General features: G+C 38.1%; 1 protein-coding gene, 2 long non-coding RNA genes and 1 pseudogene across 3 annotated transcripts; 2 read left to right on the forward strand and 2 right to left on the reverse strand.

Moving 5' to 3' along the window:
• The first annotated feature begins 8,877 nt into the window (after positions 1-8,877).
• LOC141378717 (uncharacterized) lies at positions 8,878-10,068 on the forward strand. The gene is made up of 3 exons (XR_012393957.1): positions 8,878-8,909; positions 9,682-9,757; positions 9,889-10,068. It is a non-coding gene; the product is annotated as an uncharacterized lncRNA (long non-coding RNA).
• Positions 10,069-20,492: 10,424 nt separating this feature from the next.
• On the reverse strand, positions 20,493-30,882 carry LOC141378817 (uncharacterized; annotated as a pseudogene).
• Positions 30,883-31,171: 289 nt separating this feature from the next.
• On the reverse strand, positions 31,172-34,167 carry LOC141378847 (uncharacterized). Its single transcript, XM_073930363.1, has 2 exons — positions 34,078-34,167; positions 31,172-33,197 (listed from the first exon to the last, which is right to left on the reverse strand). Exon 2 carries the CDS (start codon positions 33,195-33,197, stop codon positions 31,233-31,235), a length of 1,965 nt encoding a protein of 654 aa, XP_073786464.1. The 5' UTR covers positions 34,078-34,167; the 3' UTR covers positions 31,172-31,232.
• Positions 33,819-54,741, forward strand: LOC141378854 (uncharacterized). The gene is made up of 2 exons (XR_012394372.1): positions 33,819-34,279; positions 51,830-54,741. It is a non-coding gene; the product is annotated as an uncharacterized lncRNA (long non-coding RNA).
• Positions 54,742-72,089: the final 17,348 nt, after the last annotated feature.

Raw genomic sequence — 72,089 nt, forward strand, 5'->3', positions numbered from 1 at the left:
CAAATGCTACAAGGCATAAAAGGTGTAAAAAACCTCAGCGATGATATCATTGTTTATGGTGCCTCACAGAGAGCACATGATGAAGCGCTCCAAGCTGTTTTTCAGAGACTACAAGACAGTGGTCTTACACTAAATCGTGAGAAATGTGAGTTTAACAAAAACAGACTTGAATTTTATGGATTCATTTTCTCTGACAGTGGCATCTCAGCAGACCCCAAAAAAGTTGCAGCCATTCTACAAGCCAGTGAACCCAAGGATCAAGGTGAAATTCGGAGCCTACTAGGGATGGCAAACTACTGTTCACGATTTATACAGGACTTTTCGACAATCTGTGCACCTCTTCGTGATCTAACTAAAAAAGACACACCTTGGCAGTGGGGTGAAATGCATAAGCAAGCTCTACAACAGCTCAAAGATGCTTTAGCCCGTGCCACCACTGTATCATACTTTGACCCCTCAAAAGACACTGAACTTGTTGTAGATGCCAGTCCAGTTGGGCTTGGTGCCATTTTATCACAAACACAAAATGGTCAAAAAAATGTCATTGCATATGCCAGTCGCGCACTCAGCGACACTGAAAAACGATACTCGCAAACTGAACGCGAGGCTCTAGCCATTGTATGGAGCTGCGAGCATTTTCATTTGTACATTTACGGTCATCCTTTTACTTTAGTGACTGACCACAAGCCTTTAGAACTGATATGGAACAACCCAAGATCAAAGCCACCAGCCAGAATTGAACGATGGGGCCTCAGACTCCAGCCATACCAATTCAGAATAGAATACAGAAAAGGAATTGACAATCCTGCTGATTTCATGTCCAGACACCCTGTGCCACTTGATGTAGAATGTAACACGAGGGCATCCAAAGTGGCAGAGGAGTATGTCAATTTCATGGCTCTGCAGTCAACACCGAAAGCCATGATGATAGATGAGATAAAAACTGAGACAAAGAAGGATGCCGTGCTCCAGCAGGTTTGCTCCTGCATAAGAAACAACTCATGGCACATAAATACACGAGACCCACTCTTTGCTGACACACTAAAACAGTACAGAAATGTCAGTTCTGAACTCACTGTGTCTCCGAACGATGATCTCATTCTCAGGGGCTCTAGAATAGTCATACCATCTACTCTAGAGCAAAGAGTCTTAGATCTTGCTCATGAGAGCCATCAAGGGGTTGCTAAAACCAAAAGTCTTCTGAGAGAAAAGATATGGTTTCCCAACATTGATCGGAAAGTTGAAGTCATAACTACAAATTGCATTGCTTGCCAAGCAAATACCCCATCACGCATGTCGAGCCGCTTCAAATGTCAGAAATGCCAGAAGCACCATGGCATAATCTGAGTGCGGATTTCTATGGGCCATTACCATCTGGCGAATATCTGCTAGTCGTTATAGATGACTACACTCACTATCCTGTAGTCAAAATTCTCCATTCTACATCAGCAACTACTGTGATACCAGCTATTGATGATGTTTTTTCTATGTTTGGAATTCCCAAAGTGCTTAAAACTGACAATGGCCCTCCCTTCAACAGCAACATGTTCGCACAATTTGCTGTCTACAGTGGGTTTCACCATAGGAAAATAACACCTTTCTGGCCACAAGCTAATGCTACAGCAGAGAGATTTATGCGTACTTTAGGGAAAGCCATTCGAATTGCTCACACTCGAGGTCTCCCTTGGAAACAACAGTTAAATGTTTTCCTTCGTGAGTACAGATCCACACCTCATTGCACAACAGGGACTTCTCCGGCTGAACTGCTCTTTCAAAGGAAGATGCGCACAAAAATTCCCATAGCTACTTCAAGTATCATCAGTGTGGATGATGTTGTCCGCAAAAGAGACAAAAGCGCAAAGGATAAGATGAAAGCTCTTGCAGACACTCGAAAACATGCCACACACATTAACATCAAACCTGGGGACACTGTATTGTGCCGGCAACAGAAACAGAACAAACTAACGACACCATACAGTACTAAGCCACTCACAGTCACCAGAGTCAAAGGCACTATGGTAACTGCAGAACGCCAAGGACACTCTATCACAAGGAACTGCTCTTTCTTTAAAAGACTCAACCAGGAGATGCCTGAGCTTTTGTTTGAGCCAGGACATGGAGATGAAACAGAAGAAAATGTCACACATACAGTCCCTCCAAAATATCCTTTCAGGCACAACCGTAGGCCTCCTGCCTACCTTTCTGATTATGTTTAGGTAAAAAAAAAAAAAAAATTGCATTAAAGTTCTACAATGCACATGAAACAGACTGTTCAGATTTTTCAAGTATTCATGTCGCATAGGAATTTTAATTGTTGCAGAGTTTTCTATGATTGGCAACAGTTAATACTTAAAATAGTTTGTTGCATAGTTATTATTGCATATTAAAAAGTTTGTAAAAAAAAAAAAAAAAGGAGTGATGTAACATATGCATTTGGATGTGACCTGTGAAGTCACGTGAGTTGACGTCACATGCAGGTGGCGCATGTAAGGAAGTTAGTGTGCAAGTGAATAATAAAGAGCTATGTTTCCTCCAGCATGCGAGTCTATTGTCATCATCACAGAAATACATAAACATCACACTGTCTTGGTCACAGATGCGCCAGCGAGACGCGCACCAACAGTTTATCCTCTTTTTTAACTATGTGTCACTCATTATGTTGTGTGCACAGCAATACTTTAGGATAAAAATGTGCTACTAAACCTTCACAGTCTGCTCTTACTGCTGGAATCTGCAGTCAATGAAGATTCGTCACCAAGGAGATATGAGTCCTCTCGCGCATGCACTCTGTCTCTCTCTCTTTTTGCTTGATTTTCATTTTGACAATGCTGATATTGCATGCATCAGAGTTTTTCACCTTCGTGAGAAATTAAACCCATGACTAACACAGGTAATGAAAAATTCAACTTTAGTCATTTTCTATTTGGAGAATTACAGTTTGCTTAGTCCATAAACAATCATTTTATGAAATACATAATTTATCCAGGCCTTTATATATTTATATTTTATATATAAACTATAAATATACATTTTAACAAAAGTTTAAGAACATTACATGTAAAAAAAAAATCTATAGGGTAGGTTACAGGCTAAATAAATGCGCCTCGTCAGCTGAACATCACTGCGGTCACCGTATGCGCTTCTGTTTAATGCTTCATAAAGACAGATGACAGACACAGTCTCAATAAACACTTGATGCTTGCTGTCAACTAGGCTAGGTAATTTAGGGCATTTGTTATGAGATCGATAGGATCTGTGGTTGTCAAATAAGTTTTCTAATAATATTTTTGCTGAAAATCTGTTGTAACCCTTATTTCTGGCTGTTTACACACCAGTCTCTCCAACGTGGGTATCATAAATAAACGAGGGTTACCAGGGTGAAAATTCATTTCTTTTTCTTTAATGTGGAGCATCAACATGACATTCACAATCAGCATTACAACAGCATTGCATCTGTCAAACTTTTCTCCACTTCCTTTTTTTCTCTCTCCTACTTTCCGGTGCGCCCCCTTAAAGGAGGCAGAGCACATCAATAACTTTCAGAACTAACAGTTATTAAGCTTTGCACCAAACATTTTTTAAAGTTAATAAAAAATCTTTATAAGTAGATTCAATAACATTTTTACATTTAAGTATTAATTAACAAAATATAAATTAATATAATGAGTAAAATGTAAGGTTACACTGTAGTGTGCCTCATCACAAGTAAAATAACCAGCCTTTGTATTTAATGTATATTTTCCTTTCAATGTATCGCATCCAAACTAAATTGTGGCCAGTTTTACTTATTATACTGTGCTTTGACTGGCTATGTAGTTTAAAAGCAAAATTGTTAGCTATAGTATTGAAAAATATAATTCATAATGCAAAAACCCGGCCCTGCAGTTATCTCTCTGAAAATAAAAATCTTATAGCCTATAGCCTACTCGTTTCAGTTTAGGCTATGGGACTAAATATTTTTTTTATACTTACACTATTTTATCCCCTATACTAAACATAAATATAATACTATATATATATATATATATATATATATATATATATATATATATATATATATATATATATATATATATATATATATATTCACTTTGGGTAAAAAACTATAATTTAAGCTTATTATAAATTAGCTTATATATATTTATTTATTTGGTAAAAGTGACATGATTCTCCCCAGCTGTTCTTTTTAGGCTTACAGGACCTTGTCACAACAATGAACAGAATAACAACAACCTGCTCATAATAATAATAATAATAATAATAATAATAATAATAATTATGGTAATATTTTATTACCAGCCACTAGAAGCAAAACCTTAAAATAGGTGTCATTATGTCCCAGTTTGCATATCTCTTACTGGCTTTTATAAAATTAAGTAAAAGCACGCGATGAGCCGCAATTCTGTTTCTCTCTAACATACAAACTTTTATTTCATATATGAAAGAGAATTGCAGCACACCTTGAGTGCATGCGTTTATTTTTTTATAACTGCCAGAAACCATTTTGAGGTTGTGCCTATAGGCAGTTGGTCAAATTATAACAATTAGGCTATTAATAAAGCCAGTTATTCCGTTCATGGCTGTGACAACATCCTGAAAGCCTAAAAAGAAAAGCTGGTGGGAATTGTGTTGGTTTCAAACAAATGAATAAATTAACAAGCTAATTTATAATATGCTTAGACTATCGTTTTTTTTTCATTAGCCACACTTTATTCTGTGTGTGTGGTTACTATGACCCAGATGTGTAGCCAATGAAATAAAATGCTTAAACATTAAAATGTAAGGTTTAGAAAATTAAAGTATAGAAAATAAAATTCAGAGGGAGAGACAGTACTGTAACTGCAGACCAGGGTTTTGTTGCATTGTGAATTACCTTTTTCCACACCATAAGCTATGAAGTGCAACAACTAACAATTTTTCTTTTGAAATAAATAGCCAGTCAAAGCACGGCACATCCCATTATTATGATATTAGCTTATAATAATAATTGTCAGGAATCCTTCTGGACTGACAGATTCATTCACTGCACCTGAACAGCCCCAATCATCAGACTAATCACTAATCACCTTGACCTGTTGCTCATCACTGCTCACACTAGATAAGCCTGGAACACTCACTCATTTATGGTTTGATTTATTTGTTATTAGCCAGACTTTCTCTTCAGTGTGACAGCATTTACCTGACGATGTAGCCTGCCTGCATGCCTACCTACCTGCCTGCTCACCAGTGTCATCCTGTCTGTTATCTTGTCCTGTGAATCCTGTACTGTTTACCTCGACTGGCATCATCTTGTTTTTGTTACAACCCGAAGTTAAGTTCTGTTTGTTTGTCTTCTTTTTGTTGGTATTGGTTATTTCTTTTCTGAACAACCTCAACATTGTTTAAAATATCATTAAATATCCATTCTCTGTTAATCTGCCTTTGTCTTCTCTCTGATCCGTAATATTATTATTATTATTATTATTATTAATAATAATAATAATAATAATAATAATAGTAGTAGTTTGTTTTATTTTTGTTATTCATAATATTAGACATTTGTTTGGACTGTGCTCTTTTCAAGCAGCATTTTTTTCATTCTGCAGGCTGTTCGCTCTGGCAGTTGGTCAAATATTTGTTAGTTAGCCTATCATAAAGCAGAGTTATTCTGCAATCAGGTTATGTGCTCCATCAGGCTTATCATAATCTTAATAATATCTTGTAGTTTGCTGTGCCACAGTTTTCTGGTCTTGTAGTGTGCGCACGTTTAAGGTTTGTGTGTGCTGTAACCAGATTTCATTATTAGTTACGATTTTAAAACTCCTGCAGCAGGTGAGGAGAAAATGAAAGCACATTAGAACAAGGAAAAATCAGATACTTATGAAAATCTTTAACATAAAGACAAATTAAAAATGTAGCAAACAAATGACGGGCTTGTGACCCAATTACAGTGTAACATTAAATAAACCCCTATTTCCCAGAACAAAAATCTATTTATGGGCAGGAACAAAAACTTTGTTCCTGCCCATAAATATACACTTTTATAAAAGGATATACACTTTTATATCTTTCTTGGAAAATATATCTTTTTGAAACTTATTTGATATAATTTGTATCTTTATTTTAATGTATTTTTTATTGGTCTGTTATCTGCAAAATAAGCAAGAAGAAAGAATAGCATGAAGTGCACAAGTCAGCTATATGCTTGGTATGCTTTAACACAATTTGTTATATAATGTGCAATATTTACAGTTCTAGAGAAGCCCGTTTTAAACTGTTTTAATTTTTAATGACATTATCATTCATTGCGCTGATCACTTTAAATGAGCCAGGGCAGGCTTTACAGGCTATTTGCAGCGCTGACCTTGTTCCCAGATCACTTCGGAAGAATGAACTTGGTTGGATGAATGATAGAAGTAAGAAACTCATTGTGAGAAAGAAGATGCTCTGTGCATGCCTGACCACAATTTTTTTTTTTGTTTTTGAGAGAGAGTGTACATGCCGAATTTTGCCAGCCTGTCAAGATGAAAAATTGCTTGCAGCGCCTTAATATTTATAATATAACTATAAGAAATAAGACTTATGACTCTAGAAGAATTTGTTTTATGGATACTGTGGCATAATAATACTGTGATATTGTCCTTGGTTAGTTAAAGATAATGTGTTAAATATTACTTTAAATTCACTTCATTTTGAATTGACTTAAACTGCATGTGTTACCCACTACATTGCAAAGTTACTTGTCAAATTACCATGGACCATTAATTTGAGTTTAAATTCTTTCATTAGCTTGTTTATGAAAACTTTATGCATGAAAAAATGACATTCAGTTAAAGATTCAATAACTGAAATATGAAAAATTTATTTAAAAAAACAAGTTTTATTAGATTAATCATCTTTAGAGAATTGAGTTACACATTTAAATGGTGAGTTGTCGCCATCTATTGTCGTTATGTCATTGCTACAGATTTTAGTCATATTTTGAATTAATAAATCATTATTTCGACTTTTTGTCTTGTAATTTTAATTTAGTATATCTTAACTAACTTGGGCTTTTCTCAACAGGCAGAAAGGAGCTTAATTACAGTTTAATCAAAACTTGTCAATTATTTATTGTCAATTGTTTGCACACAAGAATGTTTTGTCTTGGTGATTTGGAGTTTCCAGTACTAAGACCGAAAGTATATAGTGTAAAGTTTTGCAAACAATAAATGTATAAAAAGATCAAATAAAAAAAACTCTAAGTGCCATCTAGAAATAACCAAATCAGACATAAGAAGACTGCAGTGGACTATCAGGACAGCGGAGAGGATTAGTGCACCTGCCCAACCTCCAGATCTCTACATATCTTTCTCTATACATCTTTATTATTAGATTAGTTGCTACCTGTTTTAGTCATACATATACACAACCCTTACTGTATTTGATTTTGTATCCAAAATGTTTTATTATTTACTTTATCCACTTATGTCATTCTGTGTTCTTGTGTTGATTTGTATGTATATACTGTATGTATATGTGCTTCTATATGTGCTTCTGGAAAAAAAAACACCTTGTGTGTTTGCACACACTTGTCAAATAAATCTCATTCTGATATCTCTGGACACATATTTCAAAGAAATCTCAGCAGCTGAATAACAAACATTATTATTATACATTATTATGCCATCAAACATAACATTACAGAAGATGTCTGGCCTTTCATAATACTAAATATCTGCTACAGATCATTGACTGTAAAACATTTATTGTGATTTTAGTGAAATTACATTATACATTTTAAAATAAGCAGTTTCAAGAATGAATAAATGATAGCACTTTAAAAAATGAGACTAGTTAAAAAAAAAACGTGTTAACGCGTAAATTACGTGTTAACGCGTAAATTACGTGTTAACACGCAATTACGCGTTAACACGTTTGTTGCAGACGTTTTGGCCCCAACGGCGTTCCATAGAGTTCTGCTCATATAAACTGTAAAAAATATGGACGTAGTGTCCGTGACGTCACCCATAGGTTTTTGAAGGGCGCAAATGAAGCTTACTGTAACTCTGTATATACCACCCCAAGATGTAAATTTTTTTGGACCAACTTCTCTGACTGCATTCAATGGAAGAGAGCATGGTTATTACCTGAAAAGTTCAGCATATCCAACAAAATAAGAGAGATACATTTTAAGATCTTGCATAATGTTTATCCTACAAATTCCCAAATTGCTAATTATTTTGATATGTCTAATTTGTGTACTTTCTGCAATACACATGAAGAGACTTTATTTCACTTATTCTATAGTTGCACTCACATTAAACATCTTTGGAATGACATTACTTTTTATTTATCATCCATTTTTAAACATGATTTAAATTTGTCTATAAAAGATATATTTCTGTATTTCTCGGATAATGATCATGCTCTTGATCTTATTGTAAATTTTTTTGTGTTACACTGTAAATTTTTTATACACAAAAATAAGTTTCTAAAAACAATTCCCGTTTTTAATACTTTCCTTGTTGAAATTTCGTATAATATTGAATCTCTTAAGCTTATTAATAATAAGAAGAATAATAAGTTTCTTAAAGCTTATGACAATCTTTTTTATTAATGTTTGAGGCTGTGTATTTTTTTTTCTCTCTCTCTGTCTTTCTTATTTTTTGTTATTGTATTTTTTCTTCAATGCAGTGATGTTATTATTCTTGTATTCAATAAAAAAAAAAAAAAAAGATAAAATAAATAAAAAAAAAAATAAAAAAAAATGAAGCTTACTGTAGGCGTGGTCAGCCGTCGCCATCTTGGAAATGCGTCATTCTCGGATACTCGAAAATGGGCAGAGGCGGATCTTAGGGGGAGTTAAGATTACAGTTTGCTGAAACCATAGAGACCATCCCACCACCCGCGACATTTGAATCATTTGAACATCTCAGCGTACTATCGAGGTAAATTAACCTGAAACTACACAACAAAACTTAAAATAATAAATGTTGTTGATATTATTATGGCTCTCTGTGGCAAGCCGTTTTGACTTATTCTTAGGATATGCTTTATTGATTTCAACATTCAGCATTCATTATATTTCTTTTGTTTGAAATAACTGAATTGTTGATATCAACTATTTAATTGTTAACATCAAAAAGTATTCTTTATATAAAATTCTTAAATTAAATATTTTTTTATATCAACAATTAACAGTTGTATGTTCAATGTTGGCAGTTGATATTGTTTACTGGTTGAAATGTGATAAGTAATGCTAGTAAAATGTGACTTGGGTTTATTTACTAACACAATAATGTATTTATTAATAATAGTTCAACATTTAGTAATGCATTTAATTTGAGCTTGTTAACATTATCTAAAGTATTGTGAGTATAACATTTATATTGGAACAAAAGTATTAGTTAATATTGATGTGTTGTTTGTTGGGATAGAATGATATTTGGTTAAAAATCAACAATTTGAAAATCTAGAATTTTAAGGAGTCAAATATTTCCATAAGAAAATCCCCTTAAAAGTTGTCCAAAGTTCTTTGCAATAATATATTTACAGTAGAAAATATTCAAAACTTGTCACTAAATATCACTAATTTTGACTCACACAATGCATTTTGACTACTCCTGTTTGTGGACCAGGATCACATTTTATTAATTACATCTACTAATATTTAATAATGGAACATTATTTTAAAGTGTTACCAATGTTTATATCTTTCAGTTATTGATTGCTGCTTACATCATGGCCTCCTCTGAAACATCCTCATCCACGTCTGTTAGGTCACAAAAATTAAACTGTAAGTTGTAGTCTTAGTTTAAAAAGATATGTTTTAAGTTGTTGCTCCATTATTCTAGTTTTTCTCCCTTGTTACATTGTCAACAAAAAAACTGACAGCATTTATTAAAATCACTGATTTTGTTTCCATAGACACAGTGTGGATCATTGGTGACAGTTATGTCCGACGAGGTGCCCAGAGAGCGCAGGAGACTGTGGGCAACAACCTTGGGCTGCCTGGGGCCCATATCTCTTGGTTTGGCTGGGGCGGTTTAAGGTGGAAACGACTTCCAAAATACTTCCAGGACTTGATTAAAGGAAGAGTCGTACCAGATGTCCTTGTCCTTCATTGTGGAGGAAATGATATTGGGGAGGTCACCAGCGTCCTGCTGGTGAACTCAATGAAAGAGGACTTGCTCCAGATGAAGCTCCAGCACCCTGATATGAAAATTTTGTTTTCATCTTTAACACAGAGGTGCTGGTGGAAGGCTGGTGCTAAGCCAGCTAAACTTGACAAGGCCCGGAAATTTGTTAACAGTGTTATGGCTACATTTGTTGATAGCCTAAATGGTGCCATGATTATGCACTCTCACATTAGACATGACAGTCTTGGGCTATTCCTAAAAGATGGAGTTCATTTCACACCTATGGGAAATTATATTTTTTTAAGCAGTATTGCCAACTGCCTTAAAGACCACATTCAAATGCAGTGAACAGCCAATAGTGTCACTGCTTTTGAATTTGGGCTTTAGGGCCCATTTGATTTAAATAGCCTTGACCATTATGGCTAATGTAGAGTTTTTTTTATGTTTATTCTTAAGTGCCATTTGTAGGCATAACACTGTTAACCTCTGCTTTTCATATAGTTTATTTTTTTATTTTATTATTATTATTATTACTTTTAATCATTCACAAATTTTTGAAATATTGTTACAGTTTTATAAATAAATTCATTTCATTCTTGAATGACAACGAGTTCTTCAATTCAGTATCTGGGAACACTGCTTTCAGAAAATAAATTAAATTTAACTTTACATTTGGCCCATTTAATCTAAGAATAGTTTTCATATAGAGGTTTATAGATAATTATATCTATAATCTAGCATTAAGTAGATTACAAGTTTAACAAAAGACTAAGCAGCACAATATTCACCTAGGTACAGAAGTTAAAGACTCACTATGGAACCTGTTACCGGAGCGCTCCACATCTGGGGGATGGATACTATGATCAGCTATGGAATATCAACACACAAGCACGAGATGTCACATGAAATACCCGAGAGAAAGATGACAAGGTTAAAAGACTGGTATAATTTATTCACTATGGCCTGTCTTGGTTAAAAGCCCACTCACCACGACAAGGTGCAGGCCAGGAGTGGGAACATATAACATGGGACAAACATATAAGACGCTACAAACCACAGGACAGGACATGTAAGAAAAGGACCACTGGTCCAGTCTGGCATAATCACCTAGAGGAAAACTTTACACAGACAAATAGTTACTTCTTTCACAGACTACTTTACATGCAAATAATACAACTTAAAGGACATAATAAATGTGTTTTGCTTCTGTTTTTCATGTAGTTGGTCCCATTTAAAATATTTTGGATATACATATTTTATTTTACTTACAAAGTGTAACAAATAGCTTTTTAAACTGTCAAATTAATTTACAATTGCAAATTCTAAAAACATTCTACAAAGTCTGTTTTTTATATATCATTAGATGAATTAAATTTGTCTGTATAAATATTGATGAAGGAAAAGCCACAAATTCTTATGTTACTCTTTAAAAACACCATTGTGTTAATTCAACTGTCACAATAAGGAATTTTTGTTGTGCGGTATATTGTCAGAAATTGTTGCAATAAGTGATATTATTGTGATATTATTATTATTATTATTATTATGATCAGTTTATGCTACGGATTATATAATGATTATATAACTGCAAAATAATGCAAAGAGATAAACACTTTACAATACTTTGCTTGAATTCTATAATTTATGTTAAAACGTGTAAATGTCCATGTATACATACAAATAAAATCATATTAAGTAAATAAATAACAATTATAAACTGACAACAGTGAGGTAGAATGTAAATGTCACTGTAAAATGGCTTGAATGGTATTTGTGAATTTGTAAATATATATATTTATATATATATATATATATATATATATATATATATATATATATATATATATATATATATATATATATATGTATATATATGTACAATTAACTGCACAACAAGCCATATTATTTAATAAATGTAAGAAATAAAACCAACAAATTGAACAGACTGCATAAAACCATGTACAACTAAAGCACAAACACTGCAGAAGCCATATTCATTAGACGGAATTAGCAGACGTGACGCGACCACGCGGGCTAGCTGCAGCTGACAAACTGTCAATCACGGCTGTCACTCAAGTGACCACTCCCTTAATTATGCAAAAGAAAAAATCATTAATATAAACCAAACGAATAAGTTATAAAAAAATTCACCCCCCTCAGAGTTGTCATGAAGGGTAACGCTAGCTATATGCACTAAAACCATCAAATGTACCAGGCTTTAAACATGTTTTTATCAGCGGTAAAAATGGCCAATTTCCCATTGCAGTCAGAAATGACCTGCACTTCCTGGAGCCAGCCCCCCAAGGCGAGTCGATGAATTGCAGTTTTAGTTACTTCCGTATTGGCTTCACGGGGGAGAGCGGGAGGTTGCCGCTTGGTTCTGCTACAGAGATCGCGGGAGATGTGTAGCAAAAGTCAGAGCGCGGGAGATTTGTAGTTGTACTGACGAATCTGAGAGGTTGTGAGTGCCGACCTGTGGTTGTAGAGCAAAGATGCAGTCAAATTTGCTTTGCACACGTGTGTCTGTCACTTTGTATTTGTGAATGACATTTTACAAATACACAACTATTAATCTGCAACTTCCAATTCAAAACACAAGTGTGTGGATTGTTGTGTGTGTGTGCAAATCGAGGATTTCAGCTGTTCACATCAGAGCTGTAAGTGTACATTTCAACCTACACATACAAATATTCTTATCACAAGTGCTCACATTTACATTTGCAAGCTCTCGAGTATTGCTACTGATTTACTTTCATAGAACCTCAGCTCAGTTGGCGTTTCTGTGTGGAGTTTGCATGTTCTCCCTGCGTTTGCATGGGTTTCCTTCGGGTGCTCCGGTTTCCCTCACAGTCCAAAGACATGCGGTACAGGTGAATTGGATAGGCTAAATTGTCCGTAGTGTATAAGTGTGTGTGTGGATGTTTCCCAGAGATGGGTTGCGGCTGGAAGGGCACCCGCTGCGTAAAAACTTGCTGGATAAGTTGGCGGTTCGTTCTGCTGTGGCGACCCCGGATTAATAAAGGGACTAAGCCAACAAGAAAATGAATGAATGATACTGTTCATGGTTACCACAATGTGCACAATATACTATATATTAAATATAATATATATATATATATATATATATATATATATATATATATATATATATATATATATATATATATATATATATATATATACAATATGTTATTCAAAGATGCAACCAATGTTGGCAGAATACATAAATGTTAATTCAGTTCATTCATTCAACATTTTGTGTTAGGAAAGTGAGTAATTTTTTATTTATTATTATTTGTGGTGTGCACCTCACCTGTTGTAAATAATGTAAAAAACTGCACCATCTATTCAGTAAAATGGCAATAAGAATTTATTTGTAAACAGTAGTTAATATACAAATGGTTGGAGTAAATAGCAAAGAACAATGTATTTTATAGCATATATAATCTTTGTTTATGTTAGTGCAAATGTTCTCACTTATGTCAGACTGCATTAATGTAAAACAACAACAACACATAACTTGATCTTACAATTCTGGTAAATTCAATGATCAACAGTAACTATGCTTAATAAATTACGTACATGTATTAGTTGTTAACTCATGTTAACTAAGTAAATTTTGTTGTGAAGGGTGGTACCATTTAGACACTCATGAATGTTTTAACTACTGTGAAACTACTGTGTACTTACACTGAAAATACACTAAATCTGCCCTCTTAAAATACAGTGAGGAACCGTTGTTGATACACAGGAACTACCATGTACTTACACTAAAAATACACAAAATCTGCCCACTTAAAATACAGTGAAAAACCGCTGTTGATACACAGGAACTATCGTGTACTTGCAATGAAAATACACTAAATCTGCCCTCTTAAAATACAGTGAGGAACCGTTGTTGATACACAGGAACTACTGTGTACTTACACTGAAAATACACTAAATCTGCCCTCTTAAAATACAGTGAAGAACCACTGTTGATACACAGGAACTACCGTGTACTTACACTGAAAACACAAAAATGGTCCCACTTTATATTGTATGTACACACTGGTACATAGTAACTACTTGTGTAGTACTGGTGTAACTACACACATGTAACAGCCCACTGAATAGTATGTGTAAGTACAAATGTGTAACAGGACATTGGTAACAACACTAAGAAAGTACACATCTGTAACAAGAATTATGTAAGTGCATTGTGTAACAACAGTATGTACTTGCAGGTGTTTTCTTACTTCCACATCTGTTTGCATACCATGTACTTGTGAACATCGTATGACAGAAATAAAGCTTCATTAGAAGGTCTCACCTTGTAATACCAGTGTATTTACAGGGTAAATCCACATAAGCTGTCCACTCAATATAAAGTGTAAAATAGTCACAAATTACTCTTTAACTTGTAAAATATCCTCTGTGCAACACTTTATTAACAGTGTACTTACATGGTATCTCCACAGGAACTGTCCACTCAATATAAAGTGTAAAATAGTCACAAATTACTCTTTAACTTGTAAAATATCCTCTGTGTAACAGTTTAGTAACAGTGTACTTACATGGTAACCCCACAGGAACTGTCCACTCAATATAAAGTGTAAAATAGTCACAAATGACTCTGTAACTTGTAAAAAATCCTCTGTGCAACACTTTATTAACAGTTTACTTACATGCTAACTCCACAGGAACTGTCCACTCAATATAAAGTGTAAAATAGTCACAAATTACTCTTTAACTTGTAAAATATCCTCTGTGCAACACTTTATTAACAGTTTACTTACATGCTAACTCCACAGGAACTGTCCACTCAATATAAAGTGTAAAATATTCACAAATGACTCTTTAACTTGTAAAATATCCTCTGTGCAACACTTTATTAACAGTGTACTTACATGCTAACCCCACAGGAACTGTCCACTCAATATAAAGTGTAAAATAGTCACAAATTACTCTGTAACTTGTAAAAAAAATCCTCTGTGCAACACTTTAATAACAGTGTACTTACATGGTAACCCCACAGGAACTGTCCACTCAATATAAAGTGTAAAATAGTCACAAATTACTCTGTAACTTGTAAAAAATCCTTGGTGTAACACTTTATTAACAGTGTACTTACATGGAAATTCCACAGGAACTGTCCACTCGATATAAAGTGTAAATTTGTCACAAATTACTATGTAATATATAAAACATAATCCTCCGTGCAACTGCTTAACAACAGTGTACCTACATGGAAACTACTCAGAAACCGTCCACCCAATGTGTACATACTGTATGTAAATAAAGTGTAACATTTTTTTATTTTTAAGTGTACTAGCAAAATGGTCACAAACTACTGTGTAATATAAATCCAAATCGAACACATTAACAGTGTACTGACATGGTAACTTCTCATGAACTGTCCCTTCATGTCCTCATATAACTGTAGCAAGGGAAAATGCATGGTGAATCCAAAGGTATATTTAGTATGTACTGTAACTTTGTTGCATTGCAGTTTCAATGTTCTAGCAAAGTAACAGAATATTGTAATTAGGGGCCAAGCACCGTAGGTGCGTAGGCACCTATTGCTTTCGTTAGTGTTCTTCTTATTATTAGGGGCCAAGCACCGTAGGTGCGTAGGCACCTATTGCTTTCGTTAGTGTTCTTCTTCTTCTTATTATTATTATTATTAGGGGCCAAGCACCGTAGGTGCGTAGGCACCTATTGGATCCGTTAGTGTTCCTATTATTATTATTATTATTCTTCCATTTCTTCCGCCAGATTTGAATGGCAGCCCATATAGGCGTATGCGGGTAAGTTGTATAATTCGGCACAATGATACAGGCCAGTCTTAACATTAATCAGACCAAATATAAAGTCTCAAAATCAGACTCTCTAGCGCCACCACTTGTCCAAACTTTCATGTATGTTTATCATGAAAACTTTTGAACCGAATGGGCTACAATCAAAATTCTTTTTTCCTTTGATTCCTTAGCTCAGTCCGATTCAAACGCTACCTATGATGTCATGCCGTCATTCCGTCATGAATTTTTTCGCGCTATTTAAATTTTTTCAAAAGACCTATTTGATCGAACTCGTCCTAGGCCGTTTCTCCGATTTTCACCAAAATTTAATCACATGATCTACAGACCATGCCAACCAAAAGTTATGGAATTCAAGTTGATTTGACCAAACGTTTTTGTTTAACTTGCGATCAAATTTAACGAAGGACTTGCGAAAATGGACTTGAGACAATATCTTCGTAACGCATTCACCGATTCACACCAAACTTGGTATGTGTTATGACAACTAGGGTCTGAGGTTACATGCGGCGTTTCGGCGCACTGCCCCCTAGTGGTCCGGAGATACAAAAAACTTGCTTTTTGGCTTATAACGTCGCAACCTTTTGTCCAAAACTCATAAAACTGGTCTCATTACATTCGGCAGAGCATGTCGAGTCGAATGATGTCTGATTTTCACAGGTCAGCCATTTTGGGCGTCACCCATTTCGATTTTTGGCCAAAAATGCTATATTTTACCAACATATTGACATATCATTACAAAAAATGGTATGCATCTGGCACAATGATAGAGGACAGTATTAACATTAATCAGACCAAATATGAAGTCTCAAAATCAAACTCTCTAGCGCCACCACTTGTCCAAACGTTCATGTATGTTTATCATGATAACTTTTGAACCAAATGGGCTACAATCAAAATTCTTTTTTCCTCTGATTCCTTGGCTTAGTCTGATCCAAACGCACCCTATGACGTAATTTTCCTTCATGAATTTTTTCGCGCTATTTTACATTTTTCAAAAAATATATTTGATCAAACTTGTCCTAGGCAGTTTCCCGATTTTCACCAAAATTAAATCACATGATCTACAGACCATGCCAACCATAAATTATGGAATTCAAGTTGATTAGACCAACCGTTTTTGTTTAACTTGCGATCAAATTTAATGTAGAACTTGCAAAAATGGACTTGAGGCGATATCTCCGTAACCCATTCACCGATTCACACCAAACTTGGTGTGTGTTATGACAACTAGGGTCTGAGGTTATATACTGAGTTTCGGCGCACTGCCCCCTAGTGGTCTGGAGATACACAAAACTTGCTTTTGTAGCTTATAACGTCTCAACCTTTCGTCCGAAACTCATAAAACTGGTCTCATTACATTCGGCAGAGCATGTTGAGTCGAATGATGTCTGATTTTCACAGGTCAGCCATTTTGGGCTTAATAAAATAATAATAAAATTCCTGTATGCCATATTGATTTTGTAAAAAATAATTCTTATGTAAACTTCTCTTAGACTGGTTGCTGAAATGTCAGCAAATTTGATTCGGATAATAAACAGAAAATTACAAGCCAATTTTTGTGAAATTCGTTTCAATCATATTGATTTTGTTCAAAAACCTTATTTTGCAAACTCCTCCTAGACACTTATCTAAATCATATCGATAAACTAAATGGTTGTCATTTATGGCATCCAAAAATATGCTAGCACAATGTCAAAGTTCATTTAAGGCTGTATCTGCAATGCTTAAAGATATTGACACTGAACTTTATGTGTGTCATTGGTAACTCACTATGACGCAAACACATAAACTTGGTTACAGCGCAACTTAGTGGTCACGAGTTATAAACCAATCACTAACTATCAATAATGAATCAGAAAGGTAGTAGGAAAGTTAGAATTGCTAGTAAGTTTTGACTGCATGTTTATTGTGGTAAAATGTATATCAACTTATTCCTTGAATCAACATTGATATTTAATATGCCATATTTGGCAAAACTTCCTGTACATCATATTGATTTTGTTCAAAAGATTCTTATGCAAACTTCTCATAGACTGTTTGCTGAAATATTACTATATTTCACTCGGATTATAGTCAGGCTGATAATTTAGGATTTTTCATTAGAAGTTTAAATAAAAACCTTAACTTACCTTTTGTAATTGAAACCCAATTAATACTAATTACTACTAAAATACTACATTTCTGTTATTGGCAGCAAATCAATTTTTATATAAATAATATCAAACATGTACATAGCATTTGTAATATGTTATTTGAAACTTACATGAGAAGACAATACAGACATTGTTATGCATTTGTTATGCATTTCAGCAAGAACACTATATGGCTGAAAGTCCAAAGACATAAATATCACTATACATTAAAGTTATTTCATTCAACAATTACATACAGACATTTTTTAGAATATGTATATGTATTCAAAATAAGTATGTATTTTATTTTTTTTCAAATATTGCAAGATCCTGGTGAAAAGGACATTGTACTCTTGATAAACAAAGAACAATTTCAGAACTAACAAGATAATACAAAGAACAATTTTAGAAGTAACAGTATTAACAACAACAAAATGGGGTACAAACAGAAAACATGTATAGTGAATAAAGAAAGTGTGAAATATATAGAACTAACAAAGATTCAAACCAACCACAAATGAACATAAAAGTCATTTACTGAAAGAAACATAATCAAACTGATCAACAACAACAAAAAAAAAGACGTTGCAGAAATTGTGGAGGGTGCTTATGGTAAATGTTGCAAAGTGTGATAAATTTGCAATGGGATTCTAGTGAAAGAAGTTGTATGGATCAAGTTGAAGCTGGTGAAACTAATAAAGGTATCAGAGGTAAAGGACTGAAGATTTCTTGTACAGCTGAATGTTGCTGAGAGTTTCCTTGTGTCCTAAAAAAAAACAATTATTATATATTATATATTATATATAGTGTATTTATAGAAATATATAAAACAGTGTATACGAGAGATAAATATACTCACAACAAGTTTCTGTTATAATATGTGTTCAGCAAACAGTCTTGATAAACAGGAACAAATAGAGACGCATATGTACAGCGGGGTAGACCAAGATGAAGCTAGCCAGTGCAAGGATGCAAGTCTCCAGTAAAGCTAAAAGATTTGACAAGGAGGGCAGAGTTATTTCAAACATGAATATTACAGATTGTATGTAGTGCATTTTATTCCTAAAAGAATATAAAATATATAGTACTGTTTATTGTATGGTTCTGCAATTTAGAAAACATATACAATTATATCCATAAGAAAAATTTAGAAAATCAGTAAAGTAAAATATACTCACAAGAACTATATATTATATGTGTTCTTGTAGAGGTAGAAATGTCGATTCCAGCACAACAGAATGATTGGAGAGTTCAGGCATGATTGCTTGCATTTAACTGCATGACAAATGAAGTTCCCATCTTCCTAAAACACAATAAAATTTTATAAAAACAATCAACAGGTATTTCTATTGTAGACAAGAATATTTATATTGTTAATTGTTATATAATCTAAACAAAATAAATAACAAAAATATTTATATTGTTATATAATTTAAAAGACAACTACACATGATATGCATATGAAAACATAACCAAAATAACATTTATAAATAAATTATAAATGATTAAAATACGCACATTGATTGTCTGAAGAGGAGACTAAGTGGAGACCTTTGTGGTGCAGAACAGGTGGACATGCTGATGACTGCTGAACCTGTTTGATTGCAAAGGACTTGAAAGCCAAGGTAGATCCAAAGGGTGTGAAAGAGGTGTATCTTATGTACATGTAGATAATTAATTGAAAAGTTCAAAAAGATGAGACACTCCAGTCATTAACCCATAAGTCCATTGTAGAGTATGGGTGATAATAGTCCATGGCAGAGGCAAAAGAACGAGGCACCACATACAAAGGGATACCAGGCCACAGTGAAGTGTTTGTGAATTGGGTGACACATACGTACCAAAACATACCAAAATTTGGAGAACAAAAAAACATTAAAAAAACAAACAAACAGGCTTCCTTGTCTCCAATTCCTTTCTTTCCCTTCCCTTCCCTTCCCATCCCCAGGGAGCCGTCTCATCTGATGTCATAAATAACATTTTTATCACAAAATGAAATAAGTATTGCCTGATGAAAACTATAGTATGTTTGCACAACATCAACAATTATATGTTCCATTTGTTTTGTATACACATGATCTATCAATGTACATTTTTCTGTGGTTGGTCTTTGTACATGTTGAGTATATCCATGTTGTTCCATTAATTTCATAGTCATAGATGAAGTAAAGATATCATCATTAAAGTCACCCATTATTATTTTCGGTCCAGAATGCATTTCTAGTTCTTCAATAATATGTAATATATGCTGTCGAAACACATCAATTTTATATGAACTGGGCCTATAAACAACTGCAGCTTTTAAATTAACATGTGGAACTGTAAAGTATAAACATTCCAAATTCCAGAGCTCAGGAGTAAAGATATGGCACTCAATTTTCTCAGAACAATACATTCCAACTCCACCTCCTCTCTGGTGTTTTAATTGAGCAGAAACAACACATTTGATGTCATAACACTTAGATCGTGGGTTGGATTGAACACAAATTCTGGTATTTGCAGTTACAGTTCATCATTTTCATATAGCCATGTTTCTGTCAAACAAATACAATCAGCATTCATTAGAACTGTATGTGCAAGAAGATCCTGAAAGTGAGCTCTCAGACTTTGTATATTAAGCAGTGCTATTCTGAATGTACTAACTGATTTAGTTGAATTATATTTATCCAAAACTAATTTCTGCATTGATTTCATGGTCAACTCAATTTTTTCATTGCAAAATATGACAGATTCTTGAAAGTCCTCAATTATTAACCCACTGAGAGATCTCACACGACTCAAAGCAACATATGCTTGTCCTGCTGTAAAGATTTTCTGTGAAAAGTGAAACAACCGCTTTATCCACTGTCAGACCTTGAACTTTATGAACAGTACATGCATAAGCCAGTCTAAGAGGAAATTGACACCTGATACCACCATCATTTGTGACTTGGTCTTCCTCTACTTTAATTAATGTTGAATTTGCAAAAAATCTCTGACGTGTTTTGGATCTTTGAATTTTTCCGACATTTGGATTATCAAATTCGACATGAATAGCTGTCGGGAAATCATCATCATTTTTTTGACTTTGTGTTATGTGAACAACAGTACCAAAAGCTCCATTGACAAGACCATCAGCAACATCAATATTTTTCTTTAACATCACCCTTGCTCCAATACCAAGAGAAACACATGTAAACAAACATGAGTTAAACACCTTTGTATGAAATCCAACTTTTCATTCCATTCGACCAGTTTTTGTATTTTTTATATAATCTTGAGCATTTATACTAATTATCTGTTGGCAACATTCATGTAGTTTTTTAATGTTGTATTTATCAACTTCAGCATTTGTGGCATAAATGTGAAGATTATTACATGTGTCTCCTGTTTCACAATTTCTCAATGTAGCAATATCAGTGGCACTAATACTTTCATTTTTTTTACGTACTCTCAGGCGATTCAACATTTCATTGGATCTTGTTGTCGAACAACTTTGCTTAACTCAGCAACTTCAAAGTTACTTTCCCATAGGTTGACTCCTTTTGTATCTGCATAGAGAGATGTTCCTTTAACTGCTGGAAGCTGATATCACCCACAGTGAACAGGCTTACTTTGCCAAAAAGATATTCACCAGTTTGTTTTATTTGTCGCAGCCTTCCATGAATATATGATTGTCACGGTTGCAGGTTTGTGCGCTTTTCCGGAGTGTATGTTTGATCACGTGGGTTTGTTTTGTTTTGGTTGTCCATGTGTATTTGTTATGCTCACGTGACATGACGACACACAGCGGGGCTGATTACTCACCAGCTGAGGCGCATTATTAGCCCTATATCAGGGCGACGTTTCTATGTCTCTTTGTCAGTTCGTTACATCTGTTCTCATGTGTGTTATCTGTGCTCATGCCCCTGAGGAGATATTTCTGGACCCTGTTTTCCTGTCTGTTCCTGCCCTGTGTTCGTCGTCCTCCTAGCCTGTCACTTCCTTGTTTGTTTATTTTGACTTGGTCAAATAAACCTTATATCACTTGCAATTGGATCCTAATTTTGACTCTTATTTGTTGAGCGTGACAGAACGAACTGACCTTATTATGGATCCAGCGATTGCATCCCAGAAATCCGAGTTCGTCTCGCACAGCAACGCCAGGATAGACCGTCAGGATGAGGCTTTGGCCACCACGTCACAGGCAATCCAGGCTCTGGTCGGCCAAGTGTCGCTGCTTACCTCCCAAGTCCAACAGTTGATCACTGGAGCTGCACAGGCTGACTCTGCATCGACTCCGGAGGTGACACCACCAGCGCCTGCGGTTGTTGGTCGCTCTGTTAAACCGCGCCTTCCACCCCCGACCTGCTACTCTGGGGAGCCCCTCTTGTGTCGATCCTTTTTGTCCAAGTGTTCCCTTTATATTACGCTGCAGCCATCATTGTTTGCCACCGAAAAATCCAAGGTAGTGTTTGTCATCACGCTTCTTTCAGGCAAGGCGGCCCAATGGGGAACTACAGCATGGGAACAAAAGCTATCATGCTGTGCTACCTTCGACCTGTTCTCCAAAGAGTTAAAGAAGGTCTTTGATCGAGCCGCTTCCGGGAGAGAGGCTGCCCGAGTTCTCGCTGAACTCCGCCAGGGGAATCGCAGCGTGGCGGAGTACTCAATAGAGTTCCGGACCTTAGCCACTGAATGCGGCTGGAACGCGGAGGCGCAATGGGACATGTTTTTGCACGGATTATCTGACCGGCTTCAGGACGAGATATATTTGCTAGATCTTCCCAAAACTCTTGACGGGCTAGTTGACTTAGCCATCCGGGTTGACACTAAACTGCACCGTCGAGAGAGTCGCCTGCAGCAAGGCGGGTTTTCGGAGCTCGTCCCTGACTTTCCGGCCGTGGCTGCGACACCGGAAGTGGTAAGCGTGGACCCGGAACCCATGCAGGTGGGTAGATCCCGCTTGTCCGTGCAGGAGAAGCGCCGACGGAGATCGGAGGGACTCTGCCTCTACTGTGGTGGGGCGGGGCATCGGGTGGCTTCCTGTCCCATAAAAGACAACACCCATCAGTAGGTAAGAGGTTACTGATGGGTGAAATTAATATGGACAAATCCTCTACGTCTGCTACTTTACTGCCCGTCTCTTTATCATGGGGTTCCGGAACCCATAACACACAGGCGCTCGTCGATTCCGGGGCGGAAGGAAACTTCATTGACTCTAGTTTCGCTTTCAGTTTCAAACTTCCGGTTATAGCACTATCACAACCCATTGCAGTACGCGCACTCAGTGGACTTTCCCTTCCCACTATCACCCACTCCACTAAACCCATAAAACTCATTACGTCTGGAAATCATGTTGAACACATTTCATTTTTTTTAACAGACTGTTCCAACTCACCGGTGGTTTTAGGTCATCCTTGGTTGATTCTGCATAAACCCCACATTAATTGGGGCCTTAATTCTATATTCTCGTGGAGTGAGAAATGTCATGAGTCTTGTCTTTCGTCTGCTTGTTCTGCTGTTTCTTGTTCTGTGTTTCAGGAGGAGCGCATGGACCTGTCAAACGTGCCCAGTGAGTACCTCGACCTGAAGAGAGTGTTCAGTTAGTCTCGAGCTGCTTCTCTGCCTCCTCACCGTCCCTATGACTGTGCAATAGACTTATTGCCAGGTACGTCTCCGCCTAAAGGCAAGTTATACTCTTTCTATTCCTGAGAGGGAGGCCATGGAGAAATATATTTCTGATTCTCTAGCGGCCAAGATCATACGGCCCTCTTCTTCACCGGCGGGGGCGGGGTTCTTTTTTGTGAAAAAGAAGGATGGGTCTCTTAGACCCTGCATAGACTATCGAGGGCTGAAAAGCATCACGGTGAAGAATACGTATCCTTTGCCGTTGATGTCTTTAGCGTTCGAGCGTCTGCAGGGGGCTTCGTTTTTCACGAAATTAGATCTCCGCAACGCATATCATTTGGTTCGCATGAAGCAGGGTCATGAGTGGAAGACTGCGTTTTTGACCCCCAGGGGGCATTTTGAATATTGTGTTCTTCCGTTCGGGCTTTCTAATGCTCCTGCGGTCTTCCAAGCACTCGTAAATGACGTGTTTCGAGACATGATAGATTAGTTTATTTATGTAACCTGGATAACATTCTGATTATTCTCGTTCTCTCCAGGAACATGTACAGCACGTCAGGCGAGTGCTTCAGCGGCCGCTAGAGAATGGGCTTGTCAAGGCGGAGAAATGCGTGTTCCATGCGCAGTCTGTTCCCTTTTTAGGACACATTGTGTCAGTCAAGGGGGTGCGCATGGATCCAGAGAAGGTACAGGCTGTGGTAAATTGGCCAATTCCGGAGTCTCGTAAGGCCCTGCAGAGATTTCTGGGCTTCGCTAATTTTTACCGGCGTTTTATTCGCAATTTCAGCCAGCTCGCCGCCCCTCTGACGTCCTTGACCTCCGCCAAGACTCCCTTCAGGTGGTCGAGTGTAGCACAGGCTGCATTCACTAAACTGAAAGGCTGTTTTGTTTCAGCCCCCATTCTGGTGACACCTGATCCAGCCCAGCAGTTCGTGGTGGAGGTTGACGCGTCAGAGGTGGGGGTGGGCGCTATCCTGTCCCAGCGCGCCGCCTCGGATGACAGAATTCATCCGTGTGCATTTTTCTCACATCGATTATCTCCCTCAGAACGTAATTACGACATTGGTAATCGGGAGTTGTTGGCTGTCAAACTCGCATAAGAGGAATGGCGTCACTGGTTGGAGGGTTCAGGGGTTCCCTTTATCGTTTGGACCGATCATAAGAACCTCGAATACATCAGGTCTGCCAAACGACTTAACTCCAGGCAGGCTCGGTGGGCATTATTCTTCGGACGTTTTGACTTTACCATTTCTTATCGGCCGGGTTCCAAAAACACCAAACCCGACGCGTTATCCCATCTTTTTGATTCTTCCGAGCGCAATCCGTCTCCTGAGCCCATCGTTCCCCAGAGCATTTGTATTTCTGCGGTGACATGGGAGATCGAGAGCAGGGTCCGCACAGCCCTGGATGGGGTAACGCCCCCGGCCGGATGCCCACCCAGTCGTTTGTTTGTGCCGGAGGAGATTCGGTCTGACGTCATTCGGTGGGGACATTCCTCCAAAGTGGCTTGTCATCCGGGGGTGAGTCGTACCTTATTTTTGGTTAAACAGCGGTTTTGGTGGCCAGCTATGGCACGGGACATACGCGAGTTTGTTTTGGCCTGTTCTGTTTGTGCTGTTTCTAAGACTTCTAATCGCCCTCCCGCTGGACTCCTTCAGCCGCTGTCAGTGCCTTCGAGACCCTGGTCGCACATTTCGCTAAATTTTGTCACTGGTCTCCCGCCATCCAGTGGCAATACGGCTGTTTTGACCGTAGTGGACCAGTTCTCGAAGGCTACTCATTTCATTCCTCTGCCCAAATTACCCTCAGCCAGAGAGACAGCGGATGCTGTCATTAATCACGTCTTTCGCATTCATGGCCTCCCGACGGACGTGGTTTCTGACAGGGGGCCCCAGTTTGTCTCTAAATTTTGGAGAGAATTTTGTCATTTATTGGGAGCGACTGTAAGTCTTTCTTCTGGTTTTCATCCTCAGAGTAACGGACAAACAGAAAGGGCCAATCAAGATCTCGAGCGCATGTTACGTTGTTTGGTTTCCCAAAATCCCTCCTCTTGGAGTCAGCAGCTCCCATGGGTGGAGTACGCACACAATTCATTACCAGTGTCGGCTAAGGGCCTCTCTCCGTTTCAGTGGTTACCAGCCACCAGCTTTTCCCAGTCTGGAATCCGAAATCGCGGTCCCCTCCGCCCACGCCTTTGTCCAGAGGTGTCGACGCACTTGGAGCAGGGCCAGACAGACCCTCCTCCAAGTGGGTGTGCGCACCAAGGCTAAAGCCGATCGCCACCGGTTGAAGCCTCCCGTTTACGTCGTCGGTCAAAAAGTGTGGCTTTCAACTAAGAATATTCCTTTGCGTTCCGTATGTAATAAACTTGCACCTAAATTCATTGGCCCACTCACTGTCATCAAGATCATTAGTCCGGTGGCAGTCCGCCTTAAACTTCCTCCAGCGTACAGGAGAATACATCCCGTGTTTCATGTTTCCAAATTAAAGCCCGTTTTTCATACGGCAATTAACCCGCCCACACCGGTTCCCCACCCCCCCCGTTGTTGTGTTTTGGTTGTCCATGTGTATTTGTTATGCTCACGTGACATGACGACACTCAGCGGGGCTGATTACTCACCAGCTGAGGCGCATTATTAGCCCTATATCAGGGCGACGTTTCTATGTCTCTTTGTCAGTTCGTTACATCTGTTCTCATGTGTGTTATCTGTGCTCAGGCCCCTGAGGAGATATTTCTGGACCCTGTTTTCCTGTCTGTTCCTGCCCTGTGTTTGTCATCCTCCTAGCCTGTCACTTCCTTGTTTGTTTATTTTGACTTGGTCAAATAAACCTTATATCACTTGCAATTGGATCCTAATTTTGACCCTTATTTGTTGAACGTGACAATGATAAGAGACGATGGTCAACCATAGACACTTCATCAATAATCAAAATTTGCAAACTACCCAGTTTTGTGCGTAATGAATTTATTTTGTCATCACTTAAAGGCTGATATGGTAGTCTGACATTTGAACCAATTGAAAATGTATTATGAATAGTTGCAGCACCAATGTTATAGGCAGCCACCCCTGTTGATGCTGTCAAAAGTACAACAATGTCATCAGGATTTTCACACAGCTGAGATAACAGTCTGGTAGTTTCATAGTGAATGACCTTAATTAAGTGACTTTTTCCTGTGCCAGCACCACCAGTAAGAAATATTCTAAATGGATCTGGGTTTTTTCCAAGTATTTTCTGTAGACACCAGTTTCTGACTTTATAGAACACAGCAGACTGTTGCTCATTTAAGGACCTTAGTAAAAGTAATGCATCATTTCTAGGCATTGTAGTGTGGTTTGATTCAATGGTACACCCTGTTTGAGGGTTTCCTATGAGATCTGGAAAAAGTTCTTGATGATCATCTTCATCAGGTAATATTTTATTCTTCATCAGTTCATTGCATTCATGACGCTGTCTTTCAGTTTCAGGACATATCTCAGCCCAGGCATCTTCTAAATCAACACCTTGGTCTAAAAGCTGTTTAGCTTTGTCAATTTGATCACTTTCCTTTTCAAATAATTCTCTGTTTTCATCCACAATGTACTTGACTTCTTTCATTTCAGAACTATATTGTATGATACCAGTATTATAGAACTCCTCATATGTGTCATACTTAATCGGCTTTAAATCAGAGTCATCATAATGAGGTAAGAAAAGCTGTAATAATGAATGATAATATTTTTCTGCATCTTTTGTTGGTGAAAATCTTGGATACCTTACTACTGCAGGTTCAGTACGTGTCCTTCGTTTTACATAACCATTTTGGTTATTAAGTTTAATTATTTTATTTTCAGCTTTTTTGTTTTGTGACATAACCTCTGATTTAGTCAGAATTCTGTACTCTGAACAAAAACTAGCAAGACATAGATCTTTCAGTGGCTCTTTCTGTGGTCTATTCTTATATCTATCAATGACATTGCTCATCCTGAAACTGCTTTTATCACCAGACTGGTCATTTTCTGCTTGATTTCGAAGAAGATGCAAAGGCAAACTCATCTTTACAGGATTTTGCCCAATTGGAATAAATTGTACTTTACGGGAACATTCCTTTAAATGCATTCCTGTTAGTCTGTACACTGACTCTTGAGCTGAAATTTCTCTATTGTGTAGATAGATAGTTCCCAACCGTTTTAATGACGTTTTAGCTTCGAGATTTCCATTTAGTGCTTCATTTTGTGCACGCTGAAGGAGCAGTCCCATTTCCTGTTCAGCTTTTGTGATGTAAGTAAGTATATATACCACTACAGAATAAGCATCTGTGATATACTGAATATCCATATTCCCTTGCCAAGCTTGCAGTAAATCTCTGTTGTACTGGTTTACCCAAACATCTTTTCAAAATGGATTTCTTTTCAAAACGATAGTTTTCTTTTTGGAACATTTGTTGTATGCTTGTTCAAACATTGTTTGATTAATTCCAATAGATGAAAAAAATGCATCAACTGAATTAAAATTTACACCAGAATTCATACCACCTTTGACTTTCTTTATTATTTTATTTGCCAATGATTCTCCTTCCTTCCCTTTTAGATTATCTGCATTATAGGTTCTTGTAATAAAAGTACGACTAGATGGTGGTCTTGGAAAATTGAATCTGCAAATTGTATTTTTCTTCCGACATGTTTTTGAATGTCTTGTACTGTGTTTCTGAACACTGTTCACTGTTTCATATAGTACATTGTCACTTTCTGTAGGTGTCTCACAAGTGATGTAAGTATCAATAAAGTCAGCAACCACATGGTCATTATTTGAATCATGATCATTGAGCTTTGGTGCATTTTCCACCCAAAACAGACAGTGAACATGAGGAGAACCACGCTGTTGAAATTCAACCCGATAAAAGTAGTCTTTTATCTTGCCAATAGGGTTTGCCGGTGACATAATAACATTTTTAAGAAAGCAATGCCATCTGTGATCAAACATCCTTGCTGCAGTGACAGGATTTCGTCTTATGAGTCCACATTTCTCAGACCAATCAAGGTCATCAGCATTTATTTGTTTCCCTTCTTTTTTAAGAATAGTGTTAATCATTTCAGGCCATCTTAGATCAGCAGAACTAAAAGATGCAAAGAGGTTATTCCAAGCTGTCGAATAAGGGCAAACAGATCTTTTTGCGTAGACATCCAATATGGAGGGGTTCCTCTGACTGGTCTTAAGAACTTATATCCTTCATCATAATGTAATATTTTTTGTAAGGAATCACAATTTGTAAGCATGTTTGATGTTACATTTAAGCAATCTTGCTCAGAACCTTTCCTCATTGCAATTGAGACATTAGAAACAATTTGATCAACTTCTGATAAATATTGTGCATAAAATATAAAATCTGTGCTTTGTGCAAAACGTCCATCTGCATTTAGTATTTGTGCATTCAGGTATCGTGACAGTGTGATTTTTTCTTGTCTTTCATCATGAAATGTAGGACCACCAGTAGGATAGAGAATAGGGAAGCACTTTGCCTCATTAGCTTTATCAGACAGCAATCTAACTGGACTGTTACCTTCACTTGGTGCTATGTTGAGTACATCATGAAAGTGTTGATCAATTATTTCTGAACCCAGATCTACAGGTTGCAGGCATGTGTCTGACAAAAGACCACTTTGTTCTTTAATATATGTTATATCCTCCTCTTTGTCATCTTCATTTTTGTCTGTTTCATGGTGTTCATCAACTACAAAGTCATTAGCATCCTTGTCTAAATCATCAGTTTCATTCATAGAGTTTACCCACTGCTCATTAAACTCCACATCCTTATACCACTTATTGTGTCTCACCAAATAAGATAGTGCATGCCTAACATGATCAGTGTTGACATATTTATATTCATAATGGCCTTTATATGTTAATTTTCTTTTCAGTTTAATTCTTATCATGTGGTCATCACATTCATTACGTGGAAGTATATTTGACACATCTGTGGTGTTAACCGGAACACAAACAACAGGACCATGACATCCTTTTTGTTTTCCACGGGGAAGACAAAGCAGTTTCATAAATGGAATGTTGAGTGCAATAAGATGTCCTTCCAATGAGTTCAGACCTTTTAGTTCTTTTGGAATATCTACCAAATGCATGTTATTGGCAATACTCTCTTCAGGCAATTTTCCGCCAAGTATTTTACGATGACATGTATAGCAAATCCACAATTTAGAAGCTGCATAACCTGATAAATGGCATAGATTTTCACATTCACTGCTGCATATATGTAAATACTTTGTGGTAATGCATGTTTCAGCCAAATCACTTATCTGTTGACCTCTTATATCATAGCAGTCTTTTCTGCATTCAAGAACTTGTTTTCTGAACAACAAACGATGACAAACACAGCAAACCAATTCTGGACCTGAACTAACTTCATGGCAAAAGTTATTAATGGCAAAATCAATGTCTTTTTGCCTTTCCCTTTGTTTTACATAATCTTCAGATCTTTTCTTTATTTTTCTCATACGAAACATTTCATCCTCATGATATTTCTTTTTAGAGTATGCACAAACCTTTGCTTTGAAATTCATGTTTCTGCGATACTTATTCTTTGAGTACTCACATACTCTGGCTTTAAATGAAGGATTTAGGTGATATTTATTCTTCGAATACCTGCATACTCTGGCTTTAAATGAAGAATTTAGATGATATTTATTCTTCGAATACTCGCATACACTGGCTTTAAATGAAGGATTTTTGTGATATTTATTCTTCGAATAGTCACATACTCTGGCTTTAAATGAAGGATTTTTTTTTTATATTTATTCTTCGAATAGTCACATACACTGGCTTTAAATAAAGGATTTTTGTGATATTTATTCTTCGAATAGTCACATACTCTGGCTTTAAATGAAGGATTTTTGTGATATTTATTCTTCGAATAGTCACATACTCTGGCTTTAAATGAAGGATTTTTGTGATATTTATTCTTCGAATAGTCACATACTCTGGCTTTAAATGAAGGATTTTTGTGATATTTGTTCTTCGAATAGTCACATACTTTGGCTTTAAATGAAGGATTTTTGTGATATTTATTCTTTGAATACTCACATACACTGGCTTTAAAAGTGGGATTCCTGTGATATTTATTCTTTGAATATTCACATACACTTTCTCTAAAGACTTTATTGCTTTTATACTTGGTCTGGGAATACTGCCGAACAAACGTTTGAAAACTAACATTTCTGCAATACTTTCTCTTTGAATTTTCACATTTTACCTGTTGTAATTTAGTATCATTCCTATATTTACATTGTAGATTGTGTAGTTTTTTCTCCTTATAATCACCATCTTCATTGTATTTAATTTTAGACTTGTCAATCTTTCTCTGCCTGTAATCACTGTCTTCACAATATTTTATTTTAGACTTGTCAATCTTTTTCTGCCTGTAATCACTGTCTTCACAATATTTTGTTTTAGAATTGTCAATCCGTCTCTGCCTGTAATCACTGTCTTCACAATATTTTGTTTTGGTGTTTTGAATCTTTCTCTGTTTGTAATTACTGTCTTCACAATATTTAAATTTTAAGTTCTCTATTTTTTTTTTGTCTGAAGCAGCTGTCGCTGTGGTACCGGTTGTGTTCTTTTTGTCATTTACATTGAGCTGGAGTGTAATTTAATTTCCTTTTCCGCAAAGAGCAGGTTATGCTCTGATGATAAACACCAATGTTGCATGCTTCTGCACAAACATTTTCTTGACTTCCATTTTTAACACATGTAACAACTTCATAGTGATTACCATTGCAGTGCTTTAAATAGATGGAATTCTCTGTAAACAACTCATTATTGGGGACATATGCATTCCACCTGTCAACATTAAAGGTCATTAAATTTATTTTTAAAAGATTGGCTGCACAAAACAATTCCACATGACTACCCCACGATCCAGAATAATACATCTTTGACAGTGTCAAATAATCTTTCACTGATCTGTACTCTTCTCCTATGTATCTCAAAAATTTTGAACTATTAGCTTCAAGGTGTTTCACAACAGCACGCCTAATTATAAGGTGCTTCTCCTGATTACCGCACAATGCATCCGCAATTGACCTGAACAAGCAATTGCCATCTCCTTTAATAGATTTTGTTTTGCATGGAACACCTAAAGAGCACATGTTTGCAACTTGAACATGAACTCTTTCATTAATAAGGTGTAAACGTTGACACAAAGCATTTTGCTCTTCCCATGTTAATGGTTTGAAATTGAATGGAGTATTTTCTGTATTGCCAATGATCACATCACCCATCAAAATATTACCAGGAAACTTGCTCACATGTGTAAGTTTTGACTCAATCTGCTGTAATTTCTTAGTAGAATCTGACTGCATTTGAATCACTTTTTCAAGAAATGCTGGTTTGTTTAAATCTCTTTGTTTTACGCTATCCACAATACAACATTGTACATCGGACTCTGCAGGCGAAACATGTGTGATGATACACTGTTGACCAGGATTATAACCTCTTGCAGCACATGTAGACTTACTGATTATAGTGGCTTTCAGACCGGTCACTTCAAAAGGTGTTCCCTGAGCATTCAGTGACATGGCAAGGTTAACAACATGAGCAAACAACATGTGTATGTCAGAACAATAAACTACTATGCTTCTTCCATTATCATATTCTGCCATACCTTTACCATTACGAGAATGTGAATCAACAACAGCAAATTCTGACTCCACTTTTATGACAGCACAAATGTTGTCTCGAATGTTTAACAAACAGGCATCAGACTGAACCAAAGCTCTTTGTAGTGCTTCTTCAATTGACATGCAAACATCACGCAATGAGTCATCATACACATCAACACCAACAACACCACTCAGAGATTCAGAATACTTAATTGACAAATTTGTATCATATAGTGTGTGCACTGTTGGTAGTTCTGCAACAGAAACATATCCTCGCTGTAAATGGTCATTAATCTTCCCCTGCTGGCACATAGATGTGTATAACTTATCACCATGCAACAAAACAGCATTTAAGTCATCTGTTGTCCATGTCTGCACATGCTTCAACACACTCATCATAACTGCTGTAATGCTGTTCACCGCACATTGTCTGTTTCTGTTGAAACCAAATCGCTCATCACATTGATGGAAAGAACCCTGTATAAATTTCTGTGGAAAATAATCAGAGTTATTAACATTGAAACATTGATTAACATCATTGGAAACATTTGGAGCCTTGCGGCAGATTGGAGAAGTATTTGGAGCCTTGCGGCAGATTGGAGAAGTATTTGGAGCCTTGCGGCAGTTTGGAGAAGTATTTGGAGCCTTGCGGCAGTTTGGAGAAGTATTTAGAGCCTTGCGGCAGTTTGGAGAAGTATTTGGAGCCTTGCGGCAGTTTGGAGAAGTATTTGGATCCATGCAGCAGTTTAAAGAAGTATCTGCAGTCTGGTAGATCTCTGGATTGTTTGATGAGCTCTCGATGAACTCAGCCTTTTTTTTGAGAGGAGGCTTAACCTCTGCCAGGTCCAAGGGGGAAGTGAGTGTAATCCGCTCAGCATTCCTCCTCTTTGCTGCCTGGGAACGGCGGTATCCTTTTCCACGTGGCATCTATATTACATGAAAACACACAGAGACATAATCTTGTCAAATACATTTAATATATAATGCAGCAAAAATTCACAGCAGCCAAAAATGTCATAAAACACATTCTGTGTAATTCATTCAAAAATTTGCATTAGAAAAATGTTTTAAAGCACTCAAACAATAAGCAGCCATTAAACAAACTCCTAAATTACTAATCTAAAACTATAAATTCACAAATCTTATTGTATTGATGTACATTTTGGAACACCTGATATGAAAACCATTTTAATACCTGAATAAAAAAAATAAAAAAATTGCATGTACATTAGGGATGTGGAATATGAAAAAATATATATTTTATCTAAATACTTTGACAGTTTTTTCATAATAAAAATGAATTGATTAGAATTAATATAATAGTTTATTCTATTATAATGTTATATATTATAATCAGTTTAATCTATTTTAAGCATGCATATACATTTGTACATTTACAAAAATGTTTTTAAAAGCAGTCAAAAAACTAAGCAGCCATTAAACAGACTCCTAAATTACTCATATAAAACTATAAATTTACAAATCTCATCGTATTGATGTACATTTTAATCACATTTATAATCACATGATATTTGTCCCCCTAAAAAGAACACAATTTACTATACATCTTGACTATTCAGGAAAAAACAACATTAATTACAATTTAAAAACATTAGTTACACTGCTGAATAATTCAGAACATTAAAAGTCAAAATTGCACACACCTGAACACAAACAGTGAACTTAGTATTGAATTGACATTCACATAATTCTATGTCAAATCAAAGCTTCTACAATTATCACTGCGTCCTCTAAAATGTACAAGGCCTACATTTTTAACAAGAACAATTAAGTTTTGCATGCTTACCTTAAGAAAGTCTTCTAAAAGTCTTTCTTTTGAAAGTTTAGAAAGTCTTCTGAAAAGAACAAAAAGATCCTATTCAATACATTATATACAATGGCAGTGAACTGCTAATAATAATATATCAAGTAACTTCAGTGCAAGAAAATTTTATTTCACTAGCCTAAATAAATACAAATGTATGTCAAAACTAGTAATATTCAAATGTGTTTTGTAGCATGAAATTAGCTCATTTTATGAATATTAATAATCAACAATAACGGTTTATTCTTAATTATTAATATTCCGGCTTAAGCTTCAGTCAGTTTGGTCAAACAAACATATGATTGTAAATGATCATGCTCGCGCGACCGAGCGGATTCCCAGATTATGAATATTAATTATAAACAATAACGAATTATTATTAATCATTAATATTCCAGATCAATTTATTGTTAATTTGACCAAACAAACACAAGCAGAGCTGCCGCTCTTCCGAGCGGACACGGTAATCTATTCATTTAGAAAAAGGGAATTTAATTGCTACTTCTTGTGAAGTAGATTAATCATTCAAAAGTTTTAAACAACTTTTAATAGCAAGGCAGGGGAATCTGTATTTTAGTGACATTTTCTCGTGAGGCAAACAATTCAATTCATTTGATTATAATGGAATTTATTGACTAGTCAGACGTAACGAACAAACAAACGCACAAACATACATTAAACACAAAACAAAGGTAAACCACGTGGAGATATCGGGTCTATAGAACGTGTAACAGCAAAGAGAAATAGTAAAGCGAGGAGATAGAGATTTTAGATTAAAGAGTGACAAAACTTTCAGTTCCACACGCACCATAACGGACCACCAAGGTTATAAAAAACACCTTTTTGATAAAAGGGGCACAGCTTAATCGCATAACTAAAATCACCTGGTCTTTCATGTCTGGCGGTCTCTCTTATGCGTCTCTCTTCCGTCGTGATGAAAACTACTCTTGATGTCCTTTGATGCGTGGAGTTTGTAATGCAGTTCGGACGAACACGATCGCAAACTTTAAACTGAATTTACTTTGCCGGAAAATAAAGAAAGCGTGGCGGGAAAAAAGTCCATGCGGCTTAGAAAGCCGTGTGTGGCCCGAGGGCCACCGTCAATGATGTTCCTTTTTGGGACGTTCTCTTTCTGCCCAGATGTTTGGGGGGAAGTGTGCTTATACCTGCGGATCACGTGACAACCCGTACAGCATTCTGACCAATGATTTCAGGGGAAAGTTTGCGTGCGAACCCTTTCTTTGTCTCGAGGTCCCTCGTATGCAAATTTGAGTGTCCGCCCAAAGCATGCGGACAGGCATTTAATACAGGGGATTAAAGAATAAGGCAATGCTAGTTATGATTTTTCTCTATGCATCATGTGCTGTAAAATGTCAGCAGAAACCCATCGGTACCAAACATGGGGGGGGGGTTGAAAGTACATTAACCTAATTTTTCATATCCTTACAATATTTATGCTTTACAAAGGCCTAAATGGAACATGCATACAGGTTATAAGAGAGGTTACACAGGTAAGAAAAGTCAGAAATTAGATACAAAGTTTACAAAACATAACACATTGGTTTTGTGCTGGTTCTGGATTTGATGAGTTCATTTTCTTTCTGTCGGAACAGCCTCGTGGGTGTGTGTGTGTGTGTGTGTGAGCGTATTTGGGCAGGAATGTCTTTGAAGCTCTCCTGCTTATCTCTCCAGTTCCCCTGAACAACTTAAGCTGTCACGAAAATCCAGACTTCTTGGAGCCAGGAGTCGTAAAACCTTCTGACCAAAGCCAGACCGTGATGAAATCAATAAGAAGTTTAATCTGTGGACTGTACGCTACATATATCCCCCCTTTGCAACGAAGAAGGTTCGGAGAAAACCTTGTTGGTTGAAATCTAACTTGACGTACAGGATGGGTTGGAGGTGAGTTTCCTTCGACCTCCGTTGCTGGGTCGACGAGTCGTGGCTTAGACTCAAGCAGTTTTGACTTAGTTTCTTCATGCTCTTTCCCCCCCTTTCCTGGTTTCACGCAGGAAAGCTTTGAGGGGGAGGTCAGGGGTGCACTTGTCCACTGGTGCTTGCATCTTATTGAATGGCGAGGCCCTTGTTAATGTGTGCTTCCCTGTTGTCGGGAGGCACGGAGTGGTAGTTGTTCCGCAGTTTTCCAGAGATGAGTGATAGAGGAGTATAGTTGTGAGGTTGCAGTGGTCTTCTGGTGAGACTCAGGTACAGGATCGTGGCTGTATCCTGTGTAGAAAAGGAAGAGAGAGAGAGAGGGAACAGGGGAGAGAGTAGGTGGTGTCTGTGATGACTGTGCTTGGCTGGGCATTCCACGGTGACACAGGTTGCAGGGTCTCTACCCCCTTTCCTGGCTTGTGGCCCAGTCTTTGTTACTCTGGTTGTGATACGTAGGTTTGAGGGTTGGCTGCTATGCAGCTAAGCGTATACAACCAGGAGTCTTTGCCCTTCCTGTGTGATGTTGGTAGTGCAGGGTGGGTGCCTCTGTCCAAGTTGTTTACATCATCAGAAGATATGCCATGGTCTGGGCTGTGTCGTCGGTGCTGAGAGACACTCTACCCATTTGGTGTACTGGCATATGAGTTCAAAGGGAAGAGAAAGCGAAGGAGAGAAAAACACAAAAAAAAAATTGTTGCTCCTTGTGAGCCCATGGAAGTGTCCCGCCCGATCCATCTGGGCGTCTGATCATGAGAGTATGGTTTCTCTGTTGCTGTGGTGCTCAGTGAATCAGCGCCCTGGGCATGTTTTGCTGTGTGCAGGGTCAGTACATTAGCATTACCCCCCTCTGGCTCTGAGGCAGCACGAACTGTTGTGTCGTGGGGTCTTCAGGGACAACCCAAAAAGGATTCACACGCACCTGTTTTTTTTTAAGATGTAGGAGGTGTTGAGTGACATCTGTGTTGAAGCTGAGGTCAGACAGCAGGATCGGGTGGTAGGTGGGGTGAGTGGTGGAAAACTAACAAAACAAGAGACAAAGTAAAAGAAAAAAAAAGAAAACTGGTCTGACGAGAGGAGTCAGATGCCTACGTGGTCGCAATGTCGTTTGCGACATTTGTCGGGCTGGTGAGATTGGATGTGGCAGCTAGGCTAGGCAGGGTTGTTGGCTGCCGGTTACAGCTGCCAGATCTCGGGGTTTTGGTTGGGTGGTGACCATGGTCCACCGTGTGATGCACCTTCTTGGTAAGGGCACCGGTCCAGTCATTCAGGTCCTTGTCAGTGCCTGAAAGTTTGAACTGTTCTCATCTTCTTCTGTAGACGACCATGATGTGGTTGTCAGTGTTGTGGTTGCCTAGTTGGGAAGAAGAAAAAGTGTTGACGTTTCACGGGCTTGTGGTGGGCAGTTCTGAAGCCTTTTGCTTCCCCCCTGGGAGGTGGAACGTGAAACAGAGTCTAGCAAGTTGGAGTCTGCAGCTAAGTGCACTCTGATGTCATGGGCTGCTGTGCTTTGAAGGGTTACAATGGTGGCTGCCATTTCTGCATACTGCGGTGGTTGTGGGAGCATCCATCGACACAGGTTGTGGGCATACCTTGGCACGCATTCTCATCCCAGTACTTGGGAGTACTTGAATGACAGGTTGGCAGAGGTAGCTGGGGTTCCTCCTTTACAGCGTTGCCAATTGTCTGTCAGTTGTACAGTCTTGGTAAACAGCTATGCTGTTACCCAGCGTGGATTTGTGGCTTAAGGTGTAACAAGTGTCAATACAGTGGCCCTAGGGGGCCATCGGCCGCATGGCTGTACTGGCGTTAGTCTTTATGCCATCCCGGATGTGCTGACTGTTCAGTAACATGACAGGTTGGTGGCAGGTGTCTATGATGGCTTCTGTGCTCCAAAGAAGTTGGAGAATAGCTGTTGAAATGGCACCCACCGTGCAGAGCGATGTTGTTACACAGTCTTAGTATTTGCCTTCTGGCGCAAGGAGTGTCTTACTTGCATATGCCCAGACGTTATCTCACTTCAATCGTGGCCAGCTGTTGACCTTCCGTCAAACAGAAGGACAGCCCTTTTTGACAGGGTGGTCACGGGTCGAGAAGTCTTTGAACAGTTCTTAATGACGTGTCTGGAGTAGTTGCACCCCCTTAGGGAGCCGCTCAGTTCAGAGACCTTGCTAGGCGGTAGTCTTTGCGCTAGCCACAGTCAACTGTTGTAGGCCATGGTCTATCTCCTTTGAGTGGCCAGACACGGTGGTACTTTCATTAAGGATGTCTTCAACGTAGATGAGGTTGCCTCTAACATAAGCATCTGGATATGCTTTGTTCAGGAGGGTGTTGCTTTCGGCTGGTGAGTTGGCCTAGCCGACGGGGCACCTCATGATCGTTTAGTGTCTGTTGTTCAAGGTGAAAGCTAGCTTATGCTGGTCATTTGGATGCACAGGTATTGTCCCGAAGGCGGGGACTACATCAAGCGTTGAGTAGATGGTTGGTCCTTGAGTTCTGGGCACTTCCTGTTCCAGTGGTGTCATTGGCCCTCGTGACAACGCATTTGCTGATTTAGCTTTCTATGGTCGGGCACCCTTTGACCCTGGGTTTGAGGACGGGCCAGATCGGTGCCGAGCAGGTTTTGTTGCATAGCCCGATGTCCTTTTCCCAGCATGGAGTTGGTTATTTCCATCTGAAGGTCAGTGGGACTTGCAGTCTAGAGAGTCTTTAGCGAGGACACCGTTGTAGTCATACAGGATGTGCTGACGTTTGTCGGTTGACATCATCCTGCGTGGCCTCAGCATATCCGTCCTGTTGAGGAAAATGCCCTGTCTTCATCCATGTTAGTGATGGGGTGACAAGTGGCTGGGCACACGGCAAGGAGTTAGTCCTCTGTGAGCTCACTTCTGCCTACCGGTTCTTTGTTTACTGGTAAGACAGACGTGAGTGTGGCGAGCTGGAATGGAATAGTATAGTCTGTGTTTTCTAAGCTCCCCTCTGGTGTCGTTGCATGTAGGGTGAGGCCACTAATTGGCCCAAGAGTTCCAAGTCATGGAACTCGTAGCTGACCAATCGTCCCAGTAGGTAGTCTTTGGGGATTTTTATGTCAGTTGCCATGCAGCTATTACACAAGACATATACTGTTCATGAGGACAGTTCAATTTAGGGTATGGCTTCCAGGTTGAGGCCCAGTTTTATGCCCCTTCTGTTGTTGGTTGGAAGAAAACCCAATGTATGGTTTAGAGTTCGGCCTTTCGTATGGAGAGCCATATAGAGCACCTGTTTGTATAGGCTGGCACCACAGTGTCTTGTTTGCTGATGACGGAGCAGACCTCTGGCATGGTCTGGCCTGAGTGGGGCTTTTGAGGGTGACAGCCATTGTTGTTGGCTGTGAGAAGTGTGGGTGCCTATCACCAGTCGTTAAAGGTGTCTATATATATGCCTGAAGATGTATCAGGCTATTAGCTCTGATGTAAACATCGTGCGGCGGGGCCATGAGAGTTAGGACGGGATGGGTCAACCATCCGCCGTTCCGATTCAAGTTCAATGTGCAAATGCTGTTGGCAGTTGTCATGTGTGAGTGTTCAGCATTTGGACAGTAGTGTGTATGCTTGTTAGTTGAACACAGGTCTGGGGGTGTGTTCAGCGGAGTGTCGCACAGTGCGAGGCTGATGGCTGCTGGGTTGTCTACTCACAGTGCAAGTACAGTGTCATTCACAGTCCGGTTATTCAACATTAAGCCCTTTGAGGCCTGGGGCAGCAAGCGTTGGGGTTGCTAGCTGGTTTGAAGGCTGCAGAGTAGCGACCTTGACCCCGTCTATGTTGTTGAGTTTGGGTTCTCGCGGGTTCCAGCAGTTTCCCGCGACCTCGGTGACCTGACTGTCTGTTGGGGTTGACCTGACGGCTGTGAGCGAGTTCTCGCACTTGGGCCCAGATTTTAAAGGGGTTCAAAGTTCGAAAGAGGTTCACACGTACGCAGCGGATTTGTGAAGTTGTTAAACTAATTTCGAGAGGAGCACGTGATATAATTGACAGCAGCTGGCCACCTACCTACACTCATTAGTTAGCCAATCAGATCTATCCTAACCCACTATAAGTAGCCTAGCTAGACATTACTCCCTTATCTTCGTTTTCCGAAGAAACAAACGACAGGTCCGCTCTAGCTCCTCCAAAAGTTACTCACGGACAAAACGGATCCTCCACATCTCCTACTATTCTTCAACTACAATACCACACCACCTTTAATACCATCGTCAGCAACTACAAAAAATGACAAAAACAACAACAACAGCGACGGCGGCTGAGATCACAACAGCATCAGCGCAGCTACATACAAGAAAGAAAGCTCCGAGCTCCCTGAAACACCAGCCCCGTCTTAACAACAACCAGCCCAGCATGAAAGTCAGCTCGAGACCGAGGCTCTAACGAGAGGCCGTAGGCCTATCCACTCCAGCCAGATCACAATGCAATCCCCAGCTCCGCTACGTACCTTCTCCAGCATCATCATGTGTCACTCATATCCAACAACGACTGTCACTGAACTCCTCCAAACTCCTAGACGCCGGGACCATAATTCAAAGCCGCTGCATTAAACCCAAAACACTTGCGAATCCACGTCTTCACCGCCACTCCCAGGACATAACACGCTCCTGCCACACCCCCTATCCTAAACAGACATTAAACCCGCAATCTCTCCGCCTCCCCGGAGAATCAAGGAAAGGATTAAAAAGCAATATTGGATTTGGACATATTGCAGCAATCATAATTCTAAACACGGATAAAACCTATCTCCCGGACAATAAAGCAACTCTTGGGAATCCCACCTCACCTCTTCCATCCTGCAGCTCCCGATTCCAGTGCACACTCCAGTCCTCCTCTTTCAGCGATCCTTACCACCTACGCACCCCGCCCCTCTACCTTGCGTATCATTGCTTTTTCCCCCTCTCATTTTTACAAGCTCGCAGCTACTGCTGATTATTTTCTATTATAAAATAGAAATTACTTGTCGACTTTTGTCAATATGTTTATGCTTTTACTGATTTACGTTTGTAACTGACCTAATTTTCTGAATTTCTCATTCCAGGTTTCGTCTACTGAAGCACAGCCGATCTCGGCGCTCCCTTCCCACAACCTCACTAGCCGTCCACCAACACTACACCAGAAATCACAGAGCAATTCCCTGTTAAGCACATCCATACCAGCCCTACTGAAATGGACATTAGAACGTTTCTAAAAACATCTAATAACGGCTCTTTCATCTCCTCATAATTCTGCCTTTTCCAGCTTTAACAGCATGATTCTACCTGATGAATATGCTTAAATTATCACGTTATAAACCAAGCAATCTCTCTAATCTAGACGGCTGCAGCGCTCGGTTGCAATCAACATTACACCTGCCACCCGATTTCTGGCAATCGGAGGTCACAATTATATTTCGTAGTCCGTTTAACATTCGGATGCAGAAGTAGCCCACACATTTATGCTTAAAAACGATCCGCTGGATTTCGCCAATAACTACGGTGTTTGCACGTAATTCACCTACAAGTTCCCGTTTCTCTCTCCCTAATATCCCCCAGCTAAACTAGTGACCGGTTTTCTAATATTTGCATTCTCATTGCGGAAGAACCTCCGGCTTAAGCACTTCTATAGAATTCTTAAGCATCAATTTGGAGTGATAGAATTTCAAGCATTAATAAGCTACTTGAATAAATCGACAATCAGTCCCCTTTTATATTCTGGAAGAAATATCACGCTAAGCATAAACTGCTCTCCATCTAGACCATCAAACACACATGCGCATTATCCCGCAGGGATGCCTTTTCGTCACTCACCTATTTCATCTCGCAGCAGCAATCTCCGGAATAGAAGAGAAATTATCTAAATCCGATCTTGGCCGTAAAAAACTCTGCCTGAAGGGCGTCGCGCAACAGAGGCGCCGACGGCGTGGTGACGCGGCGCGCTTACGACAGAGAATAGCAGATTAATGCACACCAGACTCACGCATTCATACTTTATCAAATAAACTAATCAATTATACAAATAGCGCTCCGCGGCGCGGCAGAATACGAAGTGTCATGAATTGTGGCTGGGCACTACAGACAGCCGCATTGACTTCCTTAGTATTTATTTCCTTCCTGTGAAAGTCAATGGTTACAGGTTTTCAGCTTTCTTCAAAATGTTGTCTTTAGCGTTTAACACGGGAGTCACTAACCTCTGAAACTAAGAGCTACTTTCGGGCACCGATTAACGTGGAGGGCTACCAGTTTGATAAACACTTCTCAAATAACAAATTGCTCAATTTACTTATAATTATAATTTAAGTTTTTGGTAATAATGAATAATATTCATCCAGGTGTAGTCACTGATCATGTTATGATTCTCTCAAAGTTACCAACAATGATTTAACAGGGTAGGAAATACCCCGTAATTAATATATCAACGTGCAACACTATTTTATTTATCTTTGCAAATATTTACATTTTTAAATGATTACTTCTATATTAGAGAAAGCTTACTTGTAAGTGGCGTTATGGTGAGCTATTTTAGAACAGGCCTGTGAGCAACACACGAGAGCCTCGTGAGCTATCTGGTGCCCATCGCTACCATATTTGGTGACTCCTGGTTTAACAGAAATGAAATTCATAAAGGTTCGTAACCATCAGGTGGCGCTTAAAGTATGTGACCTGCTTATGCTTCCTTCCTTAAGCGCTGGAATAGAAGCCATTCATTTATTAGCTATCCAATTTCATCCTCAGTATATCCTTTTTACACAGATGCTGCCCCCTTCGAGGGGTATTTTATCGGGGCCGCCAATGCGCTTCTAACGGGCAATATCGTTAATACATTCTGAAAAAAAAAAAAATAAATAAATAAATAAATAAAAAATAAAAATATATATACTGTTGTACATGTTCCTAGTTGCATAGGAAATCGCTGACTCTCTTTTTGCTTTATTTTCAGAAACTGGTATCAGAAGCAGAGCCGCAGCTGACTCCATCTCTCCTTTTAAGACGATAATCCCATATCCACAGCATACACAATTTGCGTCAGCATTCATTTATACATTTTAAGTTACCCCAGAACACCTCATCAGTTTCTCAATGCTCAACACATCCACACATTCCGTTCAATAACATTTTTGGTTTCAAAACACCTTAAAGTCATAGGACCATTCAGGCTTCCCACCAGATTCATAATCCAGTCACTCATTCAGAATTGGAGCCAACACCACAGCAGCACACAAGGGCTATCGTAACAACACATACAAACACTAGGAAAGTAGTCTCCCGACGCCTTCAAATCTTATATCTGACTCAGACACAGCCATCTCAGGGAAGCTCAGAGGACCCTCACCAGCAGACGCAGTAATCCCAGCGGCCAAGGGCATGGGCCTAGTCCAGGGAGAGAATACGACCCAACCATACCACCTTTCCGAGGGCAGAGGAACTACCCAGTCTCCCAAGGGCGCGGGCATGACCCAGCCATCTAGCTTCCTTTCTTCCTTCCAGCTGATTTGCACTCAGCCTTCTCCCCCTTTTTCACTCACCTAACTCCAGTAGGAGTTCTCTCCCTGCCCAGGCCCCCTTGTCACCCCCGCCCCCCCCGGCCGCTGCCACAGAAGTTTTCACTGCCCCCCAACTTTTCTAACTTCTGTAGGACCCCGCCCCCCCCCCCCCCCCCCCCCATGGCTCTGGCCCCCGCAGGGGCGTTACCCGGAGCTTCGATTCCCGCAGGAATCATCTCACTGCCCTGGCCTTAGCTTTTTATATTATGTCATTCCATAATGACATATAGTATAGCACTATTTATTTTTCTCTCTGTTTGATTTTATTTATATAAATTTATATCTATATGCACCCACGCATATAAATATGAATTTATATATAGTGCTGTCACCCTCATGCTCTGTTCCCGCAGGAACACCCCCAGAGCACCTATACCGCCCGTCACCCTTCAGTAAGAGTCTTCACCTCCCCTTCATCTTTCCCGACTCCTACTGGAGCAGCTAAATAGCTCACCCAACCCCGAGCTGTGACACGAGTCATGTCACCGACCCTCCCCGGCCCTAGCTTTTATTTATGTTTATTTTTGTTTATTTCTCACACTTATCTTTTATTTTTTAAATTTATTTATATATATGTATATATATATGCACCCACGCATATACATATATATTTATATATAGTGCTGTCACCCTCAAGCTCTAACTCCCGCGGAGTTAATCCCGAGCACCGGACCCCCGCAGGGGTCATCGCCCAACTGCCATTTCCCCCTTCAGCTGGGGCTTCACCGACCATTCCTTTTCCCGACTCCAGCTGGAGATGGCACATACAGCTCTCTCTCCCGCAGGAGAGCCAAGAGCTTCGACTCTCGCAAGAGTCAGTAAAAACGCCCCCCCAAGGCCCTAGATTACCCCATTATATATTTATATATCTATATGTTTCATATAAATATATAATTATATATAGTGCTGCCACCTCCCAGCTCAATCTCCGCAAGAAGTGTTCCTCGAGCAAATTACTCCTTCGGAGTCCCCGCCCCCCCTGCCCCCCTTCACCCCCCTCTCCAGCCGGAGTCCTTCACTCCCCTTCCCTTGTAATGACTCCAGCAGGATTCCCGCCCACCCCATGGCTCTGACCCCCGCAGGGGTCTCCCCGAGTCTCTACTCCAGCAGGAGTATTCACAGCCCAAGCCAACTCTGCTCGGGTTCCCGCAGGAACCTGTTTCACCCTTTGCTCCAAAGGAGCCCTCTTTACCTTTTCTTTTTCAAATAACTATATCCAGCAGCTGGATATAGCATTTCAAGCCTTTTGGGGAGTTTCTTCGAATACACGGCTGCTGTCCCGAGCTTCATGCATTTGGGGAGCTCTCGAGAACCACCTGATCTCGTACTCCCCTCACATGCTCTATGGACCTGGCGGGAGCCCTGGGCTCAACTATCTCCGAGCTCAGGGTTCTCTCCCGGGACAGCATGCCAAACCTGCTTACAGCTGTCAAGCAATATCTAAGTGTGAACTCTTGAAGTGAAGTTTTTAAACTAATTTCGAGAGGAGCACGTGATATAATTGACAGCAGCTGGCCACCTACCTACACTCATTAGTTAGCCAATCAGATCTATCCTAACCCACTATAAGTAGCCTAGCTAGACATTACTCCCTTATCTTCGTTTTCCGAAGAAACCCCCCATCCACCCCTTTCTCCTCCTTTTCTCCTTTACAAAAAGGGGAGCTCTCGAGAACCACCTGATCTCGTACTCCCCTCACATGCTCTATGGACCTGGCGGGAGCCCTGGGCTCAACTATCTCCGAGCTCAGGGTTCTCTCCCGGGACAGCATGCCAAACCTGCTTACAGCTGTCAAGCAATATCTAAGTGTGAACTCTTGAATTACCATTCAGCAGCAGGTATGTGCCCATTGGCGACGGGTACACGGGGTGCACTGCAGTCATGGGGACAGTCGTTACTTGAATGGGAGCGATGTAGGTTAGTTGAACCTCAGTTTGGCTGTATGGTTTGCACCAGCAGCCTGCCTGGTTGGCATTTAAGTGTTCGTTTTAGTCTCTGAGCTCTTGCTTTGAGTTACTCAAACAGGAAAGATGACATTAATGTGAGGTCTGCTCCCGTGCTGACGCGCGTTTTTCATCTTTCTTTCATCTCCACGGTTACAGCCAAGTAGCGCGTTGTTGCCACGCCATTTTGTTCAGGTTCCCCAAGAGTTGAAGTGCAGGGGCCTGAGCAGTTGTTTGTATGCAGGTGTGGCTGGTTGGTGGGCTGTGGCTCGGGAGGTAAACAGACAACCAGACCAGTGTTTCCTGGTACCCGAGGTTGCAAGCATGGTGGCGCTGGCTGCTTCTTGGGGGAAGCGTGATGCTGCAGTTAGATACACAGTCTTTAGCTTGTGTTGGACTCGCAGTACTCTGCGGGGATGGAGCAGAAAGCAGGTGTTCAGGGGGGGGTAAATGGTTTTGGACCCCCCTCAAGTCATAAGGAGTCTGGCTTGACTTCCTGTAGGGCCCCTTCATGCTTTTTAACAGTTCTGCTGCTCATGACGCCACGGTGCCGTTGTTTGGTGTCAGGTTTTCACCTTTGGCTTTCTCTGGCGTGTAACTAGCTGGATGCTGGTTGCTTGAGCTCCTAGCTACTGCAGGTTGTTCATTCCTTGGTTGCTGTTAGGCTCCTTTTGGACTGCTTGTGGTGAGTGGCTTGTCCCAGTGTGTCTCTGAGCATCCTGTCTGGTGTTGGGACATGCGCCTTCCTGGCGGTGCTGTCCTCTGCTGGCGAAGAAAGGCTTTAACTCACTGTTTGGAAGTCTTGCGGCTGGGAAACAGTAACGTGCCTTTTAAAGTCAGCTCCGGATGAGATTCTGAGACAGGGTAGCTCGTAGGTGTTTGATAGTCTTTCAAAGCAGTCTTTGTTTTGAACAGATTTTATGAGCTAAACTCTGCCGCTGTTGGGTGGTCAGGGCGTGGGGGCAGGGCATTGCCCGTGTGCGGACTCACCACAGAAAGCAGGCTTTTGAGAGAGAGAGGATCTGGAAGGTGAACTCCTCCTCCATTCATTGCTCATTTCCTGTCTCGAAGTAGGGTTGGTGTAGTCGACTGCAGTATGCTTCTGAGGTCTCGTGGCTGTTCTGAGACCCATGGCGACAATCAGTCCTTACTCTGACACAGGGTCAGGTAAAACACTCTTGTAAGAGCTTTGCATCGCTCGTAATCTGCTTTGATGGCACGGGGCTGTTGATTCAGGAAACTTCTTGCCTCACGGCTCGAAGTAATTCTTAGCAGATACAGTTTGTCACCGAGAGTGGCACTTGGCCTCTGTGTAAAAGTGTAAAAGTCAATGTCTTAAAATTAGGAGTGTGTGTCGTCGCCTTCAGCAAGGTTTGGGGTGAAAGTTGGCATTTCCCTGGCCAGCTGGTTCAAAGTCTTTGGCTGACAGATGGTGTCTGTCGTGGGGGACCCCATTGGAGGGAGTCCTGGCCCTGTGTTGCTGATGGGCGTTGCTGGAATGCTGGCTGGCGGGGCGGTATGAGTTGGATTCACCCCCCTCTGCTGGTCTATCCAGTCTTGGCCTTTGGGCTGACTGCGGCACTTCCCCTTTCGGATAGTCACATGGGTTGTAGAAATGTGACAGTTCTGGGTGAACTCTGGTAGGTTCATGCTTAAAAGTCTCTTTATTGGGTTCCGTGTTGGAATTTTGCTCGGGGCCTCAGCCGTTGACTTTAGAGGCTTTGACCCGAGCTTTACTGTCTTTTGTTCTGCTCTTTACAATAGTGTTTCAGCTTGTAGCTTTACACTCAGTTCATCTTTGGCTTTCTACTCTCGTCGCTCCTTGTGTGCGTTGTCCGCTTGTAGCTCCATCGGGGCGCGTGTAGTCCGTCCATTTGCTCCAGAAGTTCGGCGTCCTTTTCCCTCGTCGTCTTGCAGGCGTCCTGGGCTCGATGCTCCAGCTGGTTGAGACCCTTTCCTATGGGTCTGGCCGGTGCAAGGGTGAGGTGTGTCAGGGCCCTGGAGAGTTGAGTCTGGGCTTGGCTGTCATGGCTCCGGGCTAGGTCGTTCGCCCTCAGCGGATTAATGCAGATGTCCAGCTGTTCTCTGCTTGGCCGCTGCAGCTCCATGGCGTCGTTGGGCAGGAGGTTGTGGGTTAAGCACTTAACCAGGCCTCCAGTTGGTCCCAGTGAGCAGCGGGCTGGGCGCACTTGACATGCTGGTCTGTTGGGTGAGACAGAGATCACAAGGGAGAGAGAGAGAGAGAGACCCACAAGGCCAGATCGAGTGGATGTTAGCATTGTGTTATATTATCAGTCTGACAGGGTTGTCAGCTAGGGGGTATGTGCCGGCTAGACGTTGGTCCTTCTAAGGATCCTCTGGGGGCCGGACAATTCGGATGTCGAATTTGGGTGGCTAGATAACAGTTGATATCTACGTACTGGCCTCAAGGCTTTTAGTCATGCGCCAGGCTGTGCAAATTACCAATCAATTATTTAAATCACCCTGGTGGTTCTCAATGGCGTGGTCTCTGAGCAGGTCAAAGTAACTAAAAATAATTAAGTAAATAAAAATAACAGTAACCCACCAACAAAAATGAATAATACTAACGATAAGTTAGACAAAAAGGCACCTCGCTCGGATGAACGAGTGTACAGGGAAAGAAAAATGAAAGAAAATACTAATATGGATATCAGTAAATATGAATAAAAATAAAACTGAAAGACAGACAAGGATGAGAAACGAGGGAGAGAGAGAGAGAGAGAGAATAGCAAAACCTATGGGCATGTCTAAAATGTTCGTTTTATAGTCCTGTAGTGGGCTAAGTTTAGACTAGGTTTTACATGCTATTTACACTTGGTGGTGAGTGAAAGGCATTCAGATGAAGGTCGCCAGAGCGTGCTATCTGACTAGACTTTCCCCAACTCCTACTGCAGTCGCTATCAGATCACTTGCCTATAATGTAACTCGGTTGTGAACTCACACAGCGTAGGCTTTTAGCACAATACGTAGCACTCAAGAAAGTCACTGACCGCCTGGCATGAAAGGGACCATCAAAAGGGAAGAAAAATTATGCCTATTAATGATAATAATAGAGAGATTAAAGGCTATTCCCCAAATAGCCAAACCAACAAAATTAAAATTAAACATGACCTAAGTTTAGAATAGATTATTGGGAACTTGATTAAAAATCAAGTAATAACAAAATAAACTGGACAACGGTATTAAAATGAAAAAGACAGAAGGCAGAAAATTAATAAAAAAATTGAAAGTAACAAAATAATTCATAATACCAAAAGAAATAAAAACAGACCAATAATCTATACTCAGATAACTAAACTATTGTTTGGATAAAATGATAACAGGGAAAATAAAATGCTTAATCGAAATTAAAACAAATTAACTCCAAACTGTTTGACCATTTCAGACCACTTGAGACACAATGGTGGGCGGAACTGATGTGAGGAGAGCAGAAGGAGACAGGGGGAGATGTTTCCGAGTTGCACTTCACATTCGGTTAGCCTTGTGCTAAAGTTTGTTAGTTACAAAATGTGAAGGGTTGGTTTGCTTAAGCATTAACGTTAGCTGGCGTTAGCCGCTAGCAAGTTGTTACGAGTTACGCTTCGCATCCGGTTAGCCTTGTGCTAACAGTTTGGTAATATTAAGACGCGAAGGGTTAGTTTACTTAGGCTAGTCGTTAGAAGCTAGCGAGTGGTTTTGCCCTGTGAAGTAAACCGCGTCACCAACTCTGCCTCCTGAAAGGCGGATCTTATGCTTTGGGGTGGTGACTACGTCATTCACGCATGCGTGCGCGCGCACGAGTTACGTGGACGAGGAGTCAATGAGCGCTCGAAGAGCCGATTTATGAATGGGAGGAGTTCTCATTCATAACTTGGTATGCGGCTGACTTCCACGAAGGCAAAGCGCGAACCACTAAGATTCGCACAAGCGGTCATTATATATCATGTTGCCGTAACATTGATAATAATATTCGACCATTACAATTAGACAAACAAACATAAAATGCGAGACGTCTCTCGAGGCGGTGCACGTTTGTACACAGATTTGGTCCGGACGAACATAACTGAAATATGGGAATTCACATCCATATCAGATTTTGGTACCATTTAAAAACACGCTTATGGTTCTGAGAATTCCTTTCGTCAGAAAGCGGTTAACAGGCAAGCTTGCAGCTCCCGAAATACATTAATTTAGAACCGTCCAGCAGTTCTGAAATTAATTTCGCACGGCGGCGAAGCAAAGAGGTTAAACGTTAGGCAGCTAATCTAACAGTTTGAAACCACGGGAGAAATAGTCTAGAGGTTTTCTAGCTATAAAGGCCTTTTAAACGGACAGGTTTGGGGTTTCTAAACTGTCTTACAAGCGCTGAGAGAGGTGTCTTTTCCTCCGACAGGCACACTAATATATTTAAATGATTTGCAGAACGTGCGTCTCAGCAAAATCGATTCAAAATATATATGAACTGCAGTTTAAATTGTTACACTCTACACGGGCAGCTCTCTGCTGTGTTTAGTGAACAGAATAGCTGGAGCAGGCTTTCCGTCCTCCCAGCTTTGAAGAAAAGGAAATGCTTCTCGCGGTCCTTTTTTTTTCTATAGCGCTTAATAAATCACAATGAATTGGAAAGTTTGTTTCACAGAAAATGTTTGGAAAACTGCCCGCATTCTCTCCACCAATATATGTAGCATGAAATTAGCTCATTTTATGAATATTAATAATCAACAATAACGGTTTATTCTTAATTATTAATATTCCGGCTTAAGCTTCAGTCAGTTTGGTCAAACAAACATATGATTGTAAATGATCATGCTCGCGCGACCGAGCGGATTCCCAGATTATGAATATTAATTATAAACAATAACGAATTATTATTAATCATTAATATTCCAGATCAATTTATTGTTAATTTGACCAAACAAACACAAGCAGAGCCGCCGCTCTTCCGAGCGGACACGGTAATCTATTCATTTAGAAAAAGGGAATTTAATTGCTACTTCTTGTGAAGTAGATTAATCATTCAAAAGTTTTAAACAACTTTTAATAGCAAGGCAGGGGAATCTGTATTTCAGTGACATTTTCTCGTGAGGCAAACAATACAATTCATTTGATTATAATGGAATTTATTGACTAGTCAGACGTAACGAACAAACAAACGCACAAACATACATTAAACACAAAACAAAGGTAAACCACGTGGAGATATCGGGTCTATAGAACGTGTAACAGCAAAGAGAAATAGTAAAGCGAGGAGATAGAGATTTTAGATTAAAGAGTGACAAAACTTTCAGTTCCACACGCACCATTACGGACCACCAAGGTTATAAAAAACACCTTTTTGATAAAAGGGGCACAGCTTAATCGCATAACTAAAATCACCTGGTCTTTCATGTCTGGCGGTCTCTCTTATGCGTCTCTCTTCCGTCGTGATGAAAACTACTCTTGATGTCCTTTGATGCGTGGAGTTTGTAATGCAGTTCGGACGAACACGATCGCAAACTTTAAACTGAATTTACTTTGCCGGAAAATAAAGAAAGCGTGGCGGGAAAAAGTCCATGCGGCTTAGAAAGCCGTGTGTGGCCCGAGGGCCACCGTCAATGATGTTCCTTTTTGGGACGTTCTCTTTCTGCCCAGATGTTTGGGGGGAAGTGTGCTTATACCTGCGGATCACGTGACAACCCGTACAGCATTCTGACAAATGATTTCAGGGGAAAGTTTGCGCGCGAACCCTTTCTTTGTCTCGAGGTCCCTCGTATGCAAATTTGAGTGTCCGCCCAAAGCATGCGGACAGGCATTTAATACAGGGGATTAAAGAATAAGGCAATGCTAGTTATGATTTTTCTCTATGCATCATGTGCTGTAAAATGTCAGCAGAAACCCATCGGTACCAAACATGGGGGGGGGGGTTGAAAGTACATTAACCTAATTTTTCATATCCTTACAATATTTATGCTTTACAAAGGCCTAAATGGAACATGCATACAGGTTATAAGAGAGGTTACACAGGTAAGAAAAGTCAGAAATTAGATACAAAGTTTACAAAACATAACACATTGGTTTTGTGCTGGTTCTGGATTTGATGAGTTCATTTTCTTTCTGTCGGAACAGCCTCGTGGGTGTGTGTGTGTGTGTGTGTGAGCGTATTTGGGCAGGAATGTCTTTGAAGCTCTCCTGCTTATCTCTCCAGTTCCCCTGAACAACTTAAGCTGTCACGAAAATCCAGACTTCTTGGAGCCAGGAGTCGTAAAACCTTCTGACCAAAGCCAGACCGTGATAAAATCAATAAGAAGTTTAATCCGTGGACTGTACGCTACAGTTTTTAAAATCGTAATAAAATGTACATTATTTGTCATGTTTTTACTTAATTTTTATGTTAATTTTACATTAAGATTGTATAATTTTTTTGTTCTGTTTTTGACAGCAGCATAGTAAATCTGCTAAAATATCACCATGCTACTCTTATACTTTTGATAACAGATGTTTCAATATAATGTTAACTTTCTTTGTAAAAGCATGCTTTAAAATTTTACTACAAATGTCATCCATAAAGTTGGAATTGCTCATACATTTACAATCTAAAAGTATATGTTAAGTATATGTTAAGTATGTTTTTTTAAAATATTAAAACATCTGTTTATATTTTCCAAAGCAACTAACCACAAAGTTAATGGAATTACAAAAATATCAATCTATAAACATTTTTCATAATTTATAGAAAAAAACAAACATGCATTATGAATGTCACCAAAAAAGTATGAAAGTTTACAGTATACAACATAGTTTGTAAAAATTCTGCAAATTTAACTGCACAATCCAAAAGAAATTATGCTAATCAAATGGATAACAGTTGGCTTACTATAGAACAAAATGAATGATTTTTATTTTATTTAACATTTTTGGATTTATGAAGAAAACGCTTGGTTATGGATGTGACGTGAAACTAGCACCTATGAAACTTTGATAAATTACATATAATTGTTTAAAAACATTGACAAAAACATGTTTAAAGATTTTTACAGTACTGTACTAAACAAACCTAAGGAAACAACATAAATATTTTTTCACTATTTTGGTAAAAACATTTTCAGGATAAGGTTGACATTTGCATGGAATTCCTTTTATATACAGTATGTCACAAAAGTGAGTACACCCTCACATTTCAGCAAACATTTATGTATATCTTTTAATAGGACATCACTGCAGAAATGAGTTTGACAATAACTGAAAGTTCTACATGGCACATCATGGCAAACCATTCTCACAACACCTGGAAAAAAAACAAACAAATTGTTGCTTTACATAAAAATGGCCTAAACTATAAAAAGATAGCCAACACTCTGAAACCGTGCTATAGCACAGTGATCAACAACATCCAGCGCTTTAAGATGACAGGTTGTTCTCAGAACAAGCCTTGCCATGGTCAGCCACAGAATTTCTTTGATGCAGTATTTACTAAAACATATCACATGAAACTTTACTTACCTGATCTCTGCTGCAGTCATTCCATATTTCCAAAAAAGCAAAAGAAACATAAATTAGTCAACTATAATGCATACTACTAATTAAAAGAGACATTTCAACATTTGTTGAATTGATAAAATCTTACACAATGTTAGTTAACTTCAAACATGTAAAGCAGCTATTCTAACAATCAAATAAATTGTCATCTTTCACTACAAGTCATCATCTTGTTAAATCAATGCTTACGTAATACGATATGTGTATAGTAAATATTATGGGCACAATCAATAAAAAATATCATTACAAATTATTTTGTCATCACATACTTCCTCAGTCTAAAATAACAATGCAATGCAACTATGTAACTTAGTAACTGTTAAATAGGCTTACGTACTTTATTTCAATTACACAGTAACAGTTAAACAATATCCTAACGCGATTAACACGATAACACGCATATAATCAAACACTAATCCCATAATTAATCATCACGCGATGCTATAGTGAAAATATAAACATACAAATTACCTATATTCGTTTGCATAAGGCATAAATCACTAAACGTAAAAAACTGTTCCACAAACAATCATCACCATTCATTTGTGCAAGTTCAACAAGGCCCACCGAACACTTAAATGCTTAGTGATCATTTTAACGGTGCACAGAATGGCGCGGTTACGCTTACTTTGGACACGTATTTTCATGTCAATGTTCATGAAGGCCAATTTACGTTCGCAAAACATTTTTTGAAGCCCATAAATACAACCGACAGAGACTTGACGCTTATGCAATACTTTTTTTTATCATTAAAAACTCTCAAATAATGTAAATGATCTCCTCGTTACCGTCTTTACAAAGACGCTTAACATAGGCGTCATATTGAAGAAATAACACCCCAGTTAACTCTACAAACGTATCAGTCAAAAGACAAACAGTTTAAATACCAGAAAATATAAGTGATACGAAGATATACAACAATGATTAATAAGAAAGCAAGAAATTTGCCTTACCGCTTCACAACACAAAATGGCTGAAGACTCGTTCCTGAAGGATTCGTTTATTTAGAACAAATCTTTAATTTGATTCTCCTGCCAGGTAGTGATTCTTTCCCGCATGCGCAGTAGCCTATAAACATTAAGCTACAAAAGATTTGTTTGTGTACCGAATCCTCTGATTTTTTCACTCATTCATCCTTTAACACGTGATTTTACGGGAAAACAGAAATGTAAAATTATTAGGTACAAATTAATATTACATTATGGAACAATCTGCCATTACCTATTAAAACGGCTTCTTCACTACCGAAATTTAAATCTTTGGTGAAACGCATTTCTTTGTGCTTTTGATTGTGTGTAACCTTATGTATTTTGTTTTAATATACTTTTTCCTTTTTTTTCAAAAGTTTGTACAACATTTTGGCAAGTAAGGTTGATTAAAAATGTGCTTTATAAATTAAATATTATACCACTTCATTTGTATGTTACACATTTTTAATTGAAATCCATTACATCAGCAAACGGTCTCCCATTGTCTAGAACTGATTTTTTTTATGAACAGCAGGCATAATACAATCTTCAAGGTTACAAAAGTACCTATTTTGTTGATAACGCTTTCACATGAATTCTAGTTTAATACAACAACTCTTCTTACATTAAAAATACTACTGTCTTTTACCCATGGCTTTTTTTTTTTTTTAAATATGCAACAACTTTGATGTTTGCGCACATTTCAAAAAAAAAAAAAAAAAAAAAAAACACAACAGAAAAACTTTTTTTTGAGGACGTATGACTTAATCATTAAAAAGTATTTTGTGAAGAAATATCCACTTTTTAGTCACAAAAGGTTTTAGATTTCTATTATCGCACTTCTATGAGATTATATTACTTTCAAACAGCTTCAATATTTTTTTTCTTACTGCATATTGAAAAACACATTTACACTATTCTTCCTTGACTAACTGCTTTCACATTCACATTTTGTATTTTTTTAATTTTACACTTCATATTTCTCAAATGTCAATGTCACAAAAAAATAAAAATTACAATATGAATCAAACCACAACTGTTCACACACTGGCACACATTTATGGCACACATCTAATAATTTAAATAACACGTCTTGTACATAATGTTTTACAATAAAAATAAAATAAATAAAATACACGCAAACATTTTTTTTTTTTTTTACCAAGAACAGACGGTCATCATCTGTATTTCTTGGAAAAACTTCTTAAAACTTAAGCTACATTTTTTCCTCAGTCTTTTTCAAATATTGCACATTGTTAAAAAGTCCCACTTAACGTTCAACGCAACTCCAGTCAAACAATGAATCCAATGTAATAATTTACATAACACGTCCTGTACATGCAATGTTTTACAATAAAAATAAATAAATACACGCTAAAAAAATTTTTTTTTACTAAGAACAGACTGTCATCATCTGTATTTCTTGGAAAAACTTCTTAAAACTTACGATGCATTTTTTCACAGTCTTTTTCAAATATTGCACATTGTTAAATAGTCCCACTTAACGTTCAACGCAACTCAAGTCAGTCAAACAATGAATCCAAATTGTCAAACTTATCCATTTCCCCATTAGAGACTGCTGCTGCTTCATCACTCCCATCTTTAGGAGCATCTACAGCATCATCTTTCTTCACAAACAAAACCCTGGTGATAAACTCCCTCCACATTTCCACCTTTAGATCATCATGCACAAGCAGCTTTGCAGCTAATGCATGTGAATCCAGATTTTCCCATCCATTCAAATTTAAAAGTTCCCGAATTTCTGCATCATCCAAAGGAATTCTGCGCTGCACAAAATCCACAGTGATTCCTATGTGACCACGCATCTCAACTCTAGATTTCGAAGTCTTACAAAAAGAATCACATTTTGTGCAGCGGGTCATGTGTGTGGCAACATTAATGTTTTCCAACAGGTGGTGTTTTGGACAAAAATGGTCTACTTTGACTTCTGCCTTAACTATCTCTCCGACGACTGAAGTTACATCTTCCTCAACAAATTCTTTTGCGGGCCCAGAATTTTCAACCACACTTAAGCTAGTTTGCATCGTTGTACTTAATGATGTCATCCCCTTAAACACTCTTACAGACACATTCGTCAAAATATACCATTCACCTATTGTCATTACATGATCACCCCAAAGACTCAGCAAAATAAGGTCACTGCTGTCAGCCACAACAACACTCTTCCTGCGCAGTTTCTGTCCCCGCACCACACTTTCTTTGTCCTGCAGCATTCGTAACACTTTGACTTTCACAGTGACCTGAAAAACACAAAAAAAATTCACTCAATATTATACACACTTTCTGCCTTTAAAATTTTCTAGCATCATTTCAAAAGTGGAATCTCAGGTGCAATACACCGTAATTGGCAACAGTTACAAACACTTAAAACAAAATGAATCAATTGTATTCATCTCTACACAATATTCTACACTGTCTGATGTCAAGTTGCAAGTGAAAATCTATGTCTCTGACTGAGTTTGTATTACTGCTTATTTTGACCTCTGCTGGCTGAGAAAAGCTCATTTTCAACGTCCAATGCAGAATGTGACAACGTTTAAGCAAGTTGCAAGTGAAAATCTATGTCTCTGACTGAGTTTGCATTAGTGCTTATTTTGACCTCTGCTGGCTGAGAAAAGCTCATTTTCAATGTCCAATACAGAATGTGATAAAACCAGATCCAGCCACTAAAATGCATCATTCTTTTTGTTTTAGACAACATTTCATGCACTGTTAAACATGTTTAAGCAAGTTGCAAGTGAAAATCTATGTCTCTGACTGAGTTTGCATTACTGCTTATTTTGACCTCTGCTGGCTGAGAAAAGCTCATTTTCAACGTTCAATTCAGAAAGTGATAAAAACAGATCCAGCCACTATAAAGTATTTTCTTTTTGTTTTAGACAACATTTCATGCACTGTTAAACATGTTTAAGCAAGTTGCAAGTGAAAATCTATGTCTCTGACTGAGTTTGCATTACTGCTTATTTTGACCTCTGCTGGCTGAGAAAAGCTCATTTTCAACGTCCAATGCAGAATGTGATAAACCAGATCCAGCCACTAAAATGCATCATTCTTTTTGTTTTAGACAACATTTCATGCACTGTTAAACATGTTTAAGCAAGTTGCAAGTGTAAATCTATGTCTCTGACTGAGTTTGCATTACTGCTTATTTTTACCTCTGCTGGCTGAGAAAATTTCATTTTTAACGTCCAATACAGAATGTGATAAAACCAGATCCGGCCACTAAAATGCATCATTCTTTTTGTTTTAGACAACATTTCATGCACTGTTAAACATGTTAAAGCAAGTTGCAAGTGAAAATCTATGTCTCTGACTGAGTTTGCATTAGTGCTTATTTTGACCTCTGCTGGCTGAGAAAAGCTCATTTTAAACGTCCAATACAGAATGTGATAAAACCAGATCCAGCCACTAAAATGCATCATTCTTTTTGTTTTAGACAACATTTCATGCACTATTAAACATGTTTAAGCAAGTTGCAAGTGAAAATCTATGTCTCTGACTGAGTTTGCATTACTGCTTATTTTGACCTCTGCTGGCTGAGAAAAGCTCATTTTCAACGTCCAATACAGAATGTGATAAAACCAGATGCAGCCACTAAAATGCATCATTCTTTTTGTTTTAGACAACATTTCATGCACTGTTAAACATGTTAAAGCAAGTTGCAAGTGAAAATCTATGTCTCTGACTGAGTTTGCATTACTGCTTATTTTGACCTCTGCTGGCTGAGAAAAGCTCATTTTCAATGTTCAATTCAGAAAGTGATAAAAACAGATCCAGCCACTAAAAAGCATTTTCTTTTTGTTTTAGACATTTCATGCACTGTTAAACATGTTAAAGCAAGTTGCAAGTGAAAATCTATGTCTCTGACTGAGTTTGCATTACTGCTTATTTTGACCTCTGCTGGCTGAGAAAAGCTCATTTTCAACGTTCAATTCAGAAAGTGAAAAAAACAGATCCAGCCACTAAAAAGCATTTTCTTTATGTTTTAGACAACATTTCATGCACTGTTAAACATGTTAAAGCAAGTTGCAAGTGAAAATCTATGTCTCTGACTGAGTTTGCATTACTGCTTATTTTGACCTCTGCTGGCTGAGACAAGCTCATTTTCAACGTTCAATTCAGAAAGTGATAAAAACAGATCCAGCCACTAAAAAGCATTTTTTTTTGTTTTAGACAACATTTCATGCACTGTTAAATATGTTTAAGAAAGTTGCAAGTGAAAATCTATGTCTCTGACTGAGTTTGCATTACTGCTTATTTTGACCTCTGCTGGCTGAGAAAAGCTCATTTTCATGTTCAATTCAGAAAGTGATAAAAACAGATCCAGCCACTAAAAAGCATTTTCCTTATGTTTTAGACAACATTTTGTGCACTGTTAAACATGTTAAAGCAAGTTGCAAGTGAAAATCTATGTCTCTGACTGAGTTTGCATTACTGCTTATTTTGACCTCTGCTGGCTGAGACAAGCTCATTTTCAACGTTCAATTCAGAAAGTGATAAAAACAGATCCAGCCACTAAAAAGCATTTTTTTTTTGTTTTAGACAACATTTCATGCACTGTTAAACATGTTAAAGCAAGTTGCAAGTGAAAATCTATGTCTCTGACAGAGTTTGCATTACTGATTATTTTGACCTCTGCTGGCTGAGAAAAGCTCATTTTCAACGTTCAATTCAGAAAGTGATAAAAACAGATCCAGCCACTAAAAAGCATTTTTTTATACAACATTTCATGCACTGTTAAACATGTTAAAGCAAGTTGCAAGTGAAAATCTATGTCTCTGACTGAATTTGCATTACTGCTTATTTTGACCTCTGCTGGCTGAGAAAAGCTCATTTTCAACGTTCAATTCAGAAAGTGATAAAAACAGATCCAGCCAATAAAAAGCATTTTCTTTTTGTTTTAGACAACATTTCATGCACTGTTAAACATGTTAAAGCAATTTGCAAGTGAAAATCTATGTCTCTGACTGAATTTGCATTACTGCTTATTTTGACCTCTGCTGGCTGTGAAAAGCTCATTTTCAACGTCCAATGCAGAATGTGATAAAACCAGATCCAGCCACTAAAATGCATCATTCTTTTTGTTTTAGACAACATTTCATGCACTGTTAAACATGTTTAAGCAAGTTGCAAGTGTAAATCTATGTCTCTGACTGAGTTTGCATTACTGCTTATTTTGACCTCTGCTGGCTGAGAAAAGCTCATTTTCAACGTTCAATTCAGAAAGTGATAAAAACAGATCCAGCCAATAAAAAGCATTTTCTTTTTGTTTTAGACATTTCATGCACTGTTAAACATGTTAAAGCAAGTTGCAAGTGCAAATCTATGTCTCTGACTGAGTTTGCATTACTGCTTATTTTGACCTCTGCTGGCTGAGACAAGCTCATTTTCAACGTTCAATTCAGAAAGTGATAAAAACAGATCCAGCCACTAAAAAGCATTTTTTTTTTGTTTTAGACAACATTTCATGCACTGTTAAATATGTTTAAGAAAGTTGCAAGTGAAAATCTATGTCTCTGACTGAGTTTGCATTACTGCTTATTTTGACCTCTGCTGGCTGAGAAAAGCTCATTTTCATGTTCAATTCAGAAAGTGATAAAAACAGATCCAGCCACTAAAAAGCATTTTCTTTATGTTTTAGACAACATTTCATGCACTGTTAAACATGTTAAAGCAAGTTGCAAGTGAAAATCTATGTCTCTGACTGAGTTTGCATTACTGCTTATTTTGACCTCTGCTGGCTGAGACAAGCTCATTTTCAACGTTCAATTCAGAAAGTGATAAAAAAGATCCAGCCACTAAAAAGCATTTTCTTTTTATTTTAGACAACATTTCATGCACTGTTAAACATGTTAAAGCAAGTTGCAAGTAAAAATCTATTTCTCTGACTGAGTTTGCATTTCTGCTTATTTTGACCTCTGCTGGCTGAGAAAAGCTCAATTTCAACGTTCAATTCAGAATGTGATAAAACCAGATCCAGCCACTAAAATGCATCATTCTTTTTGTTTTAGACAACATTTCATGCACTGTTAAACATGTTAAAGCAAGTTGCAAGTGAAAATCTATGTCTCTGACTGAGTTTGCATTACTGCTTATTTTGACCTCTGCTGGCTGAGACAAGCTCATTTTCAACGTTCAATTCAGAAAGTGATAAAAACAGATCCAGCCACTAAAAAGCATTTTTTTTGTTTTAGACAACATTTCATGCACTGTTAAACATGTTAAAGCAAGTTGCAAGTGAAAATCTATGTCTCTGACAGAGTTTGCATTACTGCTTATTTTGACCTCTGCTGGCTGAGAAAAGCTCATTTTCAACGTTCAATTCAGAAAGTGATAAAAACAGATCCAGCCAATAAAAAGCATTTTCTTTTTGTTTTAGACATTTCATGCACTGTTAAACATGTTAAAGCAAGTTGCAAGTGAAAATCTATGTCTCTGACTGAGTTTGCATTACTGCTTATTTTGACCTCTGCTGGCTGAGACAAGCTCATTTTCAACGTTCAATTCAGAAAGTGATAATAATAGATCCAGCCACTAAAAAGCATTTTTTTTTTGTTTTAGACAACATTTCATGCACTGTTAAATATGTTTAAGAAAGTTGCAAGTGAAAATCTATGTCTCTGAGTTTGCATTACTGCTTATTTTGACCTCTGCTGGCTGAGACAAGCTCATTTTCAACGTTCAATTCAGAAAGTGATAATAATAGATCCAGCCACTAAAAAGCATTTTTTTTTGTTTTAGACAACATTTCATGCACTGTTAAATATGTTTAAGAAAGTTGCAAGTGAAAATCTATGTCTCTGACTGAGTTTGCATTACTGCTTATTTTGACCTCTGCTGGCTGAGAAAAGCTCATTTTCATGTTCAATTCAGAAAGTGATAAAAACAGATCCAGCCACTAAAAAGCATTTTCTTTATGTTTTAGACAACATTTCATGCACTGTTAAACATGTTAAAGCAAGTTGCAAGTGAAAATCTATGTCTCTGACTGAATTTGCATTACTGCTTATTTTGACCTCTGCTGGCTGAGAACAGCTCATTTTCAACGTCCAATACAGAATGTGATAAAACCAGATCCAGCCACTAAAATGCATCATTCTTTTTGTTTTAGACAACATTTCATGCACTGTTAAACATGTTTAAGCAAGTTGCAAGTGTAAATCTATGTCTCTGACTGAGTTTGCATTACTGCCTTTTTTGACCTCTCTGCTGGCTGGGAAAAGCTCATTTTCAACGTACAATACAGAAAGTGATAAAAACAGAACCAGCCACTAAAAATCATTTTCTTTTTAACTTTAGACAACATTTCATGCACTGTTAAACATGTTAAAGCAAGTTGCAAGTGAAAATCTATGTCTGCGACTGAGTTTGCATTACTGCTTATTTTGACATCTGCTGGCTGAGAAAAGCTCATTTTCAACGTCCAATGCAGAATGTGATAAAACCAGATCCAGCTACTAAAATGCATCATTCTTTTTGTTTTAGACAACATTTCATGCACTGTTAAACATATTAAAGCAAGTTGCAAGTGAAAATCTATGAATCTGACTGAGTTTGCATTACTGCTTATTTTGACCTCTGCTGGCTCTGAAAAGCTCATTTTCAACGTTCAATTCAGAATGTGATAAAACCAGATCCAGCCACTAAAAAGCATTTTCTTTTTGTTTTAGACAACATTTCATGCACTGTTAAATATGTTTAAGAAAGTTGCAAGTGAAAATCTATGTCTATTACTGAGTTTGCATTACTGCTTATTTTGACCTCTGCTGGCTCTGAAAAGCTCATTTTCAAAGTTCAATTCAGAATGTGATAAAACCAGATCCAGCCACTAAAAAGCATTTTCTTTTTGCTTTAGACAACATTTCATGCACTGTTAAATATGTTTAAGAAAGTTGCAAGTGAAAATCTATGTCTCTGACTGAGTTTGCATTACTGCTTGTTTTGACCTCTGCTGGCTGAGTAAAGCTCATTTTCAACGTCCAATGCAGAATGTGATAAAACCAGATCCAGCTACTAAAATGCATCATTCTTTTTGTTTTAGACAACATTTCATGCACTGTTTAACATGTTAAAGCAAGTTGCAAGTGAAAATCTATGTCTCTGACTGAGTTTGCATTACTGCTTATTTTGACCTCTGCTGGCTGAGACAAGCTCATTTTCAACGTTCAATTCAGAAAGTGATAAAAACAGATCCAGCCACTAAAAAGCATTTTTTTAGACAACATTTCATGCACTGTTAAACATGTTAAAGCAAGTTGCAAGTGAAAATCTATGTCTCTGACTGAATTTGCATTACTGCTTATTTTGACCTCTGCTGGCTGAGAAAAGCTCATTTTCAACGTCCAATACAGAATGTGATAAAACCAGATCCAGCCACTAAAATGCATCATTCTTTTTGTTTTAGACAACATTTCATGCACTGTTAAACATGTTTAAGCAAGTTGCAAGTGTAAATCTATGTCTCTGACTGAGTTTGCATTACTGCCTTTTTTGACCTCTCTGCTGGCTGGGAAAAGCTCATTTTCAACGTACAATACAGAAAGTGATAAAAACAGAACCAGCCACTAAAAATCATTTTCTTTTTAACTTTAGACAACATTTCATGCACTGTTAAACATGTTAAAGCAAGTTGCAAGTGAAAATCTATGTCTGCGACTGAGTTTGCATTACTGCTTATTTTGACATCTGCTGGCTGAGAAAAGCTCATTTTCAACGTCCAATACAGAATGTGATAAAACCATTTCCAGCCATTAAAATGCATCATTCTTTTTGTTTTAGACAACATTTCATGCACTGTTAAACATGTTTAAGCAAGTTGCAAGTGAAAATCTATGTCTCTGACTGAGTTTGCATTACTGCTTATTTTGACCTCTGCTGGCTGAGAAAAGCTCATTTTCAACTTCCAATACAGAATGTGATAAAAACAGATCCAGCCACTAAAAAGCATTTTTTTTTGTTTTAGACAACATTTCATGCACTGTTAAATATGTTTAAGAAAGTTGCAAGTGAAAATCTATGTCTCTGACTGAGTTTGCATTACTGCTTATTTTGACCTCTGATGGCTGAGAAAAGCTCATTTTCAACGTTCAATTCAGAAAGTGATAAAAACAGATCCAGCCAATAAAAGCATTTTCTTTTTGTTTTAGACATTTCATGCACTGTTAAACATGTTAAAGCAAGTTGCAAGTGAAAATCTATGTCTCTGACTGAGTTTGCATTACTGCTTATTTTGACCTCTGCTGGCTGAGAAAAGCTCATTTTCAACATTCAATTCAGAAAGTGATAAAAACAGATCCAGCCACTAAAAAGCATTTTCTTTATGTTTTAGACAACATTTCATGCACTGTTAAACATGTTAAAGCAAGTTGCAAGTGAAAATCTATGTCTCTGACTGAGTTTGCATTACTGCTTATTTTGACCTCTGCTGGCTGAGACAAGCTCATTTTCAACGTTCAATTCAGAAAGTGATAAAAACAGATCCAGCCACTAAAAAGCATTTTTTTATGTTTTAGACAACATTTCATGCACTGTTAAACATGTTAAAGCAAGTTGCAAGTGAAAATCTATGTCTCTGACTGAGTTTGCATTACTGCTTATTTTGACCTCTGCTGGCTGAGAACAGCTCATTTTCAACGTTCAATTCAGAATGTGATAAAACCAGATCCAGCCACAAAAATGCATCATTCTTTTTGTTTTAGACAACATTTCATGCACTGTTAAACTTGTTAAAGCAAGTTGCAAGTGAAAATCTATGTCTATGACTGAGTTTGCATTACTGCTTATTTTGACCTCTGCTGGCTCTGAAAAGCTCATTTTCAACGTTCAATTCAGAATGTGATAAAACCAGATCCAGCCACTAAAATGCATTTTCTTTTTGTTTTAGACAACATTTCATGCACTGTTAAATATGTTTAAGAAAGTTGCAAGTGAAAATCTATGTCTATGACTGAGTTTGCATTACTGCTTATTTTGACCTCTGCTGGCTCTGAAAAGCTCATTTTCAAAGTTCAATTCAGAATGTGATAAAACCAGATCCAGCCACTAAAAAGCATTTTCTTTTTGCTTTAGACAACATTTCATGCACTGTTAAATATGTTTAAGAAAGTTGCAAGTGAAAATCTATGTCTCTGACTGAGTTTGCATTACTGCTTCTTTTGACCTCTGCTGGCTGAGTAAAGCTCATTTTCAACGTCCAATGCAGAATGTGATAAAACCAGATCCAGCTACTAAAATGCATCATTCTTTTTGTTTTAGACAACATTTCATGCACTGTTAGACATGTTAAAGCAAGTTGCAAGTGAAAATCTATGTCTCTGACTGAGTTTGCATTACTGCTTATTTTGACCTCTGCTGGCTGAGAACAGCTCATTTTCAACGTTCAATTCAGAATGTGATAAAACCAGATCCAGCCACAAAAATGCATCATTCTTTTTGTATTAGACAACATTTCATGCACTGTTAAACATGTTAAAGCAAGTTGCAAGTGAAAATCTATGTCTCTGACTGAGTTTGCATTACTGCTTATTTTGACCTCTGCTGGCTGAGAACAGCTCATTTTAACGTTCAATTCAGAATGTGATAAAACCAGATCCAGCCACAAAAATGCATCATTCTTTTTGTTTTAGACAACATTTCATGCACTGTTAAATATGTTTAAGAAAGTTGCAAGTGAAAATCTATGTCTCTGACTGAGTTTGCATTACTGCTTATTTTGACCTCTGCTGGCTCTGAAAAGCTCATTTTCAACGTTCAATTCAGAATGTGATAAAACCAGATCCAGCCACTAAAAACCATTTTCTTTTTGTTTTAGACAACATTTCATGCACTGTTAAATATGTTTAAGAAAGTTGCAAGTGAAAATCTATGTCTATTACCGAGTTTGCATTACTGCTTATTTTGACCTCTGCTGGCTGAGTAAAGCTCATTTTCAACGTCCAATGCAGAATGTGATAAAACCAGATCCAGCTACTAAAATGCATCATTCTTTTTGTTTTAGACAACATTTCATGCACTGTTAGACATGTTAAAGCAAGTTGCAAGTGAAAATCTATGTCTCTGACTGAGTTTGCATTACTGCTTATTTTGACCTCTGCTGGCTGAGAACAGCTCATTTTCAACGTTCAATTCAGAATGTGATAAAACCAGATCCAGCCACTAAAATGCATCATTCTTTTTGTTTTAGACAACATTTCATGCACTGTTAGACATGTTAAAGCAAGTTGCAATTGAAAATCTATGTCTCTGACTGAGTTTGCATTACTGCTTATTTTGACCTCTGCTGGCTGAGAACAGCTCATTTTCAACGTTCAATTCAGAATGTGATAAAACCAGATCCAGCCACAAAAATGCATCATTCTTTTTGTTTTAGACAACATTTCATGCACTGTTAAATATGTTTAAGAAAGTTGCAAGTGAAAATCTATGTCTCTGACTGAGTTTGCATTACTGCTTGTTTTGACCTCTGCTGGCTGAGTAAAGCTCATTTTCAACGTCCAATGCAGAATGTGATAAAACCAGATCCAGCTACTAAAATGCATCATTCTTTTTGTTTTAGACAACATTTCATGCACTGTTAAATATGTTTAAGAAAGTTGCAAGTGAAAATCTATGTCTATTACTGAGTTTGCATTACTGCTTATTTTGACCTCTGCTGGCTCTGAAAAGCTCATTTTCAACGTTCAATTCAGAATGTGATAAAACCAGATCCAGCCACTAAAAAGCATTTTCTTTTTGCTTTAGACAACATTTCATGCACTGTTAAACATGTTAAAGCAAGTTGCAAGTGAAAATCTATGTCTCTGACTGAGTTTGCATTACTGCTTATTTTGACCTCTGCTGGCTGAGTAAAGCTCATTTTCAACGTCCAATGCAGAATGTGATAAAACCAGATCCAGCTACTAAAATGCATCATTCTTTTTGTTTTAGACAACATTTCATGCACTGATAGACATGTTAAAGCAAGTTGCAAGTGAAAATCTATGTCTCTGACTGAGTTTGCATTACTGCTTATTTTGACCTCTGCTGGCTGAGAACAGCTCATTTTCAACGTTCAATTCAGAATGTGATAAAACCAGATCCAGCCACAAAAATGCATCATTCTTTTTGTTTTAGACAACATTTCATGCACTGTTAAACATGTTAAACCAAGTTGCAAGTGAAAATCTATGTCTCTGACTGAATTTGCATTACTGCTTATTTTGACCTCTGCTGGCTGAGAAAAGCTCATTTTCAACGTCCAATACAGAATGTGATAAAACCAGATCCAGCCACTAAAATGCATCATTCTTTTTGTTTTAGACAACATTTCATGCACTGTTAAACATGTTTAAGCAAGTTGCAAGTGTAAATCTATGTCTCTGACTGAGTTTGCATTACTGCCTTTTTTGACCTCTCTGCTGGCTGGGAAAAGCTCATTTTCAACGTACAATACAGAAAGTGATAAAAACAGAACCAGCCACTAAAAATCATTTTCTTTTTAACTTTAGACAACATTTCATGCACTGTTAAACATGTTAAAGCAAGTTGCAAGTGAAAATCTATGTCTGCGACTGAGTTTGCATTACTGCTTATTTTGACATCTGCTGGCTGAGAAAAGCTCATTTTCAACGTCCAATACAGAATGTGATAAAACCATTTCCAGCCATTAAAATGCATCATTCTTTTTGTTTTAGACAACATTTCATGCACTGTTAAACATGTTTAAGCAAGTTGCAAGTGAAAATCTATGTCTCTGACTGAGTTTGCATTACTGCTTATTTTGACCTCTGCTGGCTGAGAAAAGCTCATTTTCAACTTCCAATACAGAATGTGATAAAAACAGATCCAGCCACTAAAAAGCATTTTTTTTTGTTTTAGACAACATTTCATGCACTGTTAAATATGTTTAAGAAAGTTGCAAGTGAAAATCTATGTCTCTGACTGAGTTTGCATTACTGCTTATTTTGACCTCTGATGGCTGAGAAAAGCTCATTTTCAACGTTCAATTCAGAAAGTGATAAAAACAGATCCAGCCAATAAAAGCATTTTCTTTTTGTTTTAGACATTTCATGCACTGTTAAACATGTTAAAGCAAGTTGCAAGTGAAAATCTATGTCTCTGACTGAGTTTGCATTACTGCTTATTTTGACCTCTGCTGGCTGAGAAAAGCTCATTTTCAACATTCAATTCAGAAAGTGATAAAAACAGATCCAGCCACTAAAAAGCATTTTCTTTATGTTTTAGACAACATTTCATGCACTGTTAAACATGTTAAAGCAAGTTGCAAGTGAAAATCTATGTCTCTGACTGAGTTTGCATTACTGCTTATTTTGACCTCTGCTGGCTGAGACAAGCTCATTTTCAACGTTCAATTCAGAAAGTGATAAAAACAGATCCAGCCACTAAAAAGCATTTTTTTATGTTTTAGACAACATTTCATGCACTGTTAAACATGTTAAAGCAAGTTGCAAGTGAAAATCTATGTCTCTGACTGAGTTTGCATTACTGCTTATTTTGACCTCTGCTGGCTGAGAACAGCTCATTTTCAACGTTCAATTCAGAATGTGATAAAACCAGATCCAGCCACAAAAATGCATCATTCTTTTTGTTTTAGACAACATTTCATGCACTGTTAAACTTGTTAAAGCAAGTTGCAAGTGAAAATCTATGTCTATGACTGAGTTTGCATTACTGCTTATTTTGACCTCTGCTGGCTCTGAAAAGCTCATTTTCAACGTTCAATTCAGAATGTGATAAAACCAGATCCAGCCACTAAAATGCATTTTCTTTTTGTTTTAGACAACATTTCATGCACTGTTAAATATGTTTAAGAAAGTTGCAAGTGAAAATCTATGTCTATGACTGAGTTTGCATTACTGCTTATTTTGACCTCTGCTGGCTCTGAAAAGCTCATTTTCAAAGTTCAATTCAGAATGTGATAAAACCAGATCCAGCCACTAAAAAGCATTTTCTTTTTGCTTTAGACAACATTTCATGCACTGTTAAATATGTTTAAGAAAGTTGCAAGTGAAAATCTATGTCTCTGACTGAGTTTGCATTACTGCTTCTTTTGACCTCTGCTGGCTGAGTAAAGCTCATTTTCAACGTCCAATGCAGAATGTGATAAAACCAGATCCAGCTACTAAAATGCATCATTCTTTTTGTTTTAGACAACATTTCATGCACTGTTAGACATGTTAAAGCAAGTTGCAAGTGAAAATCTATGTCTCTGACTGAGTTTGCATTACTGCTTATTTTGACCTCTGCTGGCTGAGAACAGCTCATTTTCAACGTTCAATTCAGAATGTGATAAAACCAGATCCAGCCACAAAAATGCATCATTCTTTTTGTATTAGACAACATTTCATGCACTGTTAAACATGTTAAAGCAAGTTGCAAGTGAAAATCTATGTCTCTGACTGAGTTTGCATTACTGCTTATTTTGACCTCTGCTGGCTGAGAACAGCTCATTTTAACGTTCAATTCAGAATGTGATAAAACCAGATCCAGCCACAAAAATGCATCATTCTTTTTGTTTTAGACAACATTTCATGCACTGTTAAATATGTTTAAGAAAGTTGCAAGTGAAAATCTATGTCTCTGACTGAGTTTGCATTACTGCTTATTTTGACCTCTGCTGGCTCTGAAAAGCTCATTTTCAACGTTCAATTCAGAATGTGATAAAACCAGATCCAGCCACTAAAAACCATTTTCTTTTTGTTTTAGACAACATTTCATGCACTGTTAAATATGTTTAAGAAAGTTGCAAGTGAAAATCTATGTCTATTACTGAGTTTGCATTACTGCTTATTTTGACCTCTGCTGGCTGAGTAAAGCTCATTTTCAACGTCCAATGCAGAATGTGATAAAACCAGATCCAGCTACTAAAATGCATCATTCTTTTTGTTTTAGACAACATTTCATGCACTGTTAGACATGTTAAAGCAAGTTGCAAGTGAAAATCTATGTCTCTGACTGAGTTTGCATTACTGCTTATTTTGACCTCTGCTGGCTGAGAACAGCTCATTTTCAACGTTCAATTCAGAATGTGATAAAACCAGATCCAGCCACTAAAATGCATCATTCTTTTTGTTTTAGACAACATTTCATGCACTGTTAGACATGTTAAAGCAAGTTGCAATTGAAAATCTATGTCTCTGACTGAGTTTGCATTACTGCTTATTTTGACCTCTGCTGGCTGAGAACAGCTCATTTTCAACGTTCAATTCAGAATGTGATAAAACCAGATCCAGCCACAAAAATGCATCATTCTTTTTGTTTTAGACAACATTTCATGCACTGTTAAATATGTTTAAGAAAGTTGCAAGTGAAAATCTATGTCTCTGACTGAGTTTGCATTACTGCTTGTTTTGACCTCTGCTGGCTGAGTAAAGCTCATTTTCAACGTCCAATGCAGAATGTGATAAAACCAGATCCAGCTACTAAAATGCATCATTCTTTTTGTTTTAGACAACATTTCATGCACTGTTAAATATGTTTAAGAAAGTTGCAAGTGAAAATCTATGTCTATTACTGAGTTTGCATTACTGCTTATTTTGACCTCTGCTGGCTCTGAAAAGCTCATTTTCAACGTTCAATTCAGAATGTGATAAAACCAGATCCAGCCACTAAAAAGCATTTTCTTTTTGCTTTAGACAACATTTCATGCACTGTTAAACATGTTAAAGCAAGTTGCAAGTGAAAATCTATGTCTCTGACTGAGTTTGCATTACTGCTTATTTTGACCTCTGCTGGCTGAGTAAAGCTCATTTTCAACGTCCAATGCAGAATGTGATAAAACCAGATCCAGCTACTAAAATGCATCATTCTTTTTGTTTTAGACAACATTTCATGCACTGATAGACATGTTAAAGCAAGTTGCAAGTGAAAATCTATGTCTCTGACTGAGTTTGCATTACTGCTTATTTTGACCTCTGCTGGCTGAGAACAGCTCATTTTCAACGTTCAATTCAGAATGTGATAAAACCAGATCCAGCCACAAAAATGCATCATTCTTTTTGTTTTAGACAACATTTCATGCACTGTTAAACATGTTAAACCAAGTTGCAAGTGAAAATCTATGTCTCTGACTGAATTTGCATTACTGCTTATTTTGACCTCTGCTGGCTGAGAACAGCTCATTTTCAACGTTCAATTCAGAATGTGATAAAACCAGATCCAGCCACAAAAATGCATCATTCTTTTTGTTTTAGACAACATTTCATGCACTGTTAAACTTGTTAAAGCAAGTTGCAAGTGAAAATCTATGTCTATGACTGAGTTTGCATTACTGCTTATTTTGACCTCTGCTGGCTCTGAAAAGCTCATTTTCAACGTTCAATTCAGAATGTGATAAAACCAGATCCAGCCACTAAAATGCATTTTCTTTTTGTTTTAGACAACATTTCATGCACTGTTAAATATGTTTAGGAAAGTTGCAAGTGAAAATCTATGTCTATGACTGAGTTTGCATTACTGCTTATTTTGACCTCTGCTGGCTCTGAAAAGCTCATTTTCAAAGTTCAATTCAGAATGTGATAAAACCAGATCCAGCCACTAAAAAGCATTTTCTTTTTGCTTTAGACAACATTTCATGCACTGTTAAATATGTTTAAGAAAGTTGCAAGTGAAAATCTATGTCTCTGACTGAGTTTGCATTACTGCTTCTTTTGACCTCTGCTGGCTGAGTAAAGCTCATTTTCAATGTCCAATGCAGAATGTGATAAAACCAGATCCAGCTACTAAAATGCATCATTCTTTTTGTTTTAGACAACATTTCATGCACTGTTAGACATGTTAAAGCAAGTTGCAAGTGAAAATCTATGTCTCTGACTGAGTTTGCATTACTGCTTATTTTGACCTCTGCTGGCTGAGAACAGCTCATTTTCAACGTTCAATTCAGAATGTGATAAAACCAGATCCAGCCACAAAAATGCATCATTCTTTTTGTATTAGACAACATTTCATGCACTGTTAAACATGTTAAAGCAAGTTGCAAGTGAAAATCTATGTCTCTGACTGAGTTTGCATTACTGCTTATTTTGACCTCTGCTGGCTGAGAACAGCTCATTTTAACGTTCAATTCAGAATGTGATAAAACCAGATCCAGCCACAAAAATGCATCATTCTTTTTGTTTTAGACAACATTTCATGCACTGTTAAATATGTTTAAGAAAGTTGCAAGTGAAAATCTATGTCTCTGACTGAGTTTGCATTACTGCTTGTTTTGACCTCTGCTGGCTGAGTAAAGCTCATTTTCAACGTCCAATGCAGAATGTGATAAAACCAGATCCAGCTACTAAAATGCATCATTCTTTTTGTTTTAGACAACATTTCATGCACTGTTAGACATATTAAAGCAAGTTGCAAGTGAAAATCTATGTCTCTCACTGAGTTTGCATTACTGCTTATTTTGACCTCTGCTGGCTGAGAACAGCTCATTTTCAACGTTCAATTCAGAATGTGATAAAACCAGATCCAGCCACAAAAATGCATCATTCTTTTTGTATTAGACAACATTTCATGCACTGTTAAACATGTTAAAGCAAGTTGCAAGTGAAAATCTATGTCTCTGACTGAGTTTGCATTACTGCTTATTTTGACCAGCTCATTTTCAACGTTCAATTCAGAATGTGATAAAACCAGATCCAGCCACAAAAATGCATCATTCTTTTTGCTTTAGACAACATTTCATGCACTGTTAAATATGTTTAAGAAAGTTGCAAGTGAAAATCTATGTCTCTGACTGAGTTTGCATTACTGCTTGTTTTGACCTCTGCTGGCTGAGTAAAGCTCATTTTCAACGTCCAATGCAGAATGTGATAAAACCAGATCCAGCTACTAAAATGCATCATTCTTTTTGTTTTAGACAACATTTCATGCACTGTTAAACATGTTAAAGCAAGTTGCAAGTGAAAATCTATGTCTCTGACTGAGTTTGCATTACTGCTTATTTTGACCTCTGCTGGCTCTGAAAAGCTCATTTTCAACGTTCAATTCAGAATGTGATAAAACCAGATCCAGCCACTAAAATGCATTTTCTTTTTGTTTTAGACAACATTTCATGCACTGTTAAATATGTTTAAGAAAGTT

This window comes from Danio rerio, chromosome 18, assembly GCF_049306965.1.
Source record: "Danio rerio strain Tuebingen ecotype United States chromosome 18, GRCz12tu, whole genome shotgun sequence".
NCBI classification, from domain to species: Eukaryota; Metazoa; Chordata; class Actinopteri; order Cypriniformes; family Danionidae; genus Danio; species Danio rerio.

Coding starts and splice junctions, on each gene's coding strand:
- LOC141378847 (XM_073930363.1), bottom strand. CDS start 33,197: ATGCCACGTGGAAAAGGATACCGCCGTTCCCAGGCAGCAAAGAGGAGG.